This window comes from Leptopilina boulardi, unplaced genomic scaffold, assembly GCF_019393585.1.
Source record: "Leptopilina boulardi isolate dan_hultmark-lab unplaced genomic scaffold, ZJU_Lbou_2.1 LbouV2_366, whole genome shotgun sequence".
In the NCBI taxonomy this organism is placed as follows: domain Eukaryota; kingdom Metazoa; phylum Arthropoda; class Insecta; order Hymenoptera; family Figitidae; genus Leptopilina; species Leptopilina boulardi.
Window position 1 is genome coordinate 1,525,225 of NW_026137936.1, and position 72,089 is coordinate 1,597,313.

At 31.1% G+C, this 72,089-nt stretch overlaps 1 protein-coding gene across 1 annotated transcript; it reads right to left on the minus strand.

Annotated features, from left to right (window-relative positions):
- Nucleotides 1-23,986: 23,986 nt before the first annotated feature.
- On the minus strand, nucleotides 23,987-52,477 carry LOC127286965 (homeobox protein B-H1). Its single transcript, XM_051313631.1, has 3 exons — nucleotides 51,552-52,477; nucleotides 35,678-36,012; nucleotides 23,987-25,482 (listed from the first exon to the last, which is right to left on the minus strand). The coding sequence occupies exons 1-3, from the start codon at nucleotides 52,106-52,108 to the stop codon at nucleotides 24,686-24,688; spliced, it is 1,689 nt and encodes a 562-aa protein (XP_051169588.1). The 5' UTR covers nucleotides 52,109-52,477; the 3' UTR covers nucleotides 23,987-24,685.
- Between the last annotated feature and the right edge of the window lie 19,612 nt (nucleotides 52,478-72,089).

Sequence of the window (72,089 nt, forward strand, 5' to 3'; positions counted from 1 at the left end):
TACAAAAATCATTGAAGAAAATACTTGTATTTTTATTATGACATTGGAAGACTTCTTGTTAATGCCGCGATCGGAATATCTCAGTCACTGGGCGTTGAAAGTTTCTTGAACTGTTTTAGAAGACACAGTACAGTAACCAAGCACTAGGCAGGGATTGGTTGCGTCACATACGTTTCCAATGCATAATACCATAAGCTGCTAAGGTAGCTGAGAGATGTAAAGCGGAGTTTTTGGACTCTCTAGGACGTGGGATCGAGTCCTCCCAGAGTAAATTTTTTTTCTCGCAAACGTAAAAATTTATTCTAAAACAAGTTCAAGACTTTCTATTAGTGAGTTTAGGAAGTTGTCTTGAATTTCTCTACAATTCTTATAGAAATACTGCTTAGAATTTTTCAAAGAAAATAAAAATAAGATTTCTTAAATTATTCTCATATCCTCAGTTCCTGAACAAATTTATGAATGATTCTTGCACAAAGTTTTTCCGTGTACCTATGGAAATTATAAAATTTATAAAATTATAAATTTTCTTTATAAAATTCTTCTAAACAAAAATTTGACACCAAAAAAATTCGGACATGTTTTATGCGGGGAATATTCATGCAACTCAAAATAAACGATAGGGGGATTTGAATTTGTAATAATAATAAAATTTTGTGTTTACAGTTTGAACTAAAATCGAAAATTCTAAAGATAATTCAATCAGCTGCAATTCGTGTCTTGACCAGTTTATTTTAGATGTAGTCACATTATCATGAGTGATAATTTTGCAATTTTAATATAAAAATATATTTAAAAGTTTTTTTTAAAATACGATAAATTCTCATATAAGTTAAAAATCTCATGTAATAAAATTTATATATTTAAGTGAAACAATAATTAAATTCAAAAATTATAATATTGAAGTGTTATAAATGTACCGAAACTATTCTCGAATTACGTTTATACCTGCATCCCGAGCTGTATGTTTACATTGAAGCACAACAATGTTACTTCAAGGCGAAAGTCATAACTTGAAATAGTCCCAAATATGTATATACATAATTCCATTAGTTGCAAGTCGTTTATTGACCTGTTCGGACGTTGTGCTCAATGTTAGTGTTTTACATATTTTTTGGTCATTTTAGTAAACTTTATATTCCGGGAGTGTTCGAAATTCCTTAAATCGCGATCGTTTTTATCTTTAGATAAAGTATATTGTTTTTTAAATTTAAACGTGCTTTCGGAAGTGTTCGAAATGTTTTAAATTGCGTGTGTTACCGGCAGATTTTCTTGTTCAAAATATATGATCCATCGGTTGCAGGCTAAGGTTAGAGATATATTTTTTATAAATAATAATTACATGCAATTGTTTTTAAATTAAAAATATTACATTAAAAAAAAATAATTAATATGTACCATTTTATAGCTCGCGAAATTATCGTTTAAAATTAGTTAATTAATTAATTAATCGTTTAATTATATTTAAAAATTGTGTTTTAAAAGTGTTCTATATGATTGATATTTTAAACTTAAATTAAAATTAAAAGCCGAAAACTACTTAGTATCGATTTTAGTAATCTCTCTTTATTGGTTGAAAGGATGGAGAACATTGAAAAATGAAAAAATTTAACAAACAATTTTAATTTAATTTTTTTAAAGTGTCATTGAAACTTTTTCATGTTCTAAACTTTTTTCTCTGAAATTCACTGAAATTCAATCATATTTTACTAAAAGTTAGTAAAATTCTTTACTATGATTGAAACAATCACATCTGTTTTATCTATTAATGATAATGTAGATTTGACTTTCAATCAGTTTTTAATTCTACTGAGTTTTAATGAAATGTGACTGAATTTCAGTGAAAATGTTACTGATGTTGTTAAATTCCAACTATTTCGTCAGTGAAATCTCATTGACTCAAATTTTGAGATAAAAAACAAATATTTTTGTCTGAAAATTTTTAGTTTAAAGATGGAAATTTTTTGAATTGAAATACAAAAAAATATCCCTAAAATTAATTTTTTATTCAAAAAAATCTCTCGCCTTTCAAGTGTAATTAAAAAAAATGTACTCGTTTTAAATAATCGTTTTAAACATTTATGTTTAAAGAATAATGATTAATACTTTCTTGGCGAATTTTCAATATATTTATAAAAAATAAACGGTTTAAAAAGTAAGTGTTCATTCACTGGTACATTTACCCTATGGGTTTATTCTAGTAATTTCTAAATAATTTATTTTCAAATTTGAGGGACTTTTGCTGTTAATGAAAACACAGCTGAAGTTTTGAATGTATTTTTTCAACTTTAAGTATATGGGTGATTCTACAAACGAAGGACGAAAATGAAGAAAATATGGACACAACATTTTTTTCTCATTTAAGGTCTGAAAAGTACTTTAACATCAAGTTAATGACACTAAAAAAGATATCTGAAAATGTCCAGACAAAATATTAAAAATTACAAAAGTTATGGTTGTTTATAAACAATTTATCCAGGAAATTAAGATCGTGTATAGAAAATTCACATTAACACAAAAAATAATAGATGGATTTATACAAAATTTATTACTCGGGGTTTTCGGGGTAGCTGATTACGAATCCGAGGTCAGTTTTTCAAAATTCAAAATGGCGGATCCAATATGGCTGACTTTTTTTTAAAAAATCGTTCGGATTTGCTTGAAACTCTCTACTCGGGGGTTTTCGGGGTAGCTGATTACGAATCCGAGGTCAGTTTTTCAAAATTCAAAATGGCGAATCCAATATGGCGGACAAATATTTAAAATCACTGGAAACTACTTACTTGGTAACTTTGTAGAGTCGCTGATAACGATTCCGACGTCAATTTTTCATATTTAAAATGTGCGAATCTAATCTATTAAACGATTTTTTAAAAAATTGTTCGATTTTTATTAAATTTTAAATCCAGAAGTTTTTGAATTATTGAAAACTAATCTAAAGTCCAATTTTTAAAATTCCACAATTTTTAAGATATTTCTTTAAAATAGTCAAATTTTGAAAATCTGGTTTGAAACACGTAATCTGGTAATTCTAAAAAGTAAAAGTATGGAATGAAACATTTTTTGCACGTATAATTTTGATAAACAGGTTAATTTAAATTAATAAGTTTTATCAAAATTTGTTCGTCATATTGGATCCGCCATTTTGAATTTTAAAATACTGACGTCGGATTCGTAATCAGCGACTCCAAAAACCCTCGAGTAATTATTTTCAGACAAATATATGAAGTTTTTTTAAAAGTCGTCCGCCATATTGGATCCGCCATTTTGAATTTTGAAAAACTGACGTCGGATTTGTAATCAGCTACCCCGAAAACCCCCGAGGAACGAATTTTACAAGGTTCAATAAAAGATATCGCTTTAATTAGTAATTTGATTATATAATTTGTTTATAACAAGTTATGTGTGTTCTACTAGAACATAATTTTAGAAATCACAAAACTGTAGGAGTACTTTAAGTGTCTAATAATAAAAAATATTTCGATTTTATTGTGATATTCATACGATTCACAGGAAAAAAGTACTTTTTATTTGTTTATTTATATTAATATAATTATATATATAAAATGAAAATTAAAGATTGGGGTTTAGCAATATCTTAAAAATTTAGTGAGGATTATTTTAAGTCAAGAAAATCGAAAATTGTTAAAAAATTATTAGTTTTACGCTGTTTTTAGTGGTTAATGTATATCCTGTCTCAAAAGTGCCAGACGAATGAGAATTAGGCAGTTTTTTTTTAAAAAAAGGTAGAAACATTAAATAAAAAAATAAGCAATTCTATGCAATAGAGAATTCAAAGTTGCAATACATAAGCCTATAAAAGGACCTTAAAATAATATTTTTTTCAAAAAAATAGATGCAAGACGAATGACAATTTGTCAGGTCACAACGCAATCTTGGTCACAAATTGAGAAATCTTGGTTAATAGAATAACAAATTAAATAAAACGCGCGTGGTATCACATTTAGTTTAGTTTAATTAATAACAATAACGAACTGTAACTTCATTAGAATGTTGATTTTTAATAATTGAGTAGCTGCCTGCAATAACTCGCCGAGCGCTTGGCCGATCGCTCTAACGCCAGTCAAACGTTCAAAAACGTGAAAAAAATGAAAAATCAAAATTTTGATTTTTGAAAAGTGCAATCTTGTAGGACATAAGATGGCGCATCTTTTTTTCCTTTGAGTTTATTTTGTAGATCAAAAAATAGAGTTAATATATGCAAAACACTTAAAAATTTTATTTCACAAATTTCATTCAATTTTTAAACATAAATCATAGTATCTTTGACAAATTTCAATGAATCTTATTGAAAATTAATATACATACGTATTTAGGTCCATAGAAGACGACAACATACTCAAAAATATTAAAATCAGCAATTGTTTATTTATAATTAATTGTAAATGAAGACTTGTTTATAATAATGTTTACTTTCCTTTGTCGACATAAAGTGTGTGGGGAACTTCAGAGTTGAAGAAACTTCCAGTGAGACATTTGTTTATCATATTGTAAGGAAGTTTTTTGTAAACACTTGAAAACTAATATTTTTTCACAATATGAACTGTCAATTACATTTTGGGACATGCCAGACGAATGAGAATTTAGCACTTTGATATGTATTTTTTGCAAGAAATATTTATTTTTCATCGGCTGCTGTTTAGTGCCACAATAGAAAACATTTGGGTCAAACCATTATATTTCAACTAAAGTGGTCGCTGACTAATTTTTAAAAATTATAATACTTTGCAGGAATGATTTTGAAGTTATCAAGATCACGAAATGAAAAGAATTTTATTAAAAATTTAAATATTTATTGTAAAATATGAATTTAAAGTATATGAGGTGCTAAAAACTGTCAATTTTTTAGCCATTAGAAAATATGCAAAAAAACATAGAATTTACCATAAAAATAAAAAAAAATTATTGGAATTTACTAAGAATGAATAAATTTATCATTATCAATTGATATAATTATTTAAAGATGTAAAGTAATATATAAAATATGATTTCCAAGTGCACCTGTCAAATAACCTAATTTTGCGATTTTTATTCATTAATTATAAAAAATAGAAAACATTAAATTAAATAAAAACTTACCAAATATGAAGTTCTTGCCATAAACTTTTAGAATTTCTTTGCACTTTTCTTCTTTTCTATTCATAAGTATGAAAAATTTAAAAAATAAAATAGCTACTTTGTCTATTTTCACTATTTTTGAAAGTCAATAACTTTTTTGGAGAAAAATGAAAAAATATGGGGTTTCGAAAATTATTTAAATACACACTACATATACATTCACTGAAAATTTCGCATTGGTCCCGAAGCTATTTTCGAAGATAAAGTAAATTAAAAATTTCGTATTTTTTAGGCTATATGGACATGGATTTTAAATCAATGTGAAGGTGGTTCACTGGTGACGACAAACTTCACATTGATTTAATACCTTTAAAACCCATGTCAATATAGCCTAAAAAATACGAAATTTTTAATCTACTTTATCTTCGAAAATAGCTTCGGGACCAATGCGAAATTTTCAGTGAATGTATATGTAGTGTGTATTTAAATAATTTTCGAAACCCCATATTTTTTCATTTTTCTCCAAGAAAGTTATTGACTTTCAAAAATAGTGAAAATAGACAAAGTAGCTATTTTATTTTTTAAATTTTTCATAAATTTTTTTTATTGGAAAGCTTGCCGTGAAAGATTGCTGCAAGTTTCTTATGAAAGTTTGCAGGAGAATTGCAGCAAATTTAGAAAAAAAAATTTATTTATTTTTCTAAATTTAAGAAGTATTCTTGAAAGCTTGTAGCAACCTTTTAACAAACTTGCTGCAATTCTCATGCAAGATTTCATAGGAAACTTGCAGCAATCTTTCATGACAAGATTGAAGGAATCTTTTATGGCAAGCTTACAACAACCTTTCACGGAAAGCTTATGCTATGGGTGGGACATTTTTCTATTTTAGGCAAGCTTGCATGGTAAGTGTGCGGTAAGCTTGATGCAAGCTTCCGTGCTTTCTGGGTATAAATAAAAGTCAGTTTACAAATAATCGCCAACTCTGTTAATTGATATATATGAAAAATATTAATGTCTATTTTCATTGGTTTTTAGTGCTTACAATCCATTGACTTTAAAAGGTCTTCGATTTATAATAGAGGAACGATAAACTGACTTTTTATTTGCAATCCAATAAAATATGAGAAAGGACGAAGTAGGGGGGGGGCAATTTCTTCGAAGCAGGAATTGGTCGTTAGATGAGTAGGTTTCCTTGCGCGGGGAGGAGGGGGTTAGGAGAATATAAAAAGAAAGCTTACCGGGACCGTCAGATCGAATTGCTTTTCAGCAGACGGTCGCGAGATATCAAATGCACATTGGTGGTACCTATACATACATATATATTTATCCTCATACATGCAAGAAATGTTTTTTTTACTGTACGAATCGCGGTGGTGGCACATGGTACGTGTGGGGCGCTGGCAGTACGGCATAAAAGAGCAAACGAAAAAGGGAGCCTCTTTTAATCTAGCGACGATTCGCAACCCCCGGCTCCTTTTATAGTTACGTGCTTAGTGCTTATACCCATTGACTCTCTCCGTTGTACCAACGATGGGCGAGAGATCGTGTGTGCCCTATGTATTCGTCGGGTGTGGCGTTTGTACACTCTCTCTCACTCTCTACCCCTTGGTTTCTTTCTTTCCTTCTTCACTTTGGGTTTTTTATACATATATAGACCTTCTTGTAAACCACTTTCTATGACATCACAAGACCACGCGAATGATAGATTTTCAAAAAAAAAAAAAAATATTCCATTAGAGTAATTATATTTTTTTGGTGCGTGGGTGACTCGTTCTGCATTATTATATCCGCATGGAAGAATGTAATTTTCGATGTTTGTGTGATAATATATATTAAACAAACACGACATGATTTTACAGGATAATAATGGGGAACGATAAATTAGCTGGTTATATAGTTCTCGAAAGGCGTCATATGTCGCCTGATGACCCTACACTTATATTCGTGGCACACTCGTCAGCTGGTTAATACTCACATCAGAGTATTCCTTTCCTCGATTCACTGAGGTAATTAGTCGATTAATTCGTTGAAACGTTAAAACACTCTGGGTGTGCCACCTTTTGATAAGTTACGATATTCACTTCTTGTTTTGATTGTTATTGAGATACAATAATATTTTAATTATAATTCATTTCATTGGCGTTTTTAATTAAGAAAAAAAAACATTTTTTAAATGAAAAATTTTTTAAAAGTATTTGTTTTTCTTAATTTATACCTGAAATTCTGAACGAAATCATTTTTTTGTTCTATAAATCATTTAAAAATAACTATAGCAATGAAAAATAAAAAAGTACATTAAACATATTTAATAAATTATTAATGGGAGGTTTCCATTGTGGACGCCACAATCAACACAAACTTTGACAATTTTTTCTGGGGAACGATTATGACTTAACCCCTTCGCAGTCTAGTAGAAAAATCGTTTGTGTCCAAAAAAAAGTTTCTAAGAAAATATATCATCGTATTAAAAGTTTTTGGGGTAGCTAAATTCAAATTTGAGATCAGATTAAAAAAATTCAAAATGGCGGACCCAATATGGCGGAAAAATTTTTAATTGATTCGATTTGTTCAAAATTGGGTACTCAGGGGTTTAAGAATGAGCCAAAAGTTTTGAACGTTCATATATGAACGAAATTTTTTTTGCAACTTCTTTAAGTATGAATTTTATTACAAAATATTGTTTAAAATATCTAAAAAGATGTTATTAATTTAATAATTGTTTAATTTACTGTTTTATTTTACATGGTCATCATAATTTTTAATAATTTATAGATTGAAAAAAATATTTCGTTCATATGAACGTTCAAAACTTTCGGCTCATGTTTAAGACGCTGTAGAAACGAAAATATTCTTCGCATCAATAATAATAGCTTTCAAAAAATGCAATAAAAAAATAAATTTTTTTTACTTCCGCAATGGGAACCTCCCCTTAATTTGATTAGGATACGGAAAGCAATTACTTTATAATTACTTCCGTAAAATACTGAATGAATTGATCTAAAATTTTGTGGAGAAGTATAAAATAAGATACGGAAGGGCCGTGAGATGCAAAACTGTTGATATTTATTAAAATAACTAGTATAAAACATTGGTAAATTGTTAGGAAATATGAGGTTAGGAGTGACGTCACTATTCGGATTTTCTAATAAAAGAGAGAGAAAAAAAAAATAATTATAATTTTTCTTCTAATTATTTTAACAAATATTTTGCACTTCACAAAATTCTAGATTAATCCATTCAGTGTAATTTACGAGAAAAGTGTTTGAAAAAATTAATATGTATTATGGACCAAATAATCACCTGATGCTGTTAAATATGACTTTACTTGGGGGGGAATTTACCTTTATTACTGAGTATTACACGATATTACAAAGACATTACAAATTTTTTTGCGTTATTACAGCAGTATTACAGGAAAAGTGTACACTGGACTACCTGAATAAATTCCCCCACGACTGTTATTTGATGCCAATGAATAGAAATTGCTTTTTTTAAATTGAATTTTTAGTTACTTTAAAAAAACTTTATTTCCCTCGAAAGTGACCTATTTATTGGAGAACCTCCTATATACAATAGAACGTTATATTAATTGTAATTAAAAAATTTATAATATGAAAAAAAGTTTTAGAAAATATTTTTTTTTAATTATAGATTTTAATTACAATATTTTCATAAAAGTTAACGAATCCCTTTGTTGTCATAAATATTTGTTGGGAGTAAAATAAAATTTTTTTCTATACATTCCTTTATGTATTTTCAGAACATTGTTAATTTAGTTTAAGTTGATGCTATTGTTCTTGATTTTACGAGCATATTTATAATTAAACAATGTTTCTATTATTCGTGGAGTTACATATTTTATTCTTTTTTGTTCAATTTTTTAATATTTTTAATAATTAAGCCGCATCTGCACGGAAAAACTTTGTGCAAGAATCATTCCTAAATTTGTTCAGGAACTGAGGATATGAGAATAATTTAAGAAATCTTATTTATATTTTCTTTGAAAAATTCTAAGCAGTATTTCTATAAGAATTGTAGAGAAATTCAAGACAATTTCCTAAACTCACTACAGAAAGTTTTGATCTTGTTTTAGAATAAATTTTTACGTTTGCGAGAAAAAAAATTTACTCTGGGAGGACTCGATCCCACGTCCTCGAGAGTCCAAAAACTCCGCTTTACATCTCTCAGCTACCTTATCAGCTTATGGTATTATGCATTGGAAATGTATTTGACGCAACCAATCCCTGCCTAGTGCTTGGTTACTGTACTGTGTCTTCTAAAACAGTTCAAGAAACTTTCAACGCCCAGTGACTGAGATATTCCGATCGCGGCATTAACAAGAAGTCTTCCAATGTCATAATAAAAATACAAGTATTTTCTTCAATGATTTTTGTATTTTTCTGTAAATTTTGCACAATTTTTCTCATATCCTCAGTTCCTGAACAAATTTAGGAATGATTCTTGAACAAAGTTTTTCAGTGTACATACTTCGAGTTGCGCGGTGGAAACGAGAATGGGCCAATTCACTAAATTCTATCCCCCTCTACGCAATATTCGAAGTAGATATTGCAGTTGGGACAGACAGTCCAGAGTACGTGTTGTTATTCTACTTTAAGGCTCAATTATTTTATTTTATTTGGTATATATATATTTAAAATTCGCTGTTTTATTTTGTTGTAGAATAAAATTTGCCAGATAATTTTAATTGATAACAAAAACCCGCATTGTAATGTTAAAAAGATTTTATTTAATTTTTTGAAATAGGTATATGCCCACTAATATTTATATCATATTTGATTAATATAAACATTATTTTATATTTCATTTTAATAGTTTATTATTATTTGGTTTATTAGTATTTTATTGGATAAATTGTCACATTTGGATACATATCTTCTTTCTGAAATCGTGCATATAATATGCCTTATTATGTGCAGCAATTGTTAAACTTTTAAGCGCTAAAAAAACGTAACGGTAATTTCAAGTTAATTTAGCTTTTATGAATATTTTATATATATATATATATATATATATATATATATATATATATATATATATATATATATATATATATAAGTATTGTGGATGGGAATAATATTATATGATCGTAAATTTAATATTAAAACCGCATTTACCACATCGGTTAATTTAACCTCGAGTTAAGCTTAATTTGCTGCTATTAATTGACTTAAATTACGTTTCGAATAAAAATAGATTTTCCATATTTATGATAAAATAATGGCGCACGGAAATTCAATAAAGCAGAAAATGGAGATTATTTAATAAATTTTGATATTTGTCCTGTCATACTCTCTAAATCTGAATTAGTAAAAATGTTTAATAATTTGAATTAGTGACTCACTTTTTGCTTCTGAATTAGTAAAATTTTATACTAATTACTAGTAACTTTTACTAACAATTAGTAAAATTTAACTAGTTCTAAAGCAAAAAGTGAGTCACTAATTTAAATTAGTAAACATTTTTATGAATTCAGATTTAGAGAGTATGTATATATACATGTATATATTAGTAAAATAAGTTCTTTTTATGCGAAAGTGGGAATTAATTGAAAACTTGGGAGAAAGAATAGATTTTTTTAAATAAAGAAATTATTATATTCTTTTTTAATAAAAGATTTATGAGATTGAGATTTGTATCAGGAAATTTGGTGTATTTCTTGAATTGTGAAACGTGTTGACTCTCTTGTGAAAAATTGGTGTGGTAAAAATTGGCTGGGCTATTAGTGAAATTTGACTCAATAGAAAAAGCTATAAAGTACACACATATATATATAAAACGATAAAAGATCGAACTCTAATCGAGCCGCTTTTTGTTGTATTGATTGGAAGGCATTTTACCTGGGTGTAAAAGAGAAGGTGGCAAGGATCTTGCTTCGGTGTCTCGAAAGATTTTCTAAAGTTCAGAACGGTAATACGAGTATTGCCTAAGTTTCCTAGAAGTAGACGGGCTTCAGGCCCCATATTGTCGTCAGCCCCTTACGCGTTAAATTACTACGGGGTGTCCGCGATATACATCCCTAGGAAGAGGGCGGAGTTGCAATTCGACTCCAGATTGCGATCGACAATACACCGACAAACTTTCGATCTCCTTTAAAACCTCATATTTGATGCACTTTTTCCAATTCTTGTCACGATGAGGATGAAGAAAATCATGTCAAAAGGAATTTATTAAAGAAAGAAATTTATTCGAAAGAATTTATTATTGGATTTAAAAGTTTCATTGGAGAGAGGGGGAATGCATTAAAAGTTTATTCGCGGGAGATTGATTTAATGAATATTAGCTGAAAATGTTTGATATACTTAATAAATGCTTGATAAGTATATACCTATAGCTTTATTAATTATAAAATGTTCTATAGATTCTAGAATAGTGGATTTCTTGTAACTTTTCATAGTTGATTGATTTTGAAATTTATTTATATTTTGAAAACTTTAATGATAGTTTGGCTCTTGTGTTTTTGGGAAAAAGTGTTTTATATCATTTTTTGTAAAACACTTTGGGAAATAGGAATAGCACATTAGGGGGGAGCTGTTGGCTGGTTGTAATAGAGGTATGTTGTAACATGTTATTTTTACCGAAATTTTAAACTTTTTAATTTTAATTATTCGATTCCATCTTATTTTTATGAACCCTTGCATTAATTAGGGTTCCGTTCACGCAGTGAACCGAAACGGAACCCTTATGGTTTCAATGAGGCTGAAGTCCGCAACGTTTTCAAAAACGAAAAATTAAAATAGAATTATTTTTTCAAGTCAATTTATCTTTAATTTTGATTTGCACAAACTTTCAAGAAATTAATAGTTTTATATAAAAACCAGCTACTCTCAAATAACTTTAATTTTAAACCAAAGTAATTAATATTGTCTAATTATTTTTTCGTTTTCGTTTTAAAAACGTTGCGGACTTCAGCATGATGGTTTCATTCATGTCCGTACACAAAATCCTGTCCCCCCACCCTAAAATCTAGCCATTTTAACCGATTGGGCTCAAATTTGGAATACATACGTGTTTTTGCGAGTTGGTTACAGGAAAATTATAGCGAACCCGATTGGAATTGAATTTAATATAGTTATAGTACACATGTCATTAAGAGACTTGGAGATGTGTGGTCTTGCAAAAACAATTGTTTTTCACAAATACCAAGTTCTCTATCCTAAAATATTAATGCTTAAACACAAATACAATTTTTTACTCTTACTTTATGAAAAAATATAAATTGATATGCCTTTAAGTTTCCGAAAGGAACAAAGTGTAAATGCTCACATGGTACGTATAGGTTAGAATCGTCTGTAATATTGATAATTTGACTTATTCCGACGTAATCTTTATAACTTTTTAACTTGTTATGTTACAGTCTTAAAACCGTTATCTTGAAAAGGCCTTTCTTAGAGAGGCGAAAGCTCGATTTTTTATTATTTTTTATTTGTAATCATTGAGAAATTTCTCAATAGAATATTATTATTTTTTATGAAATAAAGATCAGTATATATAAACAAAATTAACATCTATGACAATAATTGGACTCTGATCAACAATAATAACACCTTATAAAAAAATTATTATATCATATTAAAATTATATATCTTATATTAAAATATATTATTTTAAAATATTATATTTAAATATTTTTCAAATAATCGTAAACGGAACCCTAGGTATGCGAGTGTAACTCGTACTTGACCAATTTTTTTAAAATAAAAGTTCTTTCAGTGTAGATTTAAAAAAATTATTACTTTATTCTAATATTAAAAAAACTTTCCAATTCACTTCTTGTATTGTATTTATCAATAAGAAGCAATTAATTAATAAGCAATTAATAAGCAATTAATTTTAACTTAATAAATAGATGAAACTGCAGCAAAAATGCGAGACTAGGTTTTTTCTGTGTGAATTTAAAATTTTATATTTCTATTGTCTTAATTATAACTGTTATAATTTGCCACAACATGGAGCAGGTTATGTAACAGTTAATATTCTTAAAGCCTCCTATAGAAAAATTCGAAATTTTGTAATGCTTTTTTTATTGTAATTTATTGCAGAAATTATTGATTTATTGATAACATCAATTATAATTATAAAAAACTTGATAATTTTCATAATTTAGTCAATATTCTGAAATTTGTTACAACCAACCCCCAATATTCTCTGTAGTACCCAACCAAAAATTTCAGTATTATACCAGAGTTGACTACTGGCGCAGTACTGGTTCAATATTGGCTGCTGAGGCTGGGCAGTCTGTACTGAACCAGTACTGGTATTTTCATTGTATCAGTACTGGTGCAGTACCACCCTCCCAGTACTGGCAAACCAGTACTGAGCCGATATTGAGCCAGTACTGGCTTAAATAGATTTTCTTTTTGATTAACACTAGTTTACAAAAAGTTCTAGAGTGAACCCGATGAATCTTTTTGTTTAAATATTTTGTTCATCAAAATTAAATACAATCGCAAGTAAAATTGCACAAATGTTATATTATCAATAATATAAAATATACAATTAACCTTTCTTAATAGAAATTATAAAAAATAGTTCAATGGTCAATAAAATTATTGTAATTTGTTTCTGGATGTTATTCTTTTTTATTTATATTTGATATAATAATTAATATTAATTAAAGTGAATAATAAAATAATTAAATAGTTAATTGCATAATTATATACATTATAATTATTTTATAAACATTTTTATTTTTTCTAAGTGTTTTTATATATTATAAAAAGTTTGGTTTTGTAATAAACATATTTTTATATTTATTTTTTGATTTTTTAAATAATAATTTGCAATATATATTATAATGAAGAATATAAATTCTTGGTGTTTTCGATTTTATATATAATAAGATATTAATTAGTTAGTTGACTAATTTAATTAATATTTAATTTAAAGCAGATTCAATTTATCAAAAATTAATCTTCTCCTTTGATAATAATGTAATTTGATTTATGTTATTCTTTACTGTATAAACTTATACTGAACTTTAACCATTATAGCGCCTACCTAGATTTAGTTAATATTTTATATTTTGTATTGTTACTTACGTAACTATTAGAATTTAGGAGTACTTTTGTACGAAAGGGCATGTCCCGTTAATAAATGAAATTGAAATTGAAATTAATTTGTGTTGGGTTACTAAAAATTTCAGACACTTTTTCCTAAGTATACCAAAAAAGTATTACCTGCAGTGAAACTTATCTCTGTTACAGTTGAAGCTTTCTTTTCGTATACAATAAATTACAAAACTGCCAGTACTCGGCCAGTACTGAACCAGTAGTGGTTACCAATACTGGTGCCAACTCTGGCAGCCAATACTGGTAAAATGTTATCATCCCAAAGTTACGCCAACTCTGGCGCCAATACTGGGTGCCAGTACTGCGCCAGTATTTGTCAGTACTGCGCCAGTACTGCGCCATTAGTAAATTTTTGATTGGGTATATGAGAGATTCTTTTTCAATCGCCCCAGCCCAAAAAGTCAATGTTCTGGGATTGGCTTCAGACTTTGGTAAATTGTTGTCCTATATGATAGTAATAAATCCCTAAAATATAAACTCATTAAAAAAATATTTGTAGAAAGTAGAGGGGGTTGAAGTTTTGACGTTAAGGGTAACATTGTCATTTTCAAATCCGTATAACTATGACAAAAGTTAATGGATTTTAATTTATCTATAATGAATTTTATTGCATTTTTCACGTACTTTTCAAAAATGTATACGAAATTTAAAAAAAAAAAATTTTAACCCCTTTTTTTTCAAAATCAACCCTTATTTTTCGATTTTCACCCCTTCGGGTATTTTTTTTTTTTTTTTTTTTATTTTCATTGGAAAGCTGAGGTTTTTTCCGATGAGCTATGTAAATATGAAAATGGGACAACAATAATTTTGTGAGTAACAGAATATTAAAGTAGGCGGTGCCGATAAGGGGTGTACCTGGAGATCATCTTTGAGGATTTAGATAGGCACCGCCTAATTTAATATTATGTTTCTCACAAAATTATTGTTGTCCCATTTTCATATTTACATAGCTCATGGGAAAAAACCTCAGCTTTCCAATGAAAATAAAAAAAAAAACAAAAAAAAATTCCCGAAGGGGTGAAAATCGAAAAATAAGGGTTGATTTTGAAAAAAAGGGGTCAAAAATTTTTTTTTTTAATTTTGTATACATTTCTGAAAAGTACGTGAAAAATGCAATAAAATTCATTATAGATAAATTAAAATCCATTAATTTTTGTCATAGTTATACAGATTTGAAAATGACAATGTTACCCTTAACGGCACCCTTATCGGCACCGCCTACTTTAATATTCTGTTACTCACAAAATTATTGTTGTCCCATTTTCATATTTACATAGCTCATCGGAAAAAACCTCACCTTTCCAATGAAAATAAAAAAAAAAAAAAAAAAATACCCGAAGGGGTGAAAATCGAAAAATAAGGGTTGATTTTGAAAAAAAAGGGGTTAAAATTTTTTTTTTTTAAATTTCGTATACATTTTTGAAAAGTACGTGAAAAATGCAATAAAATTCATTATAGATAAATTAAAATCCATTAACTTTTGTCATAGTTATACGGATTTGAAAATGACAATGTTACCCTTAACGTCAAAACTTCAACCCCCTCTACTTTCTACAAATATTTTTTTAATTAATTTATATTTTAGGGATTTATTACTATCATATAGGACAACAATTTACCAAAGTATGAAGCCAATCCCAGAACATTGACTTTTTGGGCTGGGGCGATTGAAAAAGAATCTCTCATATATGAAAAATAAAAAGCGTTTGAAAATTCCCAACAGTGCAAGATCCATATTATAGAGAAGTGCAACCTACTGTGAACTAGGTCAAGAAGAAGATTATAAAAAAAAAGGAACATGAAAGTATATTTTTGAAGTGGTGAATGTTTGTTCTTTGTTTGAATCGGACGAGAGCGCGCAGTAGTCGCGGTAAATTGCTTCGCGGCAGAACTGCAATTTCGTAGCGACCCTCATTCGCGAATGTTTCTTTCGTTTCCCGGAGTATATATATATATATATATATATATATAAGACAACTCCCAAAGGGTTAAGGAGAAGGTTTATAGCAATGGCTGGGGACTAGTATAGGAGTAAAAGCAGAAAGCGGTGTCGCAGGATATAGAAAGATTTTTCTTGCTTGTGTGAGAGATCAAAATGTAAAAGAAAGATTCAAAGGTGCGATGGGCGCGCGGTGAAGTGTGAGAATGATGATTGAAGTGCACATACTTATGTGCTTGCACTTACTCAGGCTCGAGTGCAGGGCATGTACTGCGTGGCATTGGTATTGTCATTTTCTTTCTCCCTCGTGGTGGGCCGCTCGAGTTGTTGTCGACAAATATATACATATATATATACACGCGACCTATAGCTATCGTCGAGAGAAAGCATTAATGGTTGCATAGCACTCCTTGACATTTTTGTGTGTCTTCAGCTTGAGTTCATCTCGTGAATCTGTATGTAATCGTTTTGCTAGCAATATGACTTTTGCCAAGTTTGAGAGAGCCTTCGATCGTTTATATATATATACAGGGGAATATAAAAAGAGTAGGCTGCTGCTGATATCTCTGATAAAGAGAGAGAAGAAATTTTTGAAAGCTCATCACACTCGAGAATGATATTGGATGAGCTTGTAACCATTAATGGGAACAACTTTAATTCCAAAGGTATAGAAACTTGAAATACTGACGATCGGTAATCGATAAGGAAATGGCTTAAGCCTATTGGCTATATATATGTTGAAGCATCCAAATAGACTCTAATAATGTGGATATAGGGTCTCAATGATTCTCGTATTCTATGGAGGCAGTAAAATGAGACGAATTTCTAGTTTGCGTGCGCTTTCTTTCTGAGATGTTCAATTTTTCGAAGGTAGAATTTTTTTTCGTAATGCATTTCCCTCTTATAATTATGAAGCTCTCTCTGAAATTAAGCTAATGAGGGAATTACTGATGGTGCATTAGAATTATGAGTAAAAAGGAGGATGCACTGCTATATGTGGCAACTACTCTGATTCAGAAATATGAAAGATTTAACAGTATGTGATTGTTAGGTCCACAATGTTATTTTTTTCGACCACTTTTCTCGTAAAATATGTACATACTGAATAGACTGATCTGGAATTTTGTGGAGAAGTCTAAAACATATATGGGTGATTCTCCGCGTAGCGCACAACTTGCTTTTTTTCATGTTGTGAAAGAAAAATCACAAATAATATTCACATAATATTTCGATTCCAATGTAAAAAGGTAATTTCTGTGACTACAAACAAAAACCAATAGTTATTTTTGTATTTAACATTATAATTTTTCGTGAAAAGTGGTTTTTAAGGCTGAAACGTCAAAATTTCACCTATCGCCACAGGATGTTTAAACAAAAAAGTTAATATTTTTAGCAATGTGCACTAATAAATACAATTTCTATTGCTATTTTAGTATTGTATATTGTAGTGGAATTAAATAAAAAAAAACGTTTGATCAAAAAAAAAATTATTTTCTTTTTTTTTGCTATTTATACTTGACTGCACTTTTGTGTGTTATTCTGCGTTTTATTATTAAACATTGAATTATTTAAATAAAAGTCAAATGTTAATATAGTTCTACTTCAGTAACAGCAAAAGTTATATTCCTTAAGTTGATCCATGAAGAAAGTAATCAATTTTCTAATTGATTTATCCTTTTTTTACACATTTTAAGATTCAAATTTGTACAGGGCATCACAAAATCGTCTCCACCGGCATCCACCGACCCTTCAATATTTGTTAAAAAAATAGAATATAATTAAATGATAAAGGTTAAATAAAGTGTAGTTATATTATTTTAGTCTATATATATGTGAAACATATGAAACCGATTAAAAATAAATGATAATTTTCTCATAATAAAATAAAAATTATTAACGTTCGTTCCACCGATTCGACCGACCCCAGCGTCTCCACCCGCCACAAAATTTCGACCGTCACTTGTGTTACTAATAAACTAGTGCAAGTTTAATACTACAGTGAAACAAACGAAATAAAAAATATTTATTATAAACTATCATAGCTCAGGTTAATTTACTATAAATTACCAAATAAATTTCTATAAATTTCCATAAATTACCGCGAAAATTTCCGTAAAATACCGAAATAAAAATTTTTAATTGTGATTTATGATTTACATATTTTTATGAATTATAGCAAAAATTTCTATAAATTACCGAATAAATTTCTATAAATTTCCATAAATTACCGAAATAAAATTTGTAATTGTCGTTCGCGCTATATGTGTTTTTGTAAATTACCTCGAAAATTTCCGTAAATTACCAAAATAAAAATTTGTAATTGTTGTTCGCGCTACATATATTTTTGTGAATTACCCCAAAAATTCCCATAAAAATTTTAAATCAAATTTCAACTATTTTATAGAATTCAAAAAAACAAAGAATTTTTTTTTTTAATTTGTTTAAAAAAATTCAAAAATTATACAAAATTTTTCCGGCCCACCATGGGTATTTATTTCTTGACACTTTATCTTCAAAAATATGTATTGATATTTATCATTTCGATAAAAAAATATTTTTAAAGTTTCAGACACCAAATCGTGCGCTACGCGGAAAATCACCCATATATCACTGTTAGAAAAATCTGTATTAAATTTAATATATTGTATATGAAGCAAATATGCCATATACTAGAACTGAAATTTAATATACATTTACTTTCAATTTAATACACTTTACATTAAATGTAACATTAATTGCATTCAATTTAAAGTAAATGTATATTTAAATTTAATGAAACTGTATATTAAATTTTAGTTCTAGTATTGCATATTTGCTTCATATGCAATATATGAAGTTTCATACAGATTTTTCTAACAGTGATAATAAAGAAGGGCAGTGAGATGCAAAACTGTTCATATATTTATTGAAATAATTATTATATAAAACATTGTTAAATTTTAAACTTCCCTTCATAATTACAGCTCAATCCGTTCAGTATTTTATATACGAGAAAAGTGGTCGAGAAAACTAACATTGTGGACCTAACAATTACCTAACGATTGCACCTAATTTTGTAATTCTTCAATATTGTTGGCAAAAAGAAGTATTTTTTAGATGTTTGGTAGCGTTTTTAAGACATTAAGATGTTTTGATGTCCTGAAAATGCTTCAAAATAACATCTTAAAATAAGATACTTTTTTTGCAGTGAACCCAGATAGCACGCAAGCTTGCCGCAATTTTACTGCAAGCTTCAAATGTCCCACCTGACCCAAGCTTGCATGGTAAGCTTACCAAAAGATTGCAGTGTAAGATTACTGCAAGATTGCACAATTAAACGAAACATTATAAAAATTTTTTTTTATGTTTAAAGCAAGGCTATTTGGCAACCTTGCACCAACCTTGCTACAAGCTTACCGTGCAAGCTTACTGAGAAATCTTGCGATAATCTTATTGTGCAATCTTGCAGTAACCTTACACTGCAATTTTTCGGTAAGCTTATCATGCAAGCTTGAGTCAGGTGGGACATTTGAAGCTTGCAGAAAGCTTGTGGCAGGTTTGCCGTGCAAGGTTGACAATATTGCGCGGCAAGCTTGCCACTAGGTCTCTGCAAGTTTACGTGCTATCTGGGAAGTAACATTCAAATCAGGGACCTTCATGAAAGTAGAATTTTATTTTCGTTTGGATATTTGAAAACAAAACAAAATTATGAATGAATTTTGATTCTGTTACGAAATGAAAGTAGAATATAATTTTGACTGGACTTATTGATCTAAATAGAAGTCAATTCAAATTTTACTTGTGATTCAATAACGGAAAAAAGATTTTTAGCATTTTAGAATACTTTGTTCATAAACTGAAAAATAGATCTTTGTTTAGAGAGAATTTTAGGTTCTAGTTCTTCGTGTAGTTATTTCTTTGTAGAAAATCGAAAAAAATATTGATAATTTAAGTATCAAAAGTTTTTAATTTTCATTATTTATTCATTTATTTTCTGCGAAAGAAAATACGAATTTCTTGTCGGTTTAACGTTATACAAGGTGTTCCAAAAGTATGGAAACTTGCAAATATCTCGAAAAGTACGAATTTTCGTAAAAAATGTTCAATACAAAAGTTGTTCCAAACAAAAAGATCTACATTGTTGAAACCAAATAATTGGGCCCTACAATGAAAAAAGTAGTTTTCTTAAATGAGACCACTAATTTTGAATATCAAATTCGTAATCCCCATGAAATTCTGCGTTCAGACATGTGGTATAAGTGCCCAAAATATTGGGCCCAATCCAAGATATCGGGCCCAACATTTTTCGACAAAGAAATAAATTTAAAAAATCGTATCTTTGGGGGTTTTTGGGTTCACACGATTACAAAATTCAAAGCTACTTTTCAAATTGGGCCCAGAGCCCAATGTAGGATTCCGCGGCCCAATGTAAGGCCCACAGTAAAAAAATTAGTCTAAATGCCAAAAATATTGGGCCCAATATTTTTGGCATTTGTACTACAAAACTAAATCCAAAATTTCATGACGATTACGAAATGGATACTAAAAATTAGTGGGTTTTATTTTAGACAACTAATTTTTTTACTGTGGACCTTACATTGGGCCGCGGAATCCTACATTGGGCTCTGGGCCCAATTTGAAAAGTAGCTTTGAATTTTGTAATCGTGTGAACCCAAAAACCCCCAAAGATACGATTTTTTAAATTTATTTCTTTGTCGAAAAATGTTGGGCCCGATATCTTGGATTGGGCCCAATATTTTGGGCACTTATACCACATGTCTGAACGCAGAATTTCATGGGGATTACGAATTTGATATTCAAAATTAGTGGTCTCATTTAAGAAAACTACTTTTTTCATTGTAGGGCACAACATTGGGCTGCGGGCCCAATTTTTTGGTTTCAAAGATGTACATCTTTTTGTTTGGAACAACTTTTGTATTGAACATTTTTTACGAAAATTCGTACTTTTCGAGATATTTGCAAGTTTCCATACTTTTGGAACACCTTGTATAAAGTATTCAAAAGTTAGTAAATCTCAATCTTCTTTATCATTTAGTTAATTAAATGCTATTTACTTAAAAATAACAGAAATTACTGGCTCTCGATTACATAGTTTATTTGATTCAAATAAAAATTATTTTGTACGCAGATAAAAATAATAAAGATTAAAAATAATGTGATTCAAATAAATATTTATTCAATAATATTTCGAATATCAGATATATTATGTTAAATCAAGTAATTTTTTAAATGTAAAAATTTAGACATTTTTCTGAAATGGTACATAATTTATATATTACATATATACATTATACATGAATATATTTTTTTTGCATGGATTTAGGTATATATGAAAGAATAGTTATTTTGTAATTTATTGCATTAATGTAAAGCGCATTGTTTTGCTAAAAGGTTGAAAATAAAGAAATATGATTCAGAGTATATACTCGAAAACTGGTGAATTAAAATTCAACCGGTGTGTAGATTCGTCGACATTGTTTTGTACTTTCGCCCAGGTTGAGATATGCTTGAAGGGTACGTGTACAGAAAAAAAGGGGTATATGAGCCCATTGTTTCATAAATTGAGATGAAACGCACAGAAAAAAAATATGCAGCTTTAGTGTGCGCAATAAAAGAAGTTACACAACTGTGAAATATCGAACAAAAGTAGAGGATGACTGGGTACAATAAAAGATGGCTTTTAAAAATTTTTAACTTTCAATAAAATAAAAATTCAGCAAAAGATAAATTTTTTTCCTTTTAAAAATTGTGGACAATTTTCTTGTTTTTCAGAGCGGGGAATTCAGTTATTGGAGTAATTTAAAGTAATATTTTCTTTATATATTCCTAGATAGTTAGAAAAACAAAATGCTGTAATAATTTCCGCGCACGCTCTTTATATAACCTCCTCCTCCTCAAAAAAAAAAAAAAATGTAGAAAGTGGTAGAGATGTTAAAATTCTCTCAGTTAAAATTTTTCTTCTCTAATATATTTCACAGTATTGAATCATTGCCCGTAAGCCTTATTTACAATAAGTTTAAATATTAAAAAAAATTTAGTCATAAGAACAATATATTTGTTGATAATTTTGTACAATATATTTTTTGCGTGCACTCGAAAAAAAATGGTATTGAATAAAGAAAACCCATTTACTTGTCAGTATTTTAAACAATATTTTCTTGATTCAAGAAATTTTTACTAATTTGAAGTAAATTTTCTTAAATTAAGAAAACTAATGAATCAAATAAGAACGAAAACATAATTTTCTTGAATCAATGATATTTTTCTTTCAGTGTGGGATTTGAAAAATAGGAAGATTTTTCACATTAGGATAGAATCGGGGGAATAGGAACAAGTTTCACTTATAGGGCTCGTTCTTAAATTATGTTATTAAAATTTAAATGACAAAATGTGGTTAAAAAAACAACTCGAATGAATGGAAATTTGCTATAATGTCAGTTTTTTAAGTGACAATTTTTTTTTTTAAAAAAACGATTCATTTTAAATTTGGTTAAATAACATTGCAGTTAAATGTCTGTACGGTAAAGTAATATTTCTTTTAAATAAAAAAATTTGGTCAAATTATAATTTAGTTGAATTTAATTTGGTTAAATGAGAGTACGGTGAAGTGTCAGTTAGATTAAATACCATTTTGATTAAATAAAAATTCACTGAATTAATAAATATCAGGTCAGTTAAGTGTTATTTTGGTTATTTAAAATTTTGATGTAAAATCATGTAATTATTGTGAATTCATATCTAAATTTTCTCCGCAGATTTTCTTGTAAAATATTTCATATAGATTAAGCTAAAATTTTTTAAAGAACTCAAAAATTTGTTAGATGCCAGAGTATATTAATATTTTGTCAAAATAGTTATTTATGATACAAGTGCGTAAAGTGAGTGATTATACGAGTATAATCAGATGTACGCACGTGTATCATACAACATTTTTTACAACGCACCCACCTCTAAAGTTAAGTGTACCTATTATGAAGAATTCCAACTCTATTAGAATAATTTCGATTGTATGGAATTAAAAAAATCAATTGAAGATCAGGAAAAATATCATTAAGCAGGAGTGTATAAATTTAAAAGTAAAGTTCGTTTTTTAATTTTGTGGTTTTGTATGGTCTAAAACAATCCTTAATATTATATGAGAGAAATTTCGGTGCGTAAAGTAAAAATTTCAGTGCGTAAAGTGAATCACTTTACACCGTTTTAAAAAGAGCTTTTTTCCACACACTTTTCGGTGTGTAAAATTTAACTTTAGAGGTTAGTTGTTGCAAAAAATTTATTTTTAAAAAATTGCATATTTATGGAAATGCCTAAAATCTTTTTGCCGACATATTGAATTTTCCTCAAATATGCAACTTTTAACTACAAATTATTTCATAAAATATTATTAATTTGGCACATAAATAATAACGCAACGTTTCCAAATTTATTATTTTTGAGTTCCTTACAAAATTTTAGCTCAGTCTGTCAAATATTTTGCTTGAATATTAATTCGGCTAAATAAAAATTGATTAAATGAAAAATTTTTTAAAATAAAAACTCAGTTTAATTAAAAGTCGGTTAAATTCGGCTAAATAAAAATTGATTAAATGAAAAATTTTTTAAAATAAAAACTCAGTTTAATTAAAAGTCGGTTAAATGTTATTTTGGTTAAATAATTTATTTATTAAATGAAAATTTGTTTAAATATTTGTTTAAATATTAATTAATATTAAATCAAAATTGATTAAATACCAATTTGGTTAAATAAAAACTTCGTTAAATATCATTTTAATTGAATAATATTTTGAACAAATGAAAATTCAGTTAAATAACAATTTAAATAAATTAGATTTGGTTAAATAATAATTTGCTTTAATTTTAGTTTAATTAAATGACAATTTTGTTAAATATAATGACAGGGTCAAATGACGATTTAGATAAATTAGGGTTTGATTATGGGATAATGTGGTTAAATAAAAAGTTAGTTTAATAACAATTCGGTATTTGGGTAATTTTCATGTTATTCTGGTTATTCGCGATAATTAAAAGAAAGGGAGCTACAAACGCGAAATATTTTGATAAAAGTAGTTTTATGAAAGAGCCCTAATATATAGATATAGACAGAGAGAGAGAGAGAGAGGGAGAAGCATCACAACATATATATAGTTTAACTAATGTCTTTATTTTGATTCTAACGACTGTTAGAATATTCATTCGTCATTTTCATTTATTCCACTTATCATAATACACTATATTCAGCAAACAAACAATAATAAAAATTACAGGAGATGCAAAGATATCACGTGCGCGTACAAGAGTCACTCGAAATCGAAATAGTCGCATCGAGATGAGGGTTAAGCACGCTATCTGAGACTACACTTATGGACGGGCATAGAAAATAGTGATCTCACCGTAGACATACATATATACATTTATATATAACATATTATAATTGTGAACGTCACGTTTACTCGTCGATATTAATTAGTTGGACAATTGGGCGAGTACGAAACGTTTGGTAATAGTGATGGTAGGTTTGATGATGGGATGTTGTTGGTGTGGTGGGGCGAATAAAGGGGAGGGCAATGTCGATGGGGGAAGGTTATTGAGTTGAGGAGGGAGGGGGTTGTGGATTCGGGGGTGGTGGTGGTGGAGGCGGTGGTTGAGGGTGCACTTGGTGGGGCAGCAAACTGTGGGCTTGTACGTGACCCGGATGATGGTGATGGTGATGGTGATGGGAGTAGAAGATTTGTTGAGCGGAGGTGGGTGCACAGGATGTGCCGACGCCAACACCGACGCTGACCGGTCCAACACCGACGGAATGCGAAAGCGACGATGGGGTGGCATTTGGGGTTTGTTGAGTCTGGGGTGATACGGAGACACTGCCTGTACTGGCGGAAACAGTATTTCCAGCTGATGCGTCATGATAGAGAATTGGTACGCGCACGAGACGTTGCGCAGCGTGAACCATATTAGCTGCCTCGAGATCAGCGGCCAATTGTCTTTTCCACTTGTTACGGCGATTTTGAAACCAAATTTTCACTTGGGTTTCCGTTAGCCTGAGAGAGGCGGCAAGACCAGCTCGCTCCGACGATGATAGATAGCGTTTCATGTCGAATGTACTTTCCAATTGAAAGACTTGGGACCTGGAGAAAACGGTTCGCGTCTTCTTTTTACGTTTTATACTCCCTGAATCGCGACCATCACCGATTTGCATATTTTGACCCGTCGTTCCATTGCTGTTTCCGTGATGACCTGTGGAACCAGTTGACTCGCCCTCACCGTCACCATCAGGACCGTCATCCACGTCACCAAGATCGTCGTGAGCTTCGTCACCGCTCGAGGGACTTCTTGTCCGATGGAGACGGTCGTCGTTTGGGTTGTCGTCATCCAATTCTTCTGAAATGAGAAATAGATGGTATGATTATAGGATCCTCGTTTTTATTCTAAATCAAATATATTCTTTTCTTCGCTTTTAAAGAATATATGATACAATTCTTCTGAAGAAAATATTTTCTTATTTATTTTTGAGGTGGTCCTAATATGTATTTGAAACGAAATTGAATAAAATTGTTAGCAAAGTATTGGACTGAATTGATTATGTTTGACAAAATGAAACTATTTTGTTAAAATCAAAGATTGAAAGCATACACTTTCCACAAATAGTTGTTAAATTTAACAATAGAATAACCACAAATTCTATATATAGACAATCGGTCATTGTCACAATTCAACGAATTTCAAAATTGTAAGCTTTGTGGTTGTTATTTAATATCCAATATTTGTTACTGTTAAATCGAACAGAGGTTTACTTTTATTTACCTAAACCATCAATCACTGTTTCATCCGTTTAGCTCTAGCGAAGTTTAATGCACATATATACGTGAAATTGTTTTACAGAGTGAATATTCTCGAATTCTGTTTTTTTTTTCAACAATATCATTAATTAAACAATTGCTACGATTTTAGCAAAAATATCACGTTTGTTTTTACAAAATCCATGCGCTTGCTCTGAACGTTGATTTTAATTGATATACTAACAATGAAAGGATATATATGTATATACTGGAAAATTGCATTAAATTATATTGTGAATAAACTACGGGGAAAATTTGCCATAGTAATCATGGAAAAATAATAATTTACTGTTGATTCAATGTAAAATTTGAATTCCCAACAAAGTGAAAATACGAATAAAAAATAACTTAATTATTATAAAATAAATTAAAATGCAAAAAGATAAAATTTAAATATTGTGAAATTAAAATTTTTTACATTTTAATTTATGTTTTATTTATCATTCGTATTTATATACGAATTTTACTTTATAAATAGTGTGTGTTGTGTAGAATAATGGAGGTTTTCGCATGTAACTCGTGAAGTTGTTCAATTTATTGTTCAATCACTACAAGTTTCCTGAGTTGAGAAGGGAAACAACAAGGGACGTTAATCGGCTGGTGATAGTAACTTGCATTTTAGAGGTATTGGTAAATGCGTATAGGTATGTAAGTGTAAGTGCACTGACAGTCGAGAGCGGTAGGTAAGTACTTAGGCGAGGTGACAGGAGCAAAACGATCGACGGGTAAGGCGATCGACGTTGGTTTGTCGTGGCGGAAGCCCTGGAAGCCCTACACTCGTCGTCGTATACTCTTCTCTACACTCCCAAGTGTTCATCCCTTCCGTGTCGACCCTTCGAGCTTCTTCCCTTCTCAACTAACTTTATTATCTTTCTTTTGTATTTGTTTGAAAAATATTTCTCCAAAACATCGTTTTTTTTCTTCATGTTAAACACTCCACGATTCAATAAATATAAAAACAATAAATATATATAATATATATATATATATATATATATATATATTACGGTCATTGTCGACAATGCCCGGGTAATTTCTAAAAATATTCATATCATTTAACTTTTCCGGGCAATATCGACATTGCCCGCTCCAACTTGTGCAATGTTGAAAATGCTATGTAATAGCTTCATACGTCATGAAATAAACAAAATTAATCACACAATAACGTAAACAACTTCAAATGAATGTAGATTTTTACAAGAGTATCGGTTTATAATGGTTTACCAAGTTCATTTAACAAAATTTGTGAACTTGCATCCATTTAAGGGTAGGTCCTAGTAAAACAGCACCACCTATATCGAAACAAAAATTTCGTAAAATTTTTTTTCAGTATTTACTTGAATACGAGACAATAAAATGCTTTGTCCTTTAGGATAATAGAATATTGTCAAGAAATACACCAGGTAAAACATTTTTTGAGTTAAAATAATGAAAAAAAATTAGCTGTCAAAATCAGTAAAATAGTGTCGATATGTTATGTTAAAAAAAAGTTTTTGTTGTTATTTTCGTGATTGGTGAATCTTAGCTGATGTATTTTTTAGTTTTTATTAATTCTCCAAATGAAAATTGCATTCTTGTTTGTTATTTCCGAGAAAGTACTGTTACAGTTTTTCGTAAAAAAGTGCTCATATTTAATTTATCAACATTAATTTTTTTTTCATTATTTTAATTCAAAATAAGTTTTAGCTGGTGTATTTTTTGGCAATAATCAATTATCCTAAAGGACAAAGCATTTTATTGTCTTGTTTTCAACACGGAAAAAAATTTCTAGTGTTATCATCAGGATCTCTACTAACGCCATCTATAAAACTCGGTTGGAGTATTCACAAAACGCTGAGATTTGGGAAACAAACAAATTTCATAGAGGGTGCTGTTCCCAATTTGTGTGATTGAAACACAATTTTCTTATTACAGTCTACATGACAATCTATAGAATTGTCTTTTTTGAAATTTGTAGTGTTTTCGCTACAAGAAATTTTTTTCCTTGAAGTAAATACTGTAAAAAATTTTCTGAAATTTTTGTTTCGATATATAGATGGTGCTGCCTTACTAGGATCTACCCTTAAATTCAAAAGAGAACGATGCAACTGCAAGACAGGATATGCAAAAAAATAAGTGCAAGTGTTTAAAATTTTTTATAAATGCACATCGAAATGACACAGCAGCCTTTTCTGCAAAAATAAATAAATGAAGCATTTCTTGTAATTTATCGTTTTTAGGGTTTCGTGGACCAGTGCCGAAAGCCTTCTAGTTTCGCTTTGGCGTCCGTCCGACCGTCGTACACTCGTATGGTTGCCATGGAAACAGATACCATAACAATCGTCTGTCCGTCATACATATGTCTGTCCGTCCGTCGTACACTCGTATATGGTCTCCATGGCAATCGTTACCATGACAACCGTTTCCATGACAACCATTACCATAGCAACCGTTTCCATAGCAACTATTACCATAGCAACCATTGCAATTCACAAATAATGTAATTATAAATTATTTATTGTATACAAATAACTTTTGATCTGAATTTAAAAAGCCACGAAACCCTAGATATAGGCGCTTTGTGCCTGCTTCTTTTCCTGATTTTTTTTACTGTTCAATAATTTCTTATTTGTAAATAACATTGCCCAAAAGTATGTGGTCAATGTCGACAATGCCCGGGCACTATCGTATTTCACTGAATTTTGCTAAAAATATCCGGGAAATGTCGACAATGACAAGTGACAGTGGGCATTGTCGATAATGTCCAATAATCACCAATGACCGTAACATATATACTTTATATCTTTAAATACGAATTTTATTACAAAAATATTGTGTTAAATATTTAAAAAGAAGTTATTAATTTAAAATTTTTTTAATTTACTGTTCAGTTTTACATTGCCATTAAAATTTCTAGTAATTTACAAATTGAAAAAAAATATTTCGTTCATTTGAACGTTCAGAACTTTTGGCTCATTTCTCGACTTTAATAGAATTGTTATTTATTATCGCAAATTGTTCCCTTGATAAACTAAAACTCAATTTAATAAAATTCTTGTTTTTTGTTCTGGTTTTCTAATTGTTATAAAATTGAAAATTCTCTTTATCTCGGGAAAAAAATAACTCGATGCACATACACGGAAAAAATTAATTCAGTATATTTTACAAAACTGTGACGGAGTAGCGGATACAGCTCTTTACGAAACTGAGTTTTGTAAAATGTGATGGATATTTTCGGATAAACTACAGAACTTTCGTTGTTTATGCTGAATATTTCTGGAGTTTATCCTGAATATTTCGTGACATTTTACAACACTCAGTTTCGTAAAGAGCTGTATCCGCTACTCCGTGATAGTTATGTAAAATCTACTGAATTCATTTTTTCCGTGTATTGATATAATTCTCTCATTAAACATGATGATCATATTATGATGAACGGCAAACAATTTTAATAAATAGATATGTATTTATTTAATTTTTCGCCGGTATTTTGTAACGAGAGAACTGAATTTAATGACTATAAAATTTATTATTAATTTTTTTTACACAATGGTGATTGGTTTAATTATAATATATCGAGAGGAAAAAGTTAGTATGATTTTGAGCGACTGTATGAAAATTAAAGAGAACTTTTTTTTTTATTAAAAAAATTCATTAAAAAATTACAAAATAATTTATGTAATATAAAATTTTTAATTTGAATTAAAATAAAAAAAGTGAGCGATCCGTGCAGAAATTTCCCTACTTAGTTCTACTTTAAGTATGGCTCTCATAGCCCTTGCCAGTTTTTCCACAAGTCTAGCATTTTCCAGATTAAACGACAGTTACTTGGTTATGTCATATTTGCAATATAACCTAGAAAACTACATATAAAGGCAGTGGAAAGGCCCTTGCCAGTTTGTCCACAAGTATGGCATTCCTTAGAGCAACTCGGTCTTGCCATGTTTTTATGACAAAACTTCAAAGTAAAAATTAAATTTTAACACCAAATAAAACTATAATAAAATTAAATTTCCATGCAAAATATTTTATCAAGTAATAATTATTTAATAATAATATTTATGAATTTTAAATTATTTAGGTAAATAACAATTAATTAAATTTTTTAAAAAAATAAACAAAAATTAATTAAGTTAATTTTTAAAAAAAATTTAACAATTTTAATCTAAGAATTTTATCAACAACTTAAAAGAAATAAGTGATTTTTTTTTACAAAAACTAAAATTTATTTGTCTTTTTTTACTACCTATATTATCTATATTTTAGATAATAAGAAAAATTATGTTCCTAAGTTTTAATAAAATAAAAAAATGAAAATATTGCCTTGTTAAATAAATTATTTAACATTAAAAATGAATTATAATTTATTTCTTTACTGTTCTGCTGCTCAAGTCTTCATTTTCCTCAGTCGCAACTTATCAAATCAATTTTGTATTTATTCTCTCACGTTAAGTTGGTGTAATGGTTAGCGTGTTAGATTAGGGGGTTCGATCCCAGCGAGCGTTAAATATTTTTCAAAATTTATGTAAGCGATTGCGTTAAATAATAATAGGTAGGGGTAAATATAAGGTCTCCAGTTATAAATAATGTGTTAATCCCAGGTGGAAAAGTTCCCGGTAGTGACTACCGGTAGTCATTACCGCTCTCGCTACCGAAATATTCACTACCGGTAATTTTTCCGGGACTACCGGTAGTCACTACCGGTAATTCTTCCGGTACTACCGGTAGTTACTACCGGTAATTTTTCCGGTACTACCGGTAGTCACTACCGGTAATTTTTTTTTACTACCGGTAGTCATTACCGGTAATTTTTCGGGGAATTAAAAAAATTTTAAACAAATTTTGATTGTAATTCCCGGAAAAATTACCGGTAATGACTACCGGTAGTGACTACCGGTAGTAAAAAAAAATTACCGGTAGTGACTACCGGTAGTACCGGAAAAATTACCGGTAGTAACTACCGGTAGTACCGGAAGAATTACCGGTAGTGACTACCGGTAGTCCCGGAAAAATTACCGGTAGTGACTACCGGTAGTGGCTACCGGTAGTAAATATTCCGGTAGCGGGAGCGGTAATGACTACCGGTAGTAACTACCGGGAACTTTTTCCCCTGGGATTGTATAATTAATTCCATACTTAATTTTTTTGATTAGTGTTGGTGTTAAGCTATATGAATTTGAGTGATCAAATGATGTGTAATATGTACAAATTTTCGCTATACATCCCCACCCTTTTTGGTTGAAATTATATCTACAGTTCAGTTGTGTCATAGCCACTGTTATGATACCATCGACAAATTTCGACGAGAATTTCTTTCTCGAGTCCGTTTTCAAACTTTATTATTATACTATGTCAGAGAAGAGTTTACGCGAGTTTAATAGTTTGTATAGAGGTGAATTATGTTAAATAAAGAACAAGTTAAATAAATTAATTGTGAGTGACTGGAACTTATTTATTTATGTGTTAGTGAACGTTCTTCCTACGATTTACTCCCATAAAGAAACAATTGGCGATCCTGCCAGGATACTCTACACAATTTAACAATTTAAATTGTTAATAATTTAACAAACTCAGTGAGTGTTCTTCAACAAATTGTGATTATTTATGGGAATTACTGTGAAGATTGAGAAATTTTCCTATTCGAAATAGCCACGAGACAGTGAGCATTTTAATTAAAGGTTGTTGGAAGGTTATCTCATTCCTTTCAAGGCGTTCAAAAATAAACAGTGCGCCTGAAGAGTGTGCCTAATAACACATTTTAATTTTCGAATTAATATTTAGTTGTCATGAGAGTATACTTTATCATACGACGATGCCGAATAACGTCGTATCTAATAAATGATGCTTGGAATGAATCACTCATCGTCTCTCTCTCTCTCTACGCACACCTGTTTGTTGAGTACTCACACGTTTATCTGTCATTTGGTTCTCTTATACCATTTCACAGAGCCCTGTGCCTTAACTATTTGAAACTTTAATGTCACTCAAGAGTGAAAAACATTCTTCTCCTGACTCAAATTTAAACAGTTTTGAAGATAGTTTTTCGCGTTTGTTCTCTTCCTCTATCGACGAAACAGTATTTGAAAATAAAGTTAAAATGTCAGCCCACGAACCTGCCCTCGAGGACCTTCTAGTGGAGCAGCTAGAACATTTCGAAACCCTGCGACGCAGTTTTGATACAATGGAGGTAATACTGAGAGATCCCGTAGTGACTTCTCTTCCAAAACTCTCTTCCCGTTTGGACAACATTCAGGCTGTATGGCCCAAGTGTGTGGAAGTTCAAATTTCTCTCAAGCAAATATCAACTCCAGAAGATCGAAAGCTGATACCTTATTTCAAGGAAAAGCAGTTTGCGACAATAGAAGATATCTACTTGGATCTGGTTGGGGAGTCCCCTGAGAAACAATTGAGTGTGCCTCGTCTTGAGCTCTGTAGTGCAGTTCTATTGGCACGATTGATGAAACAACTACTTGCCTTATCTGAATTCAATTCGTTTCAATCATATTGCTGGACTGATTCATCCATAGTCAGAGCATGGTTGAAATTACCCTCATCTCATTGGAAAACATTTGTTGCCAATAGAGTATCAGAGATTCATACACTCATTCCTGATATTCCATGGCTCCATGTTCCTGGCTCTGAAAATCCCGCTGATTTGGCAACCCGAGGATTAAAACCCGAGGACATTCTCTCTAATCATCTGTGGTGGAGAGGTCCTCCGTGGCTCTCGCTTGATTTCAATTCGTGGCCATCGGAGGAACCTTTAGTACCAAATGATGCTCCTTTGGAAGAAAAAACACCTAAGGTATGTGTGGCAAATTTAGTTATCAATTCAGAAAATGAATTCGAGATTGCCCAACGGTTTTCCTCGTGGCCACGTCTCTTGCGAGTGACTGCTCTCATTCTTCGATGGTTACCATCCAGAAGAGAAATCAGGGATGGTGCAGTTTCATTGATTCCAGATCCTGAAGAGATTAAATTCGCATCTATTCGGTGGATTTCTCTTATACAATCTCGTTATTTTCCGGACGAGATCAAGACTCTTTGCAAAAATGAACCTGATTCTGATGGCTTCAAATCTCTTAAGGTAGATCAAACGTTCAAATGTGATAGCCAACTTCGTCGACTCAATCCCATCCTTGATCCTGATGGACTTTTACGCGTAGGTGGGAGACTGTCCTTGAGTCGTTTAGATCCTGCGGCAAAATTCCCCTATATTTTGAAGGCTGATTCAATTTCACGCCTTATTATTTTGGATGCCCATCAACGTTGTTTACATGGTGGAATCACTCTTACATTGAGTACTCTCCGAAATAATTATTGGATTTTACAAGCTCGTAAGGTGATAAAATCTATTATCTTTCACTGTGTGACCTGTTCCCGAATAAAGGCCGAGATACCGGTCCAACTCATGAGTCCACTGCCTTCAGCTAGGGTTGAGAATCCGGGCTTTCCATTTACGAATTGTGGGGTTGATTACGCCGGACCTATTAGTGTTCGCATGGGGGGCGGTCGTGGTATTCGCTCACGACCAGCATGGATAGCGGTGTTTATTTGTCTCGCAACTAAGGCTGTGCATTTAGAGGTGGTTTCCGAATATTCGACGGCTGCATTCTTGGCCGCGTTTGATCGTTTCTGTTCGCGTCGAAACAAGCCTTCCAAAATGCATAGTGATCGGGGAACTAATTTTCAGGGCGCGGACAAGGAGTTGCGTCAGGCATTCCGTGAGTTGAGGTCAGATCCTAGTGTTCAAGCGCGACTAGCCAATGACGGAATCGCGTGGCAGTTTATTCCGCCTGCAGCGCCACATTTCGGTGGTTTGTGGGAGGCAGGTGTCAAGAGTATGAAACATCATCTTATTCGAATACTTGGTGCTCATACGCCCACCTTTGAAGAGCTTTCAACATTAGTATGCCGCATTGAAGCTTGTATGAATTCTAGACCAATAGGTCCGATTAACGATGATGTGGAAAGTCTTGACACTCTTACTCCGGGACATTTTCTTGTCTATCGCAATTTTACTTCTGTTCCGAGACCGAGTTTAGATAATATACCTGAAAATCGTTTGTCGCGCTGGCAACTAATGCGTCAACTCCTTGAACAATTCTGGCGAGAATGGTCAAATGATTATATTAGATCTTGTCAACATAGGACTAAATGGCAAAACAGAACAACCTCGTTAAAGGTTGGTCAAATTGTATTACTACGAAACGATAATCTTCCACCAACTAAGTGGAATCTGGGTCGAATCACACGCTGTCATCCTGGATCTGACGGTTTAACGCGTGTAGTTTCAGTCAAAACGGCGACGTCGGAATATACTCGCCCTATCTCGAAATTAGCTCTTCTTCCAATAAATATCGATGAATAGTTACCGTCAGATTTCTGTTTGAAGGCCTGTCTTTAAACCTTTACGGGTGACCAAAAAAAAAAAAAATTTATTTTTGTATGCCTACTTGATTTGGTTTATATTACGCTGTATACATCGCAAGGCGGGCGGTATGTTAAGCTATATGAATTTGAGTGATCAAATGATGTGTAATATGTACAAATTTTCGCTATACATCCCCACCCTTTTTGGTTGAAATTATATCTACAGTTCAGTTGTGTCATAGCCACTGTTATGATACCATCGACAAATTTCGACGAGAATTTCTTTCTCGAGTCCGTTTTCAAACTTTATTATTATACTATGTCAGAGAAGAGTTTACGCGAGTTTAATAGTTTGTATAGAGGTGAATTATGTTAAATAAAGAACAAGTTAAATAAATTAATTGTGAGTGACTGGAACTTATTTATTTATGTGTTAGTGAACGTTCTTCCTACGAATTACTTCCATAAAGAAACAGTTGGTGTTACTACATATTTGAAGTTGGGTCGACTTTGGGATAATTATTTGTCAGGCTAGAATTGTGCATTCTTCTGTTTTTGTTTTGTTACAAGTTTTTGTTGCTTACTGATTCATTACAACTGATTATAAGCCTGTAGTACATTTTTCACTGATTGCTTATTTTTGACACAAAATATAGGGTAATTCCCAGGAAAACTCTTATGGCCCTGGCAAGTTCATCCGTAAGTAGGGCAAATCCTTGCAAAACCGTTTCAAGCCATTACTAGGGCCTTATCAGTTTGCCATGTCAGGCCCTTGCCAGAATCCAGGCGTACTGGGAAGGGCCTTGAGGGGCCCAGACTATAATTTCTGCACGGGCGACTATTAAAATTAAAAGTGGAAAAACTTTTTTTATTCTATTAAAAACAATTTCATTAAAAATTATGAAAAAGTTTAATGTAAAATAAAATTTTGTTTTATAACGTTATTTTCAGAACGTCACTCAAGTTAAATGTTGTACATAATTACACAAATCATGAAATTATTACAATGAATGAGAAATAACTGTATATTTATCAAAGGGAATTCATTTAATTTCATTATTTTTATTTATTTATATTATGCATAATTATTCAATACGATTTTTGGAAATAAATGTATTATGTTGCTTTTGTATTTTTACGTACGTCAATATTACTTGTCTGTTTAATTATTATTATTAGTATTATTATTCTATAATACTGTTTCATTATTAAAAACTTAATTAATTTTTTTTTTCGTAAGTAAAAAAGATTTATCGAGTCTTTAATTAGATGCATTTTTAATAATCGTCATATATGACATAAAGATTATTTTGGAAGTGAAATAAAAGTTTGGCTTATTTTGATGATGGATTAAAAAAAGAAACACGTGGTTTATGCTAATTTACCTCTTTGAGGGAAGTTGGCAGATCCAGGGCTGATACGATTCAAAGAACTGACCACCTCGCTAGAGGGATGATGGTCCAGGGTTTGAATTCCCGGAGACGGTCTCCAAAAAGGCCATCCTGGACCACCTGGTAAAACACCCCGCATTCCATCTGCATCCGTTATATCCGATTGTCCAGCAACAACCGCATTACTTAACGCAGTGGATGCTGCTGTTAATCTAGAATGATGTTGTTGCTGATGAAGGTGCTGAAATGCCGGTGGGAAAAATACACTACCAACTCCCGCAATATTAACTGGATATCGACCCGTAATTATCGATGACATTAAACCTATCCTGAAACATAAAAAGCATTAAAGCATTAATTATCAGAAACAGAAATTTTTTTCTACAAAAAAATTTAAAAAAATTATACTTCATATTTAATATGCATATTAAATATTAATAAGTTTATATGCACTTGTTTTTGTACGTGGACGAGTTTTGACATATTCAGATTTGGAGAGTGAAAGGAAAAAATTCACATTCTATTATCTTCAATTAGCATTAATTTTCCAATAACCTTAATTTTTAACGAATATCATTATAATAAGTTTGTGGTCTTTGGTTAATTAAAAAAATTTTTTTTTTTTGTATGTTGGAAAAGTAGGAAATTGTTTTTGTGAATTGATTGTCATGAATGTGGAAAAGCGCGACGCTGTATAAATGGCCGTTGTGTATTCAGGGGAGCTTTTATTGTTTTTGATGAATAGAGTAAAGAGTCAATAACACACAATGAAATTTAGACAATACAAACTAGACACTGGTCAAGCACGACAGACTATAGAGACTACTCACGGATTTCAAATACACGTTCCAAATTTGCAAAGCATTTCTCTCCGTTTGCGTATATATGGGTAATTTGTTTCTCACAAAGCTAGTGTATCACAAGAGATCAATCAGGCAAAATTTTTAGGATAAATGATTGTTCTATTGGTTTTTGTTAGCTGACGTTCACGCAATATGTATTCGATTATAGGAATAAAACTTTTCACGCACAGTTTTTATTTATCAATGCAGAAAAAAATTTAACAAAAAGAATATAGTTTATTTATAATGGTCATGAAAAATTTATTTTTTTTTTAATGATGGTTTAAGCGTAATATTTATAGTTCTAAATATGTGACGTTCTGAAGACTTAAATATCAATGAGAGTAGATCCTCTTTTGTGTATTTTTACATCGAAATTTTAAAACTTTTTTCTTAACTGATTCCTTTTTTTAGAGGGCGTCACGTATATATGAATCAATGAATTTTATTAATTTGTTAATTATCATACTTATTATATAATATCGTATAAACGCTGATTGGAATAAAGTGATGATATACATATATCATTAATTTAATGTCAAACTTAGAAGGATTGTAGGGATTAGTTTAAATCTTGTAAATTAAAGTTTTCGTTGATTCATTCAACTTTAATCAATTTCCAAGCTTTCCTAACAAGTTTATTGTAAAATTGTAAGATTTCTGTTCTTTATTCTGTTCTTCTTCTTTCTATGGTATTAAACGCAGGTCGAGCAAAAATGTATCAAGTTACCCAATAAAGAATGACAGTCAAACATAACAGGATTCTGTTAGGCTATTACTTTAATCAAGTGTATAATCATTTAATCACATTTTAGATCAATTCACTGTAAACATTTTTATTTTTATTTTCTAATAATTTCAGTTCTTCTCATAATTTTTAATTTGGAGCTCGCAAAAAGAAGGCAAAGAAATCGTTTTTAAATAAATTTTTTCTGATTGCACCTAAAAAAAAATGGTTATAAGGATGGTTAATTTTGGTTATATACTCTCTAAATCTGAATTAGTCACTTTTGAATCATTCAACTGCGCCGATTCATTCATTAAATGAATTAGTAAACCGATTTGATTAATTCTTAGTTAAAAATGACTAATTGTTAGTAGAAAACTACTAATTCATTTATTAAAGTTTACTAATTGAAATAGAAGCCTTACTATAAATGAATTAGTAGTTTTCTGCTAACAATTAGTCAACGGTTACTAATTCATTTAATGAACGAATCGGCGCAGTTGAATTAGTCAAAAGTGACTAATTCAGATTTAGCAGGAGAGTAGACAACAGTAGATACAGTTGATCATTTTAGCTTTCTAGAAAATGATTTTAAAAAACTCTACCAAATTGTAAATATAAATCACTAATAGTTTAATTATAAGAGATGCTTTTATTTTGTCCAAATGATATAATAATCAAAACAGCAAAGAAACATAATAAAAATGAAATGTTTTGTCTCTGCTATTAAATTTCGATTACAATGTTGTAAAGCTTCGCGATGAAAAAGAAATTAGTAAATAATGACTCTTACAACTAGTATTATAAGGTTTAACGGATTTTCCCTATTGAAGTGCAACGGTTATAGTGAATTGCATCCATGATTCGAGGTGATGATTGCTCGATTGAAAATGTAGGTAGCTAGGTGGGTCGGTATAGGGAAGGCTCAATATCCAGGCAATGATGGAGGGTGGTGGTAGGGGCTTCGGAAGCCATACTACTTTCCCCACGTATATAGTAGTACTTGGTTCCTTCTTTCCCGTGTGTCGTCTATAACAGACAAAGTACTAGTCTGCGATGGACGATTCGATTTCGTTTTCGATGCTCTCTTCAATATATATTTTCGCATCCTTGCTTGCTTATCAGCTTGTTTTCACCCTGACGAAAAAAAAATTGAGCAACCAACTGGAGTGTATTTAAAAGTGCGAAAAGGAAAGAAAAGAAGAAAAAATCAGAGGTGTGATGGAAAATATGAAAAGAAGAAGACGCTCTATACTCTAAATGGAAGACGATGCCAGAAGAATGTTGACACGAGAAATGAATTAAGAGAGCTTTATTTCTCATCTTTTCTCTATTCATTGACGCGATATTGTATTTTAGGGAGATGAGAAGTTTTTTGAGAGCAGAAGAAAAGAAGACGATGGCGCCTTCTTGATGGAAGGGATAAACGGTGATGCAAGAGGTTTCAACAAACAGATGCCCCCCAAAAGATAAAAAGAAATCTGACAATCGTCTGTTTGTAAGCAGCCGAAACCTCTGAAGCAGGTATAAACACCAAACAGCTTCAGTTCTGCTCCTTTAACAGTCTTGATTCTTTATTGCTTCGAAGCCGGTCACGAGGTACATTTTCGGCAAAACTACTTCTCTTAGCGTGCCTTGTTGATCTTCAAGATTTAAAAAGTGCTTCCAGTTTCGTTTTAAAGAACATATTTTCAATCCAATAGGCGCTTGAGTGCCTCTTATATTATATACTCAAAAGTGATATATATATGTCTTCTCGAATTCTTCTTTTTGATTCACGACATTTTTCTACTTTCATTTAATTGGTTTACAATTTTTTGATAGACTCTTCTGTTTATTGTAATACACAAAATTAATTTTTATCACTTACATTTTGTTGTATACATAAATAAATATTTTCAAGAAAATTGCTCGAAGAACTCACAGCAGAATAGTTGCATATGCCTTTTCTAATTGCACAAAACTATCCTACACACTGTAAAAAGAAAGACTTATTTTAAGGCCGAAAAGAGGTCTTTTTTTTAAGAGGCAACATTTTTAAGGCAGCTTTGCTGAATTTACGCAATGCAATTTCCATTATAATTACTAGCGCTGATTTTAAGACTCATCTTAAAATAAAATTTTCTTTTTACTGTGTAAAGAAAACACCTACTGAATATTAAAATTAATAATTTTTAAAATTTTTCTAGTAAAATCTAGGCCTACAATTACAATAAAATAAAATTATGCGTTACGAGATCTTTATATTAATTTATTCTCAAAAATTTAATTTCTCGTAATTTAGGGCAGTTTTTAGAAATTTAAAAAAAAATTGAAACATGATGAAACATTTCTGCTTTGGATTATTAAAATTGTTGGTGCAAAAATACAGTAAAATATGGTTCTGTTTTAACTGTTTTAAGAGACAATCTATTATTTCAATTTTTTACATTTAAAATTTTATTTTTTTTATTCGAGGATAGTTATTAGCTATATTAAAAAATAAATATAAAAAGTGATACAAAAATTCTGACTCTTTGAAAAATTGTTTTCCCAATTGGATTTAATTGCTTACTTTAAATACGATTTTTGTTAAAACACTCCCGCAATTATTTTTATCAGAGAAATATTTTGTTCAGTTTTGTTTTAAATACTTCACTTATTTACCTTTATTTTTTTTTTATAAAAAAAAAGTTTCCACCGCATTTTCAATTTTTTTTTTAATGAATATTTATTTCAACTTTTTAAAAAAATTATTTCAATATGTTTGAATGATTCCCGTATATAATCATCCGAAAACACGCGCCCGAATGGACACTCACCCAAATAACTGCGAATATACTGAGCGTATATACCGTTTGACTAATTATTTTTAACCTACTTAAATAATTATTTCAATTTTTTCAAATAATTATTTTTTTAAATTAAAAAATCACGGAATTAGTTATCGTAAGTTTGGTTAAAATTTAAAAAAAAATATAAAGATAATTTTTTTTTTTCAATTATAAGTAATTGTTTATATATAATTAATAATTATACTAATAATTATTTCTATACATTACTGAAGCAAAGGTGTCGATAACTAGAGCATTTAATTTCAATATTTTTTATATTAATTATACAGTTATTTGAGGCAAGAAATTTTGAAAAATATAAAGATCACAAAAATTCTATTATTATTATAAAAATTTAAAAAAAATATATACAGAAAATAATTTTTAAATATCTGTAAAATATGAAAACCGAGATATAATCGTTGCGAATGAATTTTATTTTACATCGAGTTGTTAATGAGTTTGTGTCGATTTAAATAATTTATAGAAAAATTGTATACACGCTCCGAGCAAAAAGTGTAAATAATAATGTTTATATTGAAAAGTCATTAAAATTAATTTGTTTGTCCAAAATGAAGAGAGCGATTGTTCGTAAGCATCAATCGTAATATATATATATATATATATAAAATTTGCTAACGATTGGTGTAAATCTCTCTATCTCTTTCTCTCTCTATGGTTTTAGCACGTTGGTGAGCAATTGTAATTCTCTACTATCGCACACACTTGATATGCGTTCGTTAACCATCGTGCACAAGCAACTTGATACCTTTTGTTGTGCATCGTTACATAAGGGTTAGTTAGTGTTAGTACGAACATAGAAAGTGGTCGATTGCGCTCAGTGGTTTATATATACCTATATATATGCGTCGTGTATAATTGAAGCCTTAGGGTAGAGAACTAGTAAAGATGCTGTCGTGTTGGTACGACTAACTCGTTATGACGACGATCGTTGTGTCCCAAGGATTTGAGATTGCGAACTATCGTTCTATTGTTAATTTTCTGACCTTGTTTATTGCATCAAAAAAAAAAAAGAAAGACAAATCGAATAAAATTTAATTGATCTGTTATTTATACCCAAGTTTCTTCTAAATTATATTCTAAAATGTTTCTTATTTTAAGAATTTTATATTCTATAACTTTAAGAATAAAATGCATGGGAAATATTCTTAAATATAGGCGCCAAAAATATATTCCTAATTTCAGTTTCACAGAAAAAACCTGGTCTCAAAATGAGTGTAGCGTACGATATACTCATTTTGAAGTGCACCAAAAATGAGCCAGGTTGGTGGCGCCACTGTCTATGTCGTTTAGCATTGGCTCATTTTGAGTTGCAACAAAAATGAGACTAAGTTTTTTCTTTGTTACGGGTTTTTCTGTGCTCACATTATTATGCTTCACACGAAAAAAAAGTAGAATTTTTACCCCAAAATCGGTATAAAAATTACCTGCAACAAATTTTATCCTAGTTGAGGGCGCCACCGTCTATGTGAATTAGCATTGGTGAAAATAACCCGCAACAAAATTTACCCAGCGTTTTTTCTGTGTTATAAAATAAGAATTTTCCCTTTTTAAGAGTAAATATTCTTTTTTCTTTGTACGAAATAAGTCTATTTTCCTCTATATGTTTGTTATAGATTATTGAAATTATTGGTTCAAATACAGTTTAATATCATTCAAATAAAACTTATTTGGTTCAAGTATATAAATATTTATTTGATAATATAGTAAAGTAACCGATTATTTGAATCAAACAATTTTCTTTTTCAGTATATGTATACGTATATATATTTTTTTCTTTATACTCTGTTATAAATGAAGCGTTGAAATAATGGATTTTTCTTTCTTTTTGATGATTGAACAAAGTATGATATTTCCTGCTCACTTTACCTAATAAAATGTCATTTGGATGACCCAACAATGAGTTATTGGCTTTGAAAGTGTGCGACTAAATCTACTAGTTGGCTTCCCTTGCAACGCTTGCTTGCTATTATAGGCCAAGTGGAGAGCTTGTACTTTTACAACGTACAACACACATACTGAGGATATAATTGATCGAACGGAAAATCTTTTGTTTTATAACAAGCTCACGAGCTGATAAATAATTGAATTTAATAAGTGGATTTATTTAGTTATCACAAACAAAAAATCTTCATCAAATACAAATAAACTCTGTTTTTTAAAATTTTCAAACTTTATCAACAATATAATATAAGTCATTAAGTGATAATACATTTGTACTTGATTGGCTTCTAACTTCCTTAATTGGATTACATCATTTTTAAGAGCTTTCAATAAAAAATTTCATTTTCCATCATAACTTACATTACATAACAAATGGAATATTGTTATCAAAAAAAAGGTTAAATTTATATTGTTTTGCATTCTTATTTGATTCTTATATATCTTTTTTGTATTTATTGTTTTCTCTTAAATGAATTCCTTTGACAATTATATAAATATATAACAAAAGGAGATTAATGTGCACTTTAGCAGGAACAATTTCATGAAATTGGTGTATAAAAGAGTTAATCCCTTATGGGATTTGATTTTCATTGGAAAGTAATTACGAGGAAGGTACTTTACGGTGGGTGTCACCTTCCGGATGCGTATCGAACGACTTCGCAGAAAAGTTGAGTGTCATTGGGATGAGTGACATTAAAAAAAAAGAAAAAAAAATGAAAACATGAATCGTGGTAATTTCTCCTCGCCTGATTGTTATACCGGGAGACTTTTCCAGTATAGCCGAGCATATATAGATATTTTTTTTTTCGCGTACACTGGAATTTTTTCTACTCGGCGCGCGCAATGAAACGTCCGTTTTGCTCTACTCAATAACTGATGATGATCATATACAACAGGCTTTATCGTGCTTTCCTTTTAAAACTGTGCGCAACGTGATTCCAGCCTAATTAACGAATCATTCATCGACGTTGTAATTAATGAGACACATATATATATATACCATGTCGCAGAATATCATTGCGTGAATTCTTCCCTCTCGAGAGAGTCCCCCAACGGCGCACGAGAATTTCTGTCATCGATTGCTTTATACAAGAAGGAAACAGTGTTTCCGCTTAGCTTGGGATTACAATTCCAGAAGAATTATCCAATCTGACGATGTTTTTTTCTCTCTTGGTTCTTTTTTTTTTTTTTTTTTTTTTTTCTGATGGATTAGCGAGAAGATTATTCTCAACAATTTTTCCTTCGGTCTCCACTCCTCTCATTTTACGCGATTTTACTTCCCTTTTGCAAAGCCCATAATTCCCTACGTTTTGCCATCATCTTATACCGGATCATTTCTTAACGTTACGATCTACAAGAAAATGCTTTTCCCTACAATCTGCTCGCAACAAATGCAAAGAGATTTAAGATATTTATCTTTTCAATTTTAAACACTGCTCGTTTTTCTCGGTTCGATTTTTCAAGACGCAAACAACGAATTGTGCGACAAGATTTTTATCTATATTTGGAGGTTTTCAAGTGTGTTATGTTGGAATTGATAAAAAAAAAAAAAACAAGAACAAACAAAGAAGAATTTCCTTGGTTCATTTTTACGTGAAACGTAAAAGTTTGTGGGGAGAAATTTATAATATTTTTTTTTCTTGATTGTGTGATAAATTTAAACTTACTGACTTAATTTAGAAGTAACGATAAATTGTTACTTGAGGATTGAATATGAGAGATTTTTCATGGTATAAAGTTTGGGTGAATATAAGTGGTTCATTTCTCAGGAGTATGGTCGCCAAATTAATAATAAATTAGATTGAGAAGTTGCATACTTCCTTCGGAAGGATGTTAGGGCGCTACTTGAAAATGGGTATAGGATAGTAAGATAGGTGCGTATACCTCAGGGGAATCTTAGACGTCTTAACCTTCACTATGCTTACGCTCCACCTACCAATCCATTATGCACGTCTCACCTAATTGATTCCTTCTTCCCTTTCTCTAAGTCTTCCATTTCACTATACTGCATTTTCCTTTCAATTTACGATATACCAAAAAAAAAATCCTTAAAGAGATCCTCAATTGAAAGAAAGAAGAGACTTTATATAAATTTTTCAATATAATTTTTCTAATCGAAAAAACATCTTTGAGTTGGACTATATTGGTCCTTAAAATTTCAGTGAATATAAAATTACATATTTGTGCAAAATTCAATAAATTCGCTCAACCAGGGACTAAATCATTTTCGGTGCAATTAAAATAATTTGAAGAATATTTGATTTTGTATTTTAATATATTGAATTTTAAAGATAACTCTGAATAATAATATGGAATTTTTAGGTTAGGAATCTTGTTAATGAAAAGTACAAGTACCAACCATGTAACATAAAACATATAGATAATGGAGCTAAATTAAAATTTTTTTAATAAACAATTTTTATTACTTTTTCTCTTTTAAAAATGATAAAATATTGTTCTCTAAAATTATAAAATTCTACTCGAAAACCAACTATGAAGAAATTGAAATTTTCTGAGAATAAAAAACAGACAAGAATAAAAATAATAATTTACAACGAGTGATTCGTGACTGCGTAATGTTTGCGATGCCATAACTGTAACGTTAGTTTTAATCTTAAAAAAACTAATATCAATTGAAGAGTAATACTTTGTTGCAAGTATAAAATTGTATATGATTTTTAAAGAAGAAATCTAGTTTCAAAGGAAAAATATTTTTTTTATCTATTTTAAAAAGTAAAATTTTATTCTAACGTGAAAATTTATATTAAAATAAAATTTTACTTTAAATAGTTTAAACAAATGAAACTTAATAAAAGAAATAAAGTTTTTGCTTCAAATAAATTATATTTTGACGTGACAACGTTTTACTCCGAGATCTAGCGAGTCAGTCAGAAAAATTGGCATTCATATCGACGGCGCCGAGTTCTCGAAAACTATAAGTCATATTTTCAAGATTTTTGTGTTATTCAATTACTTTAGGTTTAGTTTCAATGTCACACTTATTTTTGTCAAATTTGTAAATGAATTTTTTATAGCTTTCTATATTACCAATCGGTTAAAAATTTGACTACATGTTAGTATAGCGCTGACAGTATTTTAATTTTTCGTTTTGCAGATTCTATCCTGGATGGCTTGTGGTGTCACGTACTTCAAAGATAAGGACAAAAGTACACAGAATTCACACAGACTTTTTAGAACTCGGTCTATTTTTACGGTTAATTTTCACATTTTCTGAATGGAAATTTAACTTGAAAGTAGGGATCTCCGAGGGCTATTCAGTTTAAAAGAATATCCTTGAAGCTGAAAATTCGTCATTAAGGTAAATATTTTAATTTATTGGAAAAATTTTATTACAAAAAATTTAGTTGTATTTTTTAGCCATTTTTCCCAACTTTTGACTATACTTTAGACAAATCGTTTTCTCAGTGTATAAGTCATATTTTTAAGATTTTTGTGTTATTCCACTACTTTAGGTTTAATCTCAATTTCACACTTATTTTCGTCAATTTTGGAAATGAAATTTTTTATAGCTTTCTATATTACCGACCGGTTAAAGATTTAACATGTTAGTACAGCGCTGATTGCTGACAGTACAATTCTTGGCATTTCGTTTTGAAATTTTTTTAATTTAATTGTTTTTAAATTATTGTCAGTTTATTCTAATTTTATGCACTGAAAAAAAATTTATTTGATTCAATTAATCGATTACTTGAACATTATCAAATAATTTACTTGAACCAAATAATTTTTATTTGAATTAAATAATCTGTATTTGAACAAATAATTTCTATACTTGAAACAAATACCATTTAATTGACTCAAACAATAATTATTTCATAAAAATAAATATTTATTTAATAATAGTCAAGTAACCGATTACTTGAATCAAATAATTTTTTTTTTCATTGTACTGTGCCTACACAATAATAGGGATTTAATTTTCAGAAATTGTTTTTAATACGTAATACGAGAGAAGAGGCTGTGTAGAAAATTTTTTTAAACATTATATTTTTATTAAATTAAAAAATGTAAAGTTGTAAATGTAAAATTTGTAGATTTATAGAGATAAAACTCCATTACAAAATTGTATACATAACTGCTATCTTTATTGACATCTTCGTTTTTCATCTAAGAATATTGATTGTTTGATATTCTATCCGATAATGATGCAAAAAAACATGAAACTTGAAGACAAAGTGGTTGGTGCACTGTTACTATATATAGAAGAGAGAGATAAGTGGTAACAACCTAGAGTTTCAAAGTTCCTTCGAAAGGTTAGGTTTCACGTTAACCGTGTTCCAATGTCCAATAGTATATACTTGGACCAAAACTTTTGATGGCAAATATCTCGAAACTTCTTGATTGAATTTTGGTAGATTTAACTGTCCTTTCGTCTAACTCAAGGTGAGAGGTTCTCAAAATGGATCCAAACAAGATCAAACACTTTGAATCGGGATCGTTTTTCTTCAAACAAAATGTACGCCTAATCTTGTTGTTTTATGTATATAAGAAATAGTAACAATATTTTGTTTTTTTTATATTAAATGTTTACTTCATTTAGTCAAAGAAATTTTATGTTATATTTGTGATTTTTGAAGTGAAAATATACACAGAGAATCAACTCTTAAAATAAGACACTTATGTTTAAGTTTCCATTATACATTCAAAAAATTCAATAAAAAATATAATTTTGATTTCACCTAATTAAAAAGAAACTTTTATCAAGTTAGAACTATTACTAAACATAACCTACAATTTTCTTGACGTAAGGTCCCTTCTCTCGTGGAGCGTCATATATATAGCTAAAAAAATTAAACTTTCAACACTTAATACCTCTATAATGTGATTATTAAATGTAAAAACTAATTTATTATTAAATTATTAAAAAAAAAAAAAATTGGGTAAAAAGAAATTCAGTGAAATAAAAATTCTATACTAAATAAAAATTCGGTACCTAAAAATTTTATTATTTTACATACTTAAAAAAATTACTTAATTCGTTTAAAAAGAAATTCTGTTTAATGTTAATTCGAAAAATGAAAATTCGTCTAATAAATAATTATAATATATGTATATTAAGTAAAATTCTATAAATTGAAAATTATAACTAATTATTATTTTTATGGAAAAATTATGTGCCCTGCATCAGAGTTAAATATAGCTATTTTTTTAACATAAAAAATGTTTGATGAAAATAAAATTTTATTTGGCGCAAATAAATATTTATTAATATAAAAATATTGTTTCTCAATTAAAATAATTTAAAAAAAAACTGTTTTTCCATATAGAGTTTCTGTTGATATAAATGAACACTTGAGAGGATCAAAATAAGCAAAATATTGTTTGTGACAGTAGAAAAATTGAGTTTAACGCTTAAATTGGTTAATGGTGGAATAATTTAAAAGGCCAGAAGTATATGTATATATATATGTATGTCGAAGGGATGATTGTCATCAGTGCGGGACATTTTCTAGTCCATAATGCCAAAGAGTAGAACTTAATCAAATGGTAAACGGGTGGAAAACAAGCAATTCGAGCCATCGAGCTGGGCAACGTTTTGGGGCTAGGTGAGGGAGTGTAAATCTGATAAAATCATCTCGAACCCCTCGGTTATATATCGACCCTTTCTGAGCAAAGCAGAGGCGTTCTCTGGTTCCTGGTAAATATATCTGATCAAGCCTATGTGGATGTAAGTAACGCAAAGTAATATAAGAGAGGGTGGTTGTTCCTACGGTTGTTATTAAATGAGACAGCCTAATAGGCCCATTATGGACCCTCTTGGTCCATTCCCACATAATATAATCCTCACCGCACGCGCACACCGACTCTCCCTTTTTTCTTTCCGCCCCCAATCTGCCATCATGTATCTCAATCTGCGTTCCACCTTAACACCTATACATTTGGATCGGATAAATGACAAAGTAGTACTCGACAATATTGATATAATATAATTTTATATATAATCAATCGAAAAAAACCACCGATATATTTGAATGTATATCTTTTTTTTTTCTTTTTGTAAGTCGCTTTCTTTTATAGAAAGATTTCGAATGGTCAAATATATATATATATATAGAGGTATTTCGAAATGCTTTCTTGGTCCAAACTTATGAAGGAATAAAGGTACTCTTTCACTATCAAAACCTTCAAAGGCAAAGTTCGAATAGGCACCCGCGAAAGCTCCGTCCGCCGACAAAACTTTTGGCCAATGGGGTACCGATGTGAGTCAGTGCTTTCAAAAGAAAATGTTATATCATTCCCTCGAGGTAAGATTCGAATTCAACAGAGATCTTGTGCTTTTCCTAGTGATTATTAGGCTACTATCATAGAATTTAGCATATAAGCTAGTTTTCTTCTGCTTATAAAATATCCAGACTGGATGGAAAATTTTTAAATTATTTCATTTTTATATATGTGAATATATCTCAGACAATATTATTGTTATTATTATTATTTAAATAAATTTTATTCCTTTAAATTCAAACAAAAGTTTAGTTAACTGTATTGTAATGCATTTATTTGGTTGATTTAACCAAATTTTTGTTGTTTCAAACAAATTTTTTTCTGCTCTCTAAATCTGAATTAGTAAAAATGTTTACTAATTTAAATCAGTGACTCACTTTTTGCTTTAGAATTATAGTTAAATTTGACTAATTGTTAGTAAAAGTTACTAATACTTAGTAAAATTTTACTAATTCTGAAGCAAAAAGTGAGTCACTAATTCAAATTAGTAAATATTTTTACTAATTCAAATTTAGAGAGTGAGTCTACTCTACTACTCTACTAAAACACTTTCTTAATTTGAAATAGTGTGAATTCGTTCACTAATTTAAATTAGCGAAAACTTCTATTAATTTTTAGTTATTTTTCACTAAAACTTTAGTAGAAAAATTTTTACTAAATCAAATAGTAATATTTTACTAAAAATTAGTAAAAATCTATATTAATTTGAATTAGTGAACGAATTCTCACACTAATTCAAATTTAGAGAATTACTGAATTGTATTATTAAAAATTACACACAGCAATTTATTTATTTTTCAATTCCATTTGACGTCAATAAAACTGACATAGAATTATCTCAAATTTTGATTGAGGTAACCTAACACTTTGTTCACAATTTTTATTATTTTATATGATTGATTTTTTGCGAAAACTGAAAAAAATAAAATAATTCTCCAGTTACATTTTGAAATGAATGTTTTGTTTTGATAAACTGTTAAAATAAAAAATTTATTGTCTAATTTATCAACAATTTGTTTGAACAAGAAAAAAGGTTTTATCTCTCGTCATTTTTGAAAATTTGTAAGTTTTCTTACAAATAAACTTTTGGTTAATTCAACCAAAAGTTTGATTAACTGTATATATATTTAGCAATACATTTATTTGGTTGATTTAAACAAATTTTTTTTTGAGTGTACCCAAAAAAGAAATTCTTAAATTAAATAAGGAAATAATAAAAATAAAATGAAATATAAGATAGAAAACAAAAAATTTATTTAAACTATTTAATGAAAAATTAATAAATTTAGAAAAGCACAATTTTTTAATGACTTTTATATATATTTAATATTCACAACGATTATTCTATTTAATATTTTGAATTTTGATAGACTTTTAAAAAATGCATCTTATGGATGAAATATATATTTTTAAAATTACGCGCTTGTATGGATACATTTGAGATGTGGTTTCTTGATATTATTAAATTTGACCTGCATCTATTGTTCCAGGAGAATATAATATGTTGAAAATGGAATTCACTTTGCTTTTAGTCTGTAATGTTCTTCTTCATTTTTCTTTATTATTATTATTATTATTTTTTTTTTTTGAACTTGTGCGATAAATTTACGTTGATCCCTATCTCAAAACACTCAGCTGTCTTCAGAAGAAAATAAGCGAACGTCTAAACAGCGGATTAACCGACTATAGCTTTAGGCGTTTACTCGAGCGCGTAATCGGTTACTGGGATAATTAGGCGAATAGACCATCTAAATTTCTTTTCCATTGTTAACGGTTACTCTCGCTCATTATTTTGTAAATTTTCAGTTTATCTCACTATTAAATTTTAAGATACTCGCGGATTAATAGAATTTGTAAGAGGATTTTTCGTGTGTTTATATTTATTTTATATATTATTTAAAATTTCATTTAACCACTTTTTTTTAATTGATATATTATTTTTATTTTTATATTTTAACGAAAATTAATAATTTAAAAGTGACAAGATTTTTTAGTCTTTATCGATGATAATGATTAATTAGAAATGAAAAACGTTGAATTTTTATGTTGATCTAAATTTTTAAATGGAGTTTATTCTCTTTGGTGGATTTATTCTTTTCATTTTGATGAAAATTGCATAAACGTCAAATCTCTACCTCTTATTCTGCTTTTTTCTGTATCAAGTAGTTAAGAGAGTAGGAATTAATATTTAAAATCGTCTTTACAATTGCTCCCCTATTTTGATATTTATTCTTTCTATAGAAACAAATGCTAATGCCTTGTTATTGGATATACCCAGGCAGAAAACATGAATCGTGGCAGGGGGCACAATTATCTCATATTTCCTCCTCATCTGAATAACATTTTCGTATTTTGTATCATGAACAAGAGAAAGCGAATTAGAATAAATTAACACTATTTAAACATGTAATGTGATCCTACAAAGAACATAAATCATATAACAACCAACCAAATAAATCAAGTTAATTTATAACTATTCAATATTTGACGTCATAAATTTCTGATCGGTTGAACATATTAATATCCCGTCACATAATATATAGTTAATTTCGCCTCGTTTATATTATATATAATTTTATACATAAATTCTGAGGGAAATTAGTAAGTGCTATTAATTTTTTTTAACAGAATATTTAATTTTTTTTTTTTTGAATATGTACATATAATGTGCTTTAAATAAAAAATACTTTAATTATATCATATACAAGTAAATAAGAAATTAATGATATTTTTCATATTTCTGCATCGAGGAAATAAAAATTGATATGATGAATTATAATTTTAAGACTCTTAAATGATGGTTTCTGACACTTTCACTGAGAAAATTATGGCGAGACTGCCGGCTTTTCATGCGAACAACCAGAGTTTTCTGCCTCAGGATCCGCTATTCGCCTAGAAAAAGCGAAAATCTACTCCTTAGGTGTCCACTAATGACTTTTAGGATTAGATTTTCGCTTTTTCTAGGCGAATAGCGGATCCTGAGTCAGAAAGCTCTGGTTGTTTGCATGAAAAGCCAGCAGTCTCACTATTATTTTCTCAGTGTTGAACAGTTTTTCGGTTTTTGTAATGATCAGAATTAATAAATACACCCTATCAAAAATTGACTACACGGCAGTTTAAGGATTATATTCGAAATTTCGGACAAATGGATCTTACATCATTGGTTGATATTAAATTGTAGTGTTTGCATAGTTTTGTAAGGCGGTACTGTTTAACATTATGTTTTAGACTTCACAATTCGAATAAAATTGCATCTTGATTAGAATAATCTTGAGTACCTGGAAAGCATTGCGAGATCCGCCGACGCTTGATGACCAATCATCGTGTTATTAGCGTCACTTGAAGAATAACTTGAAACTGGACTAGTTGTGCTGATGGCGCATCCAATTCCAACAGAGTTACTCCTTGTTTCTGTGGAATGATTTATCAGTCTTTGGCCACCAGGAAGTTTTAATGGTGACGGCGAGAGTATTTGCGAAACAGGACTCCCACATGAAATAAGTCTTTGATTATTCTGCGAATTTGGTGGATGAAGGGGTGACGATCTATCAGCGTCTGATTGACGTTCACCAGACACCGATGTTGAATCAGCCGTCGGCGATTCAGCTCTACCAAGAATATTCGAAATACTAAACGACGTATATTGCGGATTACAAACCGGCCTCAAAGTTGCTTTACTAACATCAAAACTAAATGAATTCCCCAGTCCTAAAGCACTTTTTCCATTTTTTTCCTGAAGAAGCATTTCGGCGGGTGTAGAACTACTTCTCGATTCGTCCAACTCCAAATCCTCTTCCGAGACAACGGACACTTCAATTTCTGTTTCACCCGACATGTCCTTTTAATCCCCCCCTTGTCGCAAATTCACCTTTCACTTTGCCGACGGTGTTGTCAAAATCGCGGCTTGGCTTTTCTTTTTTTTTATTCACGACTTTGTGCTATCATTGATGCGACGAAAATTCACCCAACACGTAAAAACTTTCACCCAACACAAACATCCTGGATTGCACTATGTCTGCTGCTGATTCTAAAAACATGATGATAATGATGTTTGATTATCAGCAACAAAACCACACATATCCGACGGATGAACGCGTCTCGAGAATCGTCGACGATTTAAACGATCGACCGACATTCGTAAGCGATACCTGGACGATAGGATGATAGGGGACAAGACGCTTTGCTGAAGTCACCCCCGCCCACTTCTGCAACCCCACCCTCAAAGGATACCACCACTCTTTCTCAATCAGTCTCCCCCGTGTGCTTCAACCCCTCTCGTCTCTCTTGCTTCTCTTCTTCATAAATGGCTCACAATTTCCACTTCCTTCCACTAATCACTGCCTAATTTCGCGGCCTGCCACTTTACAATTGAGGATATTTGCAATTTTTTTTTTCTCCACAATCAACTAATCGACGTTTATCCTAACAAAAATTATAATTTTCTTTGGTTATATTCTTTGGTGCGTCATTGCAAAATATCTTTTTTTTATCAGTAATTGCAGTTCTTAGCATTACAAATCGGATTTTGAAATTTTATTCATATGATGGAAAAACTTGTCGGGTTTAAAAGTGTGTTTTTTTTTTGCATCTTGAGTGTTTAATCGTGTCGTGGACGTAAAGAGGCAGGTGGGGTGGCTCGTTTACAGCGAGCGACGGACTGATGATCGGTACTCCGCTTGGCACTAAGGGTTGCAAACGCCGTAGAAAACCGCAGGTCACACGTATATGTCGGCGCGGCGTCACTGGCTCTCTTCAGGCACTCTCGTACACAAACAGTAAACATGCATACACACATGACTACCAACGCACGTGCCTCTAGTATATACAGACAGACAGACAGACTTCTCTCTCTCGCACTCAAAATAGAGTCGTCACACTCTCTCGAGAGGTGGGTTGTTGAGAGAGTGAAAAGCAGGCCAGAGAGAGGTACAAAACGTTGGGGTTGGCTCATTGGAGAGGGATGGAGAAAGGGGAGAGGCGTGGAAAGTGGTTTTGAATGAGGGGAGGGGGGTGAAAATAGGGAGCAACGATAGCGGGGTTAAAGTGAGAGAGAGGGTTGTATGTCGTGTAGTGACTAAGCTAAAAGTTGTTTGAGTTCTACGAGAGAGGGTTGCGGGGCGGAGTTTGGCTTCGGAGAGGACGGCTCACGCGATTTCTCATAGGGTGGAGCTGCGATCGATGGTCCGCGTTACGTTGGAACTGTTAGGGGTAGATTTCGGAACGGACCAATCGCGTGAGCTCAGTCCTTAACTCGCAAGATATACTCCGCTTGTTTAGACAGAAGGGGTTGTTCAGGGTTGGTTGACTAGTGGATAGAGAAAGATGTCGAGAGAAATTGATAGAGTGTGAGTGAGAGAATGCGAGAGAAAGAGAGAGAGACTGGTGTGTCCGTCCCGTGCCACGTCGTGTTACTTATCCATTATAACACTCCAAGATCTTGATTTAAGCCTGCAGCCAGCGGTGAGCTTTTAACCAATTAGCCTTTATAGCTAACCCCCCTTCTCCCTTTCCGCTCTATCCCTCTTTTTCTCTCTCACTCGTTCTCTTCGTCGTTGCAACTCACCCTCTGGCTATCCTGCTCTCGCTTTACTGTACACCTCGTAGGTACTCTATATATATATATACTATACCCCCAGTTGCGCGATATACCCAACTAATCTACCGGTTTTCTCCTTCTCTTTTCATTCCAATTGCTATCTCACTCGAGGTGTATTTGCTAGAAATAAAGACCTGTATGGATCTTGTCTTTAGTGGACTTGGAGTGTTTCTCATAGTAATGCGCCAGGAGTTTCAAATTATCTCGACGTTTTCATATAATGAGGATTAGAAGAGATCCTTAAACAGATCGAAGATATTTCTGTTGGAGAAAACTTATTTAGTATTTCTTTAGCAATGTTTTTATATTTTTATTGATGTTTTTTGGTATTTAATTATATCCTAGGCTATCTTTATTGAAATATGCTTGTTATACAATGCACTTATTATATGTGACCTGATCTGAGAAAACGGTGCTATCGACCAAAATCAACTTTTCGAGAAAACGCGTTCAAATTTTACTACCAATTAAAATAGACTTCTTGAAACATTTTATATTTCAAAGGACTTAGATAAGTGTTCCTTATGTATTTTTTATGAACACGATTTTTATGGTTAAATAATTTTTTGAACATCAGTGTTATTGTTATAAAAAATTTGTTTTGCAAAATATGAAATTTATTAATTTAAACGACTTGCTCATGTCCTAGAGGTCTGAAAATTTTTATGCATCTTCAGAAATGACAACCGCACAATAATCTATGATTATTTTTTACCTACAGATCTAAGTTGACAATGATGGGTATAATAAGGATCATATCCGAGAATTTAGCCTGAATTTTTTTGTTAAAAAATTAATTAATTATTTATATTTTTATTATAAAATATAATTAATATAATAAAAAATGAGACAGGCAGATGGCGCCACGTTCTATGTCATATTTAACATGAATTCATTTTGAGATGCAACAAATATGAGTTTGATTGATTACACAGAAAAAAGTTAACTTTTTTCTGTGTAATCATATTTAAATTTTGTAGAATATATAATTCTGATTTTAACGTTTCTTATATCGAGCAATTATAGATTTGCTAATGTTTGGATTTTAATAAACTCATTATTTTCAACATCGTAGAAATATGGTTTTCTGATTTTTAATTTTTATGTTCTTCGATACAATTTAAGCAAATATGCAATTTATATATAGTAGTGGATTATTATGCCGTCAAAACGCATCTATGGGAGATTTACTTTGCATTGTTAAAAGTTAATACAGGCAGTTTTGAAATAAACTTCACCTCAAACTAATTCATCATATATATTATAATGCACGCTGAACTGAAACATTTTTTTTGCAAAAATTACAATGTTGATATAACAATTAATATATTTAATTAATTAATACGATAACAATGTTAATACAGGGATTATACAAATTACGTCTGGATTTAAATTTCAGTAAATTTATCCAAAATTATAACAATGAGAAATTTATTATTTTTGAAACAATTTAACATAAATTACAACACGCAAATTGATTATTTCTATACGTTTAATTTATTAATATTAATTAATTATTAATAACTGTATAGGTACAAAGTAACTTTTGCTTTTAATTATAACAATTTATGATTGACTGATTCAAAATTGAAATATAGCTTATAGGTCATTAATTTCGAAAATTTGAATAATTGATTCATATAATGTTCTAATATTATTTGATATATTCTTCAAATCTAGGTCAATAAAAAATTTAACTAATTTGAGTTATATATGAGAAAAATGTGCTATTAAATCAAAAGCATTTCCTCCAAAGGCATAAAAGTTATTGATATAAAAGCAATAGAATTTATAAAATATGATATAAATTTCATGACATATGCTTTTGGAACAATATTTTTTACACAAAAATGCTGTTCATTCGCAATAGTATATCTCAGTGTAAATGTATTTGCTATAAAGTTAAATTTCTCTAAAATATACTTGTCTTACACTTTACATTTATCTAATCAGAAATTTTTTTTTTAAAGAAATAGTCGAAGAAAAAAAAATGCAAAATAGTGTTGAAAATTTTTTCAATTAGGTGTAAGGTGTCCGTAATATAATACTGATAATAGTGTTGTCTTTCCTTCGAGCTGCAGAAGTCGTACACGTGCCCCTTTCAAAACCTCAGTAGCCAGACAATTTGCACAAGCTTCGTTTTCTTTAGGATTATCCTCCACATCGGTTCGTTACCGAGGAAAGTGAACAATTGATTTTTTAACCGTAGATTATATTCCTTTATAGGTTTCTTGAACGTAATATTTCGTGATACTATAATTCTTTTTTCCCTTCTATATAAATAAATGTATTAAAGAGATTAAAATCATTTTGTTTTCGTGATAATAAGCAGTCAAGAATTTCACTTAAGATTAGATATGTTTGTATTTAATTAAATTAAAATTGTGTTGGCCTAAATGGGACATTAAAATAAAACGTTGCAAATATCGGATATATCATTGGCAGGGGGGAAGAGGGAAACAATAAGGTATTATTGTATATATACCTAAATAGAGATAAAGGTAGATTTGGTGCTCTGTGTATATGAATATAAGATGAAGTGCGGGTGCGCAAGGATTAAGAGGACAAAATGCTAAGTAGATAAAGTTTGAGGCAAAATAAAAGCGGAAATGAAATGCGAGTAAAGTATGTATATAGAGGGATGTGAAAGATAATTCAAGTAAGATATATATAGAAGGCGTATACATAATAGATATAGACCAAATGACCTAAGTAAAGTGATATTCTCTAATTTTTGTTACGCTCAAATAAAAGTTGATTTTAGTATATATAATTTTTAAATGGTTTTATTATATTTTTTCCTTATTTTGTTGTACTTTTATTTTTCGAATAATTTATAGTTGGAAAAAAGGAATAAAAAAAACTTTTTTTTTTTTGTTTGAAACTGCCTACTTTTTGGAAGAGAGTTTTTTTATTATTTTTCGCACAGTTTAGTGTTAAAAGATCAAACAATCAAAGAAAAGGAACATTTTGAGAGGGTCCTCGTGCGCGTCTGTTTATATTCTCGAAAGATATATGCATCTCTCGTGTGTTTGAAAGAGTAATTTATTCCAAAGTATTAAACAACATTGTCAATGTGTCAAACAAACGTTTATTGTTGAAAGCTTTTCTCTCTTGTGTGCTTCTATAAGCGTCGTGCACTTTAGCTGTATTTCTGCGACTCATTTCCCTTGACATATAGGTTTGTGCTGTGCTATTAAAGACTAAATAGTATAGTAATATGCCGCGCGTTTGATGATGAGAATGACGAGTGACAGAGGAGGGGGTTTGTAAAGGGGTTTGTCCAAAAGTGCGAAAGAGACAAACACTATTTTCCTTGATCGTGTGTGAGAGAATTTTTACACGACGGGACGTAAACATGCGACAAAAAGCCCGACAAACTTAGAGAGAAAGGTACATGTTTAGTGTGTTACTATAGTTCTCTGAAAAGGTAACGAGAAACCAGCATCCAACCCTCGGGACCGTCGGTATAAACCTTGTTCGGTGATTATAACGAGGTTATACTGAGGCGAACGAGCACTCGAGAGTGGTTGCGGAATAGAGTACCACTCGAATAGTCGAACGATCGCCAAAGTTTTCAGATCAGCAGATTTGGCTCAATTTGGCACCCGCTTAAAAGATTTCATAGAATACAATGCTTCTGTTGCGGTCCAGCCAATTCTCTCGAACGGTCCAATACAGTAGCGGACCTTCTTTTTCTCTCTCTCACACACATTTATTTTACTTCTACTTTCTCTCTTTCGTTTTTCTCATTCCAATGCGTAATAGAGAGCAGTATAGTTACGGGCGAGTGCCTGGCAAATTTTACTTTGTGCTCCGTGCGTAAGAGGATTACAGGAGAGAGAGAAGGAGAAAGAAGGTTTGCGAGAAGTTGAGAAAAAGAGGGATTCTGTGAAGCTTGAGGAGAGAACGAGAGCATAAGTGAAAGATAGAGAGAGAGACACTCTCTTTATCCCTTTTGCTCCAAGAGAATAGAGGGAGAGAGATGATACTCATAGGTAAGTGATGGGTATGCTTCACTTTTCACGGGGTCCAGTATTGTTCCCTATTATCCGATGTGATTAGTCGATGATGCAGGTAAGCTTCCGCAGGGGGTCCCCATTATATGCGCTGTAACAAACGAAACGAATCACTCGGCCGCGAACGTTTAGGATCAGGAAAATAACATTTTCAGTCTACTCGTCTTTCTCATCATCTCAAATACATATATACATATATAAATACATTGAACAATCTATATAGATATATATTTATATACCCCATCCAAGAATCAAGAGGACGGCCTATATCCAGGGAAATTTATACTCTTTACGCGTGCCGCAACAAGGTAACTTGATGTTTCGACAACGCGTGTTTGTCGAAACCTTTGTTTTTCCCCAGAGAATTGCTTTTAGTCTCGTGAACCAACCCCTAAAAGTCTTGAATTCCATCTATTTTTCTTCTAAAAAGAAAATAGGATGGCTAAAATTGGCCATATCACACGGTGGGGATATTTATATGAATCGATGAAAGACGAGATTCACTCGCATATTCGCTGATTTTTCAAGTATGCGAGATTTTTCCTTTTTTCGAATAAAGATTTTTTAAAGAAATAAATAAAATTTAAGATGTAAGTGATTGTTTTTGTAAGAATGAAATTTTTAGAGTTTAAAAATATATATCTACACAAATAAAAAAACATGTTTGAAACAATAAAATTTTGGTTGAGTCAAACAAATAAATGCATTGATACAGTTAACCAAACTTTTAGGTTGAATCAACCAAAAGTTTATTTGGTTCAATCAAATTCTTTTTTCATTCTAAACCAAACGCTTATTTAGATTAAATAAATATTTATTTGAATCAAACAAATTTTGTTTAAAATAATAATAAAAAAAAAATTGTTTATTTGGTTCAAAGAAAATTTTTTTTCTAAGTGTGTAAGTCCTGAATTTTTTTTCAATTAAAATTTTCTTCTAAGAGTGTATATTACATATATTTATACTTCATACAATAATTTACAGTATAAGAGAAAACGACCACTAATTGGCTAATAATTCCTACAATTTTTTCCCTATTGATAAATAAATTAAAGAGGATTAATTGAAGGGACGTTTAACAAATGAATAATAATTACAGCATGGTAGAGACAAAGGTATTTTTTGTAGCTTAAGGCAAATGAGGGGTTCATGTTCTTTCTCCCGCGTGGAAATATTCTCTTCAATGTTGGAGATGTTTGATGAAAGTTAATTGTCGTGAAATGATGAAGCAAAGTTAATTACGCGAATATTTAATGTATACTTTTTGTTTGACAATTCAAAATGGATATTATTTTTTTTTCTTAGATTAAAAAAATAATAAAAACAGTAATAATTATTATTATTTATTGAAATAATTCTCATTTTATACATAAAATAATAATAATAATTATAATAATAATAATAATAATAATTTAATAATAATAATGATGATAATAATATAACAACAGTAAGATGCTATTATATGAAACTAGAAATGTTACAGTCGTAAAAGAAGGTGGAATGAATCGCTGGGGACAAGTTAGTAAGGAGATTCTACTGTAAACACGTGCACTTGACTTCACTCTTGTTAATATTCTAAGCATGACCGTTAAACCCTTTTAAGCTTAAGACGTTATACATCCTCTTTGTTTGTTTCTTGCACGTTTTGCATATTCACCATTGTTTACGTGAAAAGTTATAGATATATGGATGCTCTAATGGACCAATTTATAAATGTCGTATAGGGTCAATTGGGGTAAATGGGGACAAAATCGCTATTTTTCACAAATTACGCAAGTTTCTTCCTTTAAAAGGTAATTTATTTTTTTTAAGTTGTTATTTACATTCACAGGATTAATTTTACGCAGCAGAAAAAAATTTAGATAAGCTTTAAACGCATGAAACTGACTGTACCCATTTACCCCAAAATTTAGAAACTTTCATAAAATTTGGGGTAAATGGGGACCGCATAGTTTCTAAGAAAGTTTTAAGAAAAAAGTTTCATTACTGTATTGAGGGACGAAAAAACTTGAAAAAAATTTGTAGTAGATATATAATAGTTGAACCAATTAAACTTTTTTTTAGTTTTTTTTTTTTTTATTTCAGTATTTTGTCTCGCATTTGAAAAAAATAGACTTAAAAATCATACCAAATTTTTTTCTTATTCCTTATGACTCCCATATATAACAGAAATTCACTTGAATTTTTTATTTTTGTTAATTTGGTTAATAATGATAAGCTGTCCCCATTTACCCCAAAAATTTGAAAACTCAGGGTAAATGGGGACAGCTTGTCATTATTAACCAAATTGATAAAAATAAAAAATTCAAGTGAATTTCTGTTATAGGAGTCATAAGGAATATGAAAAAAATTTGGTATGATTTTTAAATCTGTTTTCTTCACGGAGAGAAATTTCTAGGAATATTTACCGTGCTGCCACCTGAAAATGAGTGCAAAGTACATTCTGGCAGTTCTTACTATGCTATCCCTACAATTTTGCATTACAGATTGTAGAGGCAGCACAGTAAAAACTGCCAGAATGTACTTTGCACTCACTTTTAGGTGGCAGCACGGTAAACATTCCCAGAAATTTCTCTCCGTATTTGAAATGCTCGACAAAATACTGAAACACTTTGACTTTGATTTTCAAGTTTTTATGCATTGAGCGATAACTTGAATTCTCTTGCTGCCAATTGTTAAGATAACAGCTTGGCAATACTCAATATTCAAGCAATATTCAAAAATACAAAAAATCATCAGACTTCAGCCAAGATTAAAAAAATTAATTATTAAAACTAAAATATAATAAAATTTTTTGTTATATTTATATATTATATTTTATTATATATAATAACATTATTATTTCCCTTCGGATCAAGGGTCCTTTCTTAAAAAAGACAGTGCAGGCAAAGCGCATGAAAATGTATCGAAATATCTCGATGGTCAAAAAAATCGAATGTAAGAAAAAATGAACTTTGCTTTCCAGAGCATCTAAATCAATATTCATTTTATAAAAATCACCTTAAATTATTGTTCCACATATATATTTTGCATAACTTACTTAATTGCAATAAATATATACTTGCAAAATATTTATTTGTTGTAAATATTTGCAGCTGTCATTAATCAGACACGAACATAATTGTAATAAATTAAAATATTATGAAAATAATATTACCTTGAATAAAAAAGTGTTTTTAGTTTTAAAAAAAAATTATTCAACAATTATTATTATTTTTAGATAAATTTTACAAATATAATACATTATTATTTTTCTCCGTAAAATTTTCTCTATAATTCCATGCCTTTTTGCATTTTGTTAACAATATTATTAAATATTTAATAAAATAATTGTAATAAATTATGAAACATAAATTGAAAATTACATTGAATGGACAAAAAATAGAAGCAACAGAGACGGCCAAAGGCCGTCGGAGGCGCTAGTTATATATAAAATCATCCGCAATAAACGGAGAAAAAGAAAAAAAATATTTTCTAACGTCATGCTAGACATTAACAATTATCAGCTAAATAAAAGAGATATTGATGATATTGATAAATTTTTTCAAAATTTATATCTCTTTGAATTTGTTTAACTATTATACCAGAGGGTTAAAACCTGCGTGAAAGAAGTGCGCATAAACAAAATCTTGACATGAAATCTGCCTTTTTATTGTTTGTCGGTAATGTAGATTTCACGTCTAGCCGAAGCATAACCTTAATTTTTCTCCAAAACAATTAAGGCAAGATATTCTTTCAAAACAGTTAACTTTTCCCTTCAGAAGAGTTAACCCCCTACCTATAATCTAACTTATCTCCATATGATAACCATCTCTTAAACCATCTCTTATCTATATATATGTATACTAGAGGGGCTACGCCCCCCTGCGCGCCAACCACCCTGTTTTAATCATATTGTTTTAATTTTGCATTGATCATATTTTTCCAAATGAAACACCTATTTCAAAGAATATTACAAATTCATTGAAAATTAAAACCAATAAATTATTAAAAAGTCTTGAAACGAACATAACCTTTAAATTCAAGTCATTTTTGGCGGGAACTTCACCTCCAATTGCGGCTATATTGAAAGTCGTGAAATTTACATAACCTTAAAATTTATGTCATTTTTGGCGGGAAATACAGAGAGAGATGAGGGAAGGGGGAAGGACTTACTGCTTTATTAGGGTCTTAAAACAAACATAACCTCAAAATTTAGGTCATTTCTGGCGCGGGAGGGGAGGGGACTTACGGCTAAATTCAGAGCCTTGAAACGAACATAACCTCAAAATTTAGGTCATTTCTGGCGGGGGAGGGGACTTGCGGCTATATTCAGAGTTTTGAAACGAACATAACCTTAAAATTTAGGCCATTTTGGAGGAGGAGGGGAAATGAGAGGAGGGAGGGGGGACTTGCGGCTATATTCAGAGCCTTGAAACGAACGTAACCTCAAAATTTAGGTCATTTCTGGCGCGGGAGGGGAGGGGACTTACGGCTAAATTCAGAGCCTTGAAACGAACATAACCTCAAAATTTAGGTCATTTCTGGCGGGGGAGGAGACTTGCGGCTATATTCAGAGCCTTGAAGCGAACGTAACCTCAAAATTTAGGTCATTTCTGGCGCGGGAGGGGAGGGGACTTACGGCTAAATTCAGAGCCTTGAAACGAACATAACCTCAAAATTTAGGTCATTTCTGGCGGGGGAGGGGACTTGCGGCTATATTCAGAGTTTTGAAACGAACATAACCTTAAAATTTAGGCCATTTTGGAGGAGGAGGGGAAATGAGAGGAGGGAGGGGGGACTTGCGGCTATATTCAGAGCCTTGAAACGAACGTAACCTCAAAATTTAGGTCATTTCTGGCGCGGGAGGGGAGGGGACTTACGGCTAAATTCAGAGCCTTGAAACGAACATAACCTCAAAATTTAGGTCATTTCTGGCGGGGGAGGAGACTTGCGGCTATATTCAGAGTCTTGAAACGAACATAACCTCAAAATTTAGGAGGGGGGGACTCCCCCCCTCCTAGGTCTAGAATTCTTGAAACAGCGGCGGAGGCGGCGGCGATATATTTTTGTAATATAGGAAGAGAATATATTTTTTGGTGAGTAATATAAATGATTGGTTTAATTTAATTAAGAATCTTTTTCTTTACGCGTTTGTACAGCCAACTAAGTAGATAAATAAGACACTACAAGTAAGAAACGCGTGATATACTTAGACAACAAACGATTAACGACAGCCTTGTTTAAAAGGGGTGGAAGTACAATAGCGGCAGGGTGGAATCTCACCAAGAAGTAAAGGAGAGATAAGAAGCGAGGAAAGCTTTACTGTCTTACATTAAGCTCTGGGAGTGAGCGACTAATTACGTGACGCCGTTCAGAGTAAACGCGAACTAAAAGGATAGCCTGTTCACTGAGTTATATAGTAGTGGGAAAAGTTATTTGCCTCGGGGCTGCGGATAGTAGACCGGCTTCCATCGAATTAACGCGTGATAACGTCGGCGGTGCTCTCGCATTGTTTTTCAAATGAAATGCTACAAAGGAAAATGAACAAACGAGCTTGTCCTGAAAAGTTTCTTTTTCCAAAATTCTGTCCGATTCGAAATTCGCATACTGCTCTGAAATGTGAATTGTGGAATCAGTTTGAAAGCTGCGGCAAATAAAATTTAATTGAAAGGTTTCTTTTCAAACCGCGCACCGAGCATTCTGCAAATATCATTTTACATGCTGCACTAAAACTCGATTTGGTTACTCTGATGCTGTGGGTAAAAATTGCATTCAATCGATCAAATACGCTTCAATACAAGTAATTTATTTAAAATTTGGTTTTATTGAATCTCCTTGAATACATTGAGTTACTCGATTTAATACATATTTATACACTCCAATTAAAGTTCACGATAATTGATGTGTACTTTTTTAAAAATTAAAAACCACATAACAATAATCGAAATGCATTTGTTTTTTAATTTTTGACAATTGACATTTTTTTCTCTTTATGAATTATTGTCCACTTTGCTTAAAAATTAAATAAAAATTGTCCTCGACGAAGAAGTGTCTTTACTTCTTGCTATAAAAAAAATTGCTCAGGAAAATAATAACACAAAGAAAGTGGAGACATTTTTATACATATGTACCTATATGGAAATACTTCCGTGTGGTATTATGGGAAGCCCGAAAAATCTAAAGTACGTGTGGCGACATGCGGTGGCGACCGTTGAAAACTCGTGAGTTTCGACCCGTAAGAGGGAAAAAATGTGGGGGTGGGGTTGAGTGGAAAAGAGCTTAACGCGTTCTCGACGAGTTTGCGTTACGGACCGTTTCCAGCAAACCGAGCAAGAAACAAGAACGAGGTTTGTTCTTTGGATGAAATGTATTCTCAGGTCTATCGTGATTACGCGCGGGCGCTAGGAAAAAGAGGATAGTCTAAAAAAAAGAAGAAAAAACGAGGGATGATGTAAAATAAGTATAAGAGAGATGCTCGGGGGAAAAAAGAAACTAAAACAGAAAGAATGAACTCGCGCTATATATCTGTGCAAAACCACCGCCAGCTTCATAGCTAAATGAAACCGCACGTGAAAACGGCCAGGAAAAGCGCGAGAGCGACCAAGACGCTCGAACGAATCGCTTTTCCGACACCTCATTCGATCCTTGTACTTTTCGCGTTGCTTCAAAGTGAAGCCTTTTTCCGCTACAGGTTTTTAGAGACTATTCGTATTTTTCAAATTAAAATGTCTCGTTTTAATTAACATCGCCTACGTCCCCGCCTCTATACTGTTTTTTTCACTATATTTTTATGCATTCCTTGAACTTTGCTATATATATACAAGTCCCTGGGCTAATTCACAGTACACAAAGATTCTCGTATTTTTCATCTTTGCGCGAAAAACTAGATCACAGGAGAGGAGAGTGCAGATTAGAACCGATTTTTAGGTCTCAATTCAGGCTGACGACAAAGACATATATATATAATAAAAAAACCATTTCAGAAGCTGCAACAAACAATACAATATTTCTAATGAATAAGGAATAAAAATTACAGAGAAGAAAATTTAAAGCGAAATAAAATAGTGAAATTTGATATCATTCGTTTGTTAACATTCATTATCCGGATTGTACATAAAACAATTCTGACTATGGCATCGTGTAGAAACTAAATTGTAAATGATATAAAAGCCGATTATACGATGTGCAATTTAGATTACGGATGGTACCGAATGAATTGTATACTCTATGAATTTGTATTGTGAATGGTATATCAAACCGATTGTATCATATCACAGTAAAAAACCCAGGTTCAAAATGATTCAGCCAGCAGGATCACTTTGATCCGCAGCAAAAATGAGTCAAGTAGGTGGCGCCACGTTCTGTGTCGTTTAGCATTTTGAACCGCATCAAAAATGAGCCAAGGTTTTTACTGTGATATGTACAATCTAGATTTTGGATGCTCCATGTATATAAAAGTTTATATTATGAATTGTACCAAACGGATATTATCATTTGGAGCATACAATCATAATTGGAGATATGGTGCTAAATGGATTAAATACACGGAGAAAAATGGAAAAACGAAAAGTAAAACCGGAGCTGTCCACAGTTACTGCGGATTTTTGGCAATTTTTACTCCAGAAATAGTAAAATTTACTATGTCCAGAATAATTTTTACTATTTTAGGAGTAAATTTTACTATTTCTAGAGTAAAAATTACCAAAAATGCGCAGAAACTGAGGATAGTTCCGTGTACCATTGTAATCTGGTACACTAAAGACATTATATCATAAATCATTTATATTGTAGATGCGTCAAAACAAAATGTAACACATATAATCTGTAATGTAGATACTGCTAAACGGATGAGTCTCTAAATCTGAATTAGCGACTATTCGCTTTGAATTAGTGACTATTCGCTTATTCCTATAGCGCAGAGTATGCAGCTAGGAATAAGTAAATAATCACGCACTGAAAATTCGCTTATTACTAGCGAATAGTCGCTATTTTATCAGCCCAGAGTATGCAGCTACGAATAAGCGAATAGTCGCTAATTCAGATTTAGAGAGTATGTAACAATTTATATTCTGGCTAATCCTACATTATATAGTATTCCTGCGTTTGTTACCTCCATATCGTTGTAGCCATACGAATATGTTACTTTAGTCATGTACGTGGCAGTATTAACAAATAGAAGGCTAACATAACCTTATTTTATTAATAGCTCAAACAGAATTCCCAACCATAAGTTCATAGCTGTTTTCTGAAAAGTATTTCTATCAGTGCACTTTGTAGAATCTGCATTCATAGAATTATATGCCACGTAGAATTTATGTTGCAGATGCTGCTAAATGCATAATTTTTATTGTAGATTCTTGCGAATGAAGTGTTTTGAACCTCATGTAAAATCTACATAAATTATGATACTTAACGGATTATGTGACAAAACATTCAGATTAAATAAATGGTACTAAGTAATTTTTGCAATATCTAATACATAGTTGATGCTTATAATACTAAGGGCCAGTTTCACCAACTCTGGTTAAAAGTTACCCGTGTAGAAATTTATCGTGGAAGTGTATGAGAAACTGTCCAGTTGTTCTAGATTCAACGTAGCATCTAGATGGGAAAACTGGACAGGCTTGAACGTGGGATGTGACGCTAGCAACGTCAAGATTTTGTACAGGTCTTCTGTCTAGTCCTTGTCTAGTAAAATAAAGTGATTCTAGCCAGTTCCACGATAATAAAAAAGCAGTTTCTACCTACCTATAGAATAATTGATATTTGTAAATATAAAAGAATATTTTTCAATTTTACTCTTTCGTTTGTGTAACATAAATTATATTACAAAAGTATTTTTTAATAACACAATTCCTCTTACAATTATTTTTAAAATTAATTGTAATACATTTTGTTAAATTGGATTTTTTCTTTAAAACAGATACACATTCAGTATAAAAATCGTACTTGTATATTGATAACTAATTATGTACATATATTCTTGCAATCACAAAAAATTCACTCAAAATTGTCAAGTTTTATTATTTATTATATAAAGATTGTATATTTTGAGAGACAATCTCTGAGACTATGAATGCCCTTTTTCTAATAAATGTTTGTTTTATGCTGTATATTTTAACCTGCACACTGACACTACTGTTCAAAAATGCAAAAACATGGAAACTGATCATTAGATTTATAAATTTGATTTTTTCTTCACAACAAAATAAATTCAATAATAAACCTTAGGTTTGCTTTTACCGTGCACTATGTCAAGAACTGATTTCGTCTGCTAGATTAACTGATTCGCAGTGCCACCTTCTCTACGACATATTGTACTAAATTCTTCAGTCAGGATCCTAGACGGGGCCTGGCTAATTCCTAGACAACCTACTATACAAACTTGTACTGAATTTTAAAATCAGTGCCCTAGATAAATTTTAGCCAGATTCTAGACAAGCATTCATATCAAAGAAAATAAAGGGAAAACTGTACATTTACTTTTCGGGGCCAGGACAGTTTTTTCAGAATAAATTTCCACGACAAATACTGTCTAGCATTAGTCTATTTCTAGGAAGGCCACGATAAATTTCTACACGGGTAATCAGCGATTAAATCCCTAACTGACCAATCATGAGCGGTTAAATTGTCTTTAATCTCTGATTAAATTTTAACAGGAATTGATGAAACTGGTCCTAAATATATCATTTAAGTTTATTTGTTTTAATTTTGACTAATAAAAATTCGATATACCTTCGCAAGTAATTAAATGATCAAGTCCCATCATTGTTCGTTGAGAAACGTATAAAACAACGAATCCTCCATTCGATATTCAGTCCAAAAATATCTCTCCTCAGGGAAAAAAAGTACATTTCCAAAGGCAAAAAGTCGATGAAAAGACCATAAATCCGACAAACCAATGAGAAACATCTCGCACAACTCGGTTTCCTCTTTGGATGACTATTTTGCTATCAACAATTCGCTTTCAGTCGATCCTGTGCAGGTAATAAGCACGTAGCTCCTGCGCCCTGTAAATGTTGAGGTGTAAGAAGATGGTAGGATGAAGTCGAGCACATGATGGCTATAGAGGCACACATTCGTGCACATAAAACTAGAGATGAGAGAGAGAGAGAGAGAGAGAGGGGTAGAAAGTGTGAGCATGGTGTAATAAAATGGGTGGTAGAGACTGTGGTTGGTTGGAAGTAGTTCGCCTCGAAAGAATCGAAAACCCACGACTTTGAGCCACAGTCGATAAAGCTATTAGCATTTAGACGAGCTGTCGCCGAGGCAGCTTTTCGCCCGGTGCTTCTCTCTTCCTTCCCTCCCCCCTATAGTTCTCGTTACAAACCTCTCTATCTCATCTTTTCTCACTCTCTATCCTATACACATTTATTCTCGTTCTCTCTTTTTATCCTCTCTTATACTTTTCTGATTCTCTTTCTATCACACTCTGTCTCTCGTTTTTCCTTTCCAACACTCTTTCCAAGCACGTCCCCCCTTCCATACTCTGGGCTTTACCGCTGAAATGCATACCAATGTATCTCCATCCCGCATACTTGGAATTCGCAGTCACATACGCGGATTTCTACACGGCCGAACATGGACCATCACATGGTTGCGCGCCTGTTAATACAAGCGCGAATTCTCCTGCGAAAAGCAGAAAAAGAGACAAGCGCATACACAGGCGCGCAAAAGGTGGTTTATCCTCGAGTGTAGATGGTTTAGGTATGTATCGTTTCACATATATACGACCACGCAGTTATGTCTACATATACGTATATAGTATCAGCGCGGTGTCCATCTCCAGCAGATACCTATTAAAGGCATCTCTCGCTGGCATCACCGTTGCCTTGGTAACCCGACTCACATTTATAACCCACACGACTTTACAGGTGTATTCACGATACGTGGCTGTTGAGCGAAATGCCACACGCATACACACAGAATCACACTCTTTTGTGCACCCACACATTTCCGGGAGCCACCGCCGTTTCACACAGGGAGGGGTGAAACAACCCTCTAATAGCCGGGGCGGCGCCTACATCCAACCCTAATAGCCCTATTTCAACCCTCTCTTCGTCTCTCTCTCTTATGGCGTATACCCCTCCCGCACTCGATCACTCTCTCCCTTACTCTCTTCCTCTTATATGGTTGACGTGATATTCTCTCCTCCTCCACACTGCACTCTGTATCTCGTGTTACTCTCTTCCTCTTACAAAACTCGTTGACTCTCTCTCTTTTCCACTCGTGATTCTTGATATTACTCTCCCACTCTTATGGATTGACTCTCTTCCTCACTTGGTTATTTCTCTTCCTTCCGCTGTTTGTTTGTTTGATGCCTTTTCACTCTCTATTAGTCTCCCGCGCTCCTACATTTTCTGATTAGCCGGATGTCGCACGCGTATACTCACAATGAAGCGTCTCTCTCTCTCTCTCTCTCTCTCTGGTTTTTTTTTATTTTGTAGCAACTGGGTTCACCTTGGCGCCGATTCGTCGGTTCCTTTTGACGCGGAAGAACCGCCGCCGATCGATTCGTTGCCTCTGTCAACGATTCGCGCTTTCGTTTCGAGTGCCAGGGGTAGCGTTCGCTGGGAAATAGTACCGCAATGCGCGTAAGAATGCCGGCACATAGTTGTTACGGTGGTTTGAGGAGAGAGGAGAGAGAGGTTGCCGGCAACGTTTCAAAGGGGTGTTGGACAAATTATGTGCCAGGTATGCATAGAGAGGCTTCTCTTTGCTGTATACGAAAACCACCCCGTCTAATACAACAGAATGGCCTTGTTCAATGCTAGACACAAAAGCGATTCTAAAGCTAGACCTTTTCGACAAAATGATAGCTGAGTGTTGTTATATGACGCCCAAAATGAGAATCTGATATACTTTTTGTGTGTTGGAAGTTTTCTCTGTTAACTGTCAAATGAATACACTGTATATGATATATTATAATTAAAACAAAATTATAATTAAAATTTTTTGTCACAGTGAGAAAATTTAAGTTTAATTTATTCTAATGTCATAGGAAAAAAATTAATTCTGAAAGAATTACTGCATTTGTCCGACATATATTCGATCTGCCTTTTGATGTGACAACGTCTTACTCCGAGGTCTAGGAAGTCAGTCAGAAAAATTGACGTTCATATTGACGGACAGAACTCGAAAACTAAAAGTCATATTTTCAAGATTTTTGTATTATTCGATTACTTTAGGTTTAATCTCGATGCCACACTTATTTTTGACAAATTTGGAAATGAAATTTTTTATAGCTTTCTATATTACCGATCGGTTATAGATTTAACTACATATTAATACAGCGTTGACTGATGACAGTATCCACTATACCTATATATGATGTATTCCAAGTGAAAGTCCATCTGCAATTGCATTTTCGATTTTTTTTTCTTTTAATACTAATACAGACTAGCTTCCATGGATTTTTTCAAATTTTTTTAGCAAGCCGTTTTCGAGTTATGGAATTTTAAAAATTGGAAAATTTTCATGACTTTTAATTTTTTAATGCTCATAACCTCCTTAAAAATGCATCAATTTTAAAAGTCTTTTTTTCAAAATGTGTGTTTTTAAACGTACTATTAAAAAAAAATCAAAATTTCATTTTAACGATATTACTATCAAATTTTTGAGTTTTAATGATAAAAAGTCATTTTTCTCATTTGACGTACTGATCGATTTTTTTGAAAATTTATTCAAAAAAACTACTTCTTTTTACGAAACTTTTAAGCCTAGCTCGATAATGGGCAAACAATTTTTACAATATTTTCGAAATTTTTCAAAAAATTTTGAATTTTTTAAAAATATTTTTGGTTTTTTTTATACTACCTACTTCAATGTATTTTGATGTGCTGATTACGAAAATCATAGTGACAATAGTCGAAAATTTTATTTTTGTGGTGAAAACCATAAAAAAGTCCCAAAATTTTGGGTTTTTTTTTCGTTTATTGAGTAAAATATGCAAAATTAAAAAAATGCATAAGATATAAAAAATGTATTTTAATAAGATATATAACTTTTGTCTGAATTTTTTTTTATATCAACAGCATCTCTGGCGCCATCTAAAAATCGCAGTTGTACTATTCAAAAAAAGATGACTTTTGGGAAACTTAATTTTCTTATAGTCTTTATGGTAATTTATACAATTGTTTTCACTACAAAAATTTTTTTTCGTGTTCCTTTTAAAATAAGTTTTGTAAAACTTAAGAATATTCTGCTTTAGAATACGTGTGAAATTTTCTACTTATAATCAGAATATTTTTCTACACCCCAGAGAAAAAATCTATTTTACATTTGTAAGAAGTTTTACTAATTTTTTTGTAAAATGTTACTATTTGATTTGGTAGTTTTTAATTTTTTGACTAAAGTTTTAGTAAAAAGTGACTAAAAATTTAGTGAAAATTCTTACTAATTTAAATTAGTAGCTCACTTTTCACTAATTCAGATTTAGAGAGTGTATGCTTGTAATTTTTATTACTTTTTCTAAGAATAATTGTTGTATACATTATTGTTGCATTAAAAATTTACATAAAAAAATCCTGTTAATTTTACAGGAATAATTTATGTAATACTATATTTGCAATATTAGGATAAATTGCATAAGAACAAGAGGTAAAATCTCTGATACGAAAATAATTTTTTTTTCCGACGGATTATCACTTATTAGTATAGATAATATTTACTATTTTAAGATTTAATCAAATAATTTTTTATAACATATTTCATGGTAGAAGCGTTAACATCGAAATACCCAAAAATGTCGTTAGTCTCCCCCCCCTCTTTTCATATACATTTGTATCTATGAAAAGTTAATAATTTTTCAGAAAAATTTTAAAGGGAAAAGAATTTATAAATTATAAATAATCAATGAAAAAAGTCAATAAATATAATATACTATTTCTGAAATTTGACCAATCAGAAAAAAGCATTTTGCTTTTATCGAAATAAAATTTTAACGAGAGTAAGAGAAAACTTAAAATTGCAGTTCGCATGAAAAAAGAAAGCAAATGACGAGCCCTTGCGTGGAATTTTACTCTATACCAATCCCGGTAAAAATGGAATAGTAGCTATTTCCGTTGAAATACGTGATTTATACCCTTAAATCATGATTTATTCCATAAACTCCCGAGACAAATAATAATTTTATGAATAAATGTCGGATATTTTCAAATAATAAATATCATTTCCATTTTTGTTATTTTGTAAAACATATATACTTATAATTGAAAATA

Coding starts and splice junctions, on each gene's coding strand:
- LOC127286965 (XM_051313631.1), bottom strand. CDS start 52,108: ATGTCGGGTGAAACAGAAATTGAAGTGTCCGTTGTCTCGGAAGAGGAT. Junction 36,013..51,551: donor GATCTCGCAATGCTTTCCAG/GTACTCAAGATT, acceptor TTTATGTTTCAG/GATAGGTTTAATGTCATCGA. Junction 25,483..35,677: donor TGCCAACTTCCCTCAAAGAG/GTAAATTAGCAT, acceptor TTCTCATTTCAG/AAGAATTGGATGACGACAAC.